At 35.5% G+C, this 72,089-nt stretch overlaps 2 long non-coding RNA genes across 2 annotated transcripts; both read left to right on the forward strand.

Annotated features, from left to right (window-relative positions):
* Positions 1–24,268: 24,268 nt before the first annotated feature.
* LOC150064224 (uncharacterized) lies at positions 24,269–36,149 on the forward strand. Its single transcript, XR_016535136.1, has 3 exons — positions 24,269–24,381; positions 35,240–35,296; positions 36,074–36,149. It is a non-coding gene; the product is annotated as an uncharacterized LOC150064224 (long non-coding RNA).
* A 2,244-nt stretch (positions 36,150–38,393) lies between these two features.
* On the forward strand, positions 38,394–55,246 carry LOC150064225 (uncharacterized). Its single transcript, XR_016535137.1, has 3 exons — positions 38,394–38,473; positions 41,009–41,119; positions 55,174–55,246. It is a non-coding gene; the product is annotated as an uncharacterized LOC150064225 (long non-coding RNA).
* Positions 55,247–72,089: the final 16,843 nt, after the last annotated feature.

Here is a 72,089-nt window from a genome sequence, read left to right on the forward strand (position 1 = left end):
GTACTTGTGGAAGTGGACATTCTGCAGAGTGTGAATTAAGGCAGTTCTAGGAGTGAAATATATGACAAATAGGTTGAATGTTTTCATGCACTAAAGTGAGAGGAGAGTTTTCTGTGACTTCAATGGGAGCAAATGTGATATGTCATTGGTTAAGATGGAAAGTACAGGAGAAAGTTATTTGTGCACATAAACATAGTTTCAGTTAGGGACCTACTTACATGTAAGGTCATTTTATTTTACTTTCTAGTGGGAATGTCTATGAATAATGTCACTTTATATTTGTTAGTCATCAGAAGCTCCCTTTCTTTCTAAACTCTATTCCCCCTTTAACAATGGACTTACAAGATTTCTACTGATACTCAGTTTCAATTATGCATCAATAGGTTCACCTCTGTTCTGTTTAATTCACAGAGTGATTGGAACCATAAAGCAAGCACATACTCTATCAGTTAAAGATTTACCAAATGAGTTCCCATGAACTCCTTTTCTCACTAAACGCATGCTGCATGCTGGAAAGGCCCCAGAAAAGGAATGTGGCTCAGCCTTCAGGCCTGGGGAAACATTATTTCAAGTGCATCAGCCTGCCTGGTCTGCTGCCTTTTACATGGGAAACATCTAAAGGCTCCTTTCCCTTACAAATATTTCAGTTAGATTCCAAATAAAATTTGTTCCTCCTTTGGGTTTGTTATGATTTGGGGGATAGAAACTCTGACATGTTTATTCATTTATATTGTCTTAGTTCTTACAAGGAAACACAAGGAAAAGAGGGAAGATGACAACAAATAGCTTGTTTTATACTAATCAACACCAGTTTTCAAAAATTCTGAGCCAATTTGCATCTTGATTAAATAAGCAATTGCAAATTCATTAAGATCTACAAAATCTACTAAGGAAATTGGTAGATTTTATTTAGATAAAATAAAAAGTAATATGCCTTTGCAAATATTTCAAGTGTTGTCATTTCAGAGGATTTACGTATTTCCATCTAAACGTAGTACAGAATTCCATAAATCACATCAATGTCATGTGTCAATTTCAATGTGTATTTTTTTAATCCAGTAATTTGTTCTTATCCTACAGTTTGCTTTTCCTTAGTGTTTGAATAAAGTTACTCATCACCACTTAAACTTTGAAGAAAATCTTTTGGATTATTAATTAAAGCTTGATATTAGATTAGATGTGACTTGTCCAGTTTGAACTGTGTGGTGGAACTCTGATTAATGCACCACCATGAGCAAAGACGACAGATTAACCAAAGCGTGAATGGTAACACGCTAATTCCTCACCAAAACTCCCAACGGTTAAGTCACATGCAGTTTCAATTTGTTTACATGTTTGGCAGCTTTTCTTTCCCAATGGAACAATAAACATTAACTCATTACTCCGAAAGAAGCTTATGAAAACATGGTTGACATAAGTTATACCCTATTAAAAATTTTTCCTTTATTACAATGCCAGTATTTTCTTTACAGACACAATAGATTTGTACCTTTTATTTAAAGAAACATGCTCAAATGTCACAAATATTTCAGATATTTTGTGTGCAACTAAAATGTTGGATCTCTAATAATTTAACCTTTTTAAATAATTTATTATTTTTAAGTGTAAGATATCTAATCTGAAATGGAGTATTCAAACAGGGACTTTATTTATTATTATTATTATCATCATTATTTTTGCTGTCAGTCCTGGGACTTGAACTCAGGGCTTTCCATGCTGTCCCTGAACTATTTTGCTCAAGGTTAGCACTCAACCATTTGAGCCACAAATCTACTTACAGCTTTTTTGGTGGCTAATTGGCTATTACCAGATAGTGCTTTTTCTGCCTCATCTGGCTTTGAACTACAATCTTCAGATCTCAGACTCATTACAGCTAAAATTACAGGCTTGAGACACCAGCATGTAACAAGCAGTTTCTTTTAAGTAGAACTACAATTAATTCAAAAGTACTTTTATAGACCAAAAATTTTCTTTTCCCCCCAAATATTTATTTATTATTTTAGTTAGCTTTAGGTAGATATACAAAGGAGTTGCTATTGAGGAATGAAATTTATTAATACATTTTTAAAAATCTTTAAGTTGTGTACTTAGTGTTCATGTTTTTGCTATACAGAATCACACTTCTACTATGCAAGCCCTTGCTACAGGTCTCCATTTTTAGTATTACTGAAACAGAAGTGATCAATAGATTCTCTGCTGTGAGATGTGTGTGTGTGTGTGTGTGTGTGTGTGTGTGTGTGTGTGTGTCTGTAGGGGAGGCAAAGCTGAAGTCTGGGAGGCTTTAGTGGGCGGCCTTTGCTGTCCAGTCCCCTTGTGAAGGAACCTTCTGTCCTACAGTGGGATCACAGCTTCTTGGAAAGGGGAGCCATTTATCACAGTCCTAAATGAAAGCATTCTTTAAACACAAACGTCTTTTTCTCCCTTTGTCTAATTACTGAGAGGAAAAGTGAGAAGGAAATGTCAAAACAGAGAAACAGTGGTGTATAGAGAGAGCAGCCACTCTGGAGCTCAACCAGCTTTTGTGAGGGTCTGGGCGATTTGTCAAATGGTTGTGGCATAAGTCAAGCTCTGAGGTTGAAAGGTCTTGACCTAAGGAGTTCTGGAATCAGACAGTGTAAGCAAGGGGTCTGCTAGAATTTTCAGCTGTAGTGGAGGCGAACAATGATGGGAGCTGGACATAACAAAGCCTCATTTGCATAATTCAGGTAAGTAATTTTATTGAAACTGACAAGGATGTGACAGGCTAAGAAAGAGAAGAGAACACACTCTTGCTGGGAACGACTAAAGCTCCTCAGTTAGGTATGTGAAAATAAATGACAGCTAATCTCTTCACTAAAAATCTGTAAACAATGCCATTTTTCCCCAAGCCTCACCCATGACCTTTTGTAGAGTGGGCTATAGATTCTTTAACATAGTCTTGCAGAATATAGCATATAGAAAGCACAAAATTCAGATTATTTTCAGGCTTTAAATGCTAATAATTGCTTCCATGATTAACAGTTTCTTCTAAGGCTGGTATACACTTATTAATAAAGAGGTGATACTTTCTTTGGGGACAGTGATCAGAAAGTTGAAAATGAAGTTATATAAAACCGTATTTTTACTTAAGAGCAGATACTGGGGAGGTAGAATGTTAACTTGAGCAGTTTGTATTAAGTGTGTATACAGTGAAATGCTTTTAGCACTTGCATTTCTTGATGTCTTACAGAGATTATATTAGTGTTTGACAGTTCATCTTTTCAGCCATTGCTGCTATTTCAAAAGGTATGAGTTTAAAGGAAGACATGGATTTAACATTGATGCACATAATTTAAAAATGAAAATCTTTAAGGTCTAAATAATAAGTACTTTTTATAAGATCTTATGACATCAGCAAAATCTTGAAATTAGATTTTAGGTAGCATGGATATACTTAGTCATTAAAAAACAAGGCAGCAAAAATGATAATGCTATCAGTAAAAGGGTTTTGCTCTTGCTTTAGATAAGAGGAGCTAAATTCTTAAGAGCATTTTCCAAGTCCTTTACATTTAGTTTTGCTTTTATGTGTGGATCTCCAGGAGATTGCTCCATATCTTTTGTAATCTGGGTTGCTTTACTAGTCACTGGTGACTTTTATAGGCAAGGGCAGTAATGGATGGAAATAGTAATGAGGATAGAGAAGTATGCTACTCTAACCTAGTTTGCTAGAGGAGAACCATGTCTGCTGTGCCCTTCAAGCAATCAAAAAATATGAAACTCACTTAGTCAGATACAAGAGGCAAAATCTCCAGGCCTTTCCAGGAGCAAATATCCATGCACTCTTTCTGCAGTACATGGAACACATGTATAGTTTGACCAAAATGTGGATCATTCCATCAAATAGGAAGCCGTTGAGAGTTCTGGCTAGATCAAATGTGGATCTCAGTATTATAAGGAGGCTAATGCATAATTCATGAGGCTTAATGAATATTCCAATTCATGACAGCCAACTGGCTCCATAGGTCACACCTCCCAGTCTCATATAAATAAAGAATGAGATACTGGAAAGCATACCAGCTGAACCAAACCGAGTGCCAAAAACATGCATATTAATGAGGCACTATAATAGATACTTGACTCTTTGGAAGTGCCTATATTGGTTTCCAGCTACAGAGGGAAAGAAGGTTCACAATGTACCTTTAAACACACCATACTGTGCACCATAAAATACAGCTCTTTCTATGAAATATGGAATCAAATTATACTGATGTGATTTCAGATTCAGTCATTAACTCCATAACATCCTCTGACATTTTCATCAACATTGAAGCATTCTGGAAAAATCCCCACCTCCTGCTCCCATGTTCTCTTGCAAATCTCAACTTGGTAACTAGGGAGAGGAAGTCCTTCCACAGGGCTGTTCTTTTATGTGTTCTGTTTAGACCTTGGACCACGATGAATGGTGGCTCAGATGAATGCATTTGTGCCATTTTTCTTGGCCCCAGACTATGTTTCCTCACTACCATGACATCTGAACAGAAGGAGAAAACATCTCCCTTTTGTAGCAGGCTAATTTAATTTGTACCTTCCACCTAGGGGTAAATATGTTTGTCTGTCTGTCTGAGCTTTTTGCCCACTTTCTTTTCTCACGGGAAACCCTACTGAGTCGAAAGCAGGAAATTGCTTAGTGCTCTAACTTTATTTTAGAGTAATTTAATTTTAAGCCTTCTCACACCCACCCTAAAGTGAAGCAACTGTTGTAACCCCCTCGGGACACCCTTAATGACTTCTGCATGTCTCCTGTGTCACAGATGTCAAAGGCTTGTTGTTTCCAAGAATAGATGGTTTAAAAGAGACCGCTTTGGGCTGTTTTACCCACAGAAGATGTGCATTCGTTTTCAAATAATGAAGGAAAAAAGTCCTGTAGCTTTTACATTGACCCATATCCTTTCAAATCCATATTATGAGCCATTGATCTTTACTTATTTTTAGTTGATTATGGGCATTATTTGTGGCTTGACCTGGTTTGACCTGGAGACTTATCAATGGTTCAGAGTAAACATCAACAAAAAAATATTTTTTTTCTAAGTAAGATGGCAGCTCACAGGATTTCAAAAGTTAAACTTACCTAGGCTCTTATCTAAGGATTACGACCTTATTGTACAGTATCCCAAATGTTACAGTAAACTTCAAGTTAAAATACATTTATTACCTTATTTATAAGGATTTAAATAGAGATTTCTTATTCATATCAAATGACTTAACAATATACATTCTATTTTTTTAATTCTTGTAGTAGTTTTAATGAAAAAAGTTTCTAAAGAAAAAAACTTTTTAATTTTGTAAATATATGTCTTACTCATTATATTCCATGATACTTTTTTGCCAGTCCTGGGCTTGAGCTCAGGGCTTGAGCACTATCCTTGGAGTTTCTCACGGCTAGAACTTTACCACTTGAGCCTCAGCACCATTTCCAGCTTTTTTCTTTGTATGTGGTACTGAGAAATCAAACCTGGGTCTTTGTGCATGCTAGGCAGGCACTCCACCAAACTCCTGGCCTCATGATACTTTTATTTCTACATCTTTTCATATTTAGTGGTATGATTCCAACATGAATTCTATATTATAGAAATAAGGCTGGAGACAAGTAAACTGGTGGTGTACCTGCAATCCCAGTCAGTGCTTGGGAAGGTTGAGAGGGCTAATGATGTGTATAAAGTGGGTCCCAGGTTAGTCTGAATCACAGAGTTAGACTCTGTCTCAGGTAGAGAGAGGGAAAGAAAGAGAGAGAGGGGGGGAGAGAAAGGGAGAGAGAGGGAGAGAGATTTTTGGCATTGTATATAAGCACAATTGTTGATTAAAAATAATTTTCTTAATATTATCTTATTGCTTTCTAGACAATGTAAAAGTCTATTTTATTATAACCTTATGATGAGAGCTTCTTTACACATGGCTAATTCGAGTTTTTGGCTTCTACTGTAATATCTGAGTTCGTGTGTACTAGTTTAATATTATGTTGAATTAACTAATGTTAATAATAAAGTTGTGATAATCAAGACTGAGTTATAAACTATATGGAATTTATTCACATGATAGGTGAGCACAGTGAAAAAAATTTGTTTTATTGAAATAATTGGTAAAATTTCATGTTCAAAATATGAAAATACATTTATATTAGGCTATATATTAAAACACAGAAGATATATAGCTTTTCTGATGAAGTATTAGTAGGAAGGAATATTACAGTTGGGTATAAGAATTTTTAAAATTGTTTTCAGTTTTTTTTTTTGTTTTGTAGCTCAAGGTGTAACTACCATGGGCCAGCTTCACTGTATTCAATCTAAGGGCAAAATCTAACTGCTATGATTTAAATTAGAATCTTTAGCAGTGCATTTCTTCCTAGAGAAATTTTACTTGTTTTTAATATAAATTACATCAGAAGAATGTTGTCTTTAATGTTATAATATAGCATTTCCAACTGAATCCAAAATTAAATATTAAAGCTATAAGAATATAAGCCTGAGATTGAGCATTTCTGAAAATGACTAGATAATTAACATTTTAGACTTTGTGAGCTACATATGGCCTCTGTTATTTGTATTCAACTCCTCTTTATTTTATACCCTTTAAAATGCAAAAATCATCCTTAGCTTAAGGGCCATAATAAAATCAAGCCATAGGTCGGGTTTGAATTGCTGTTTGAATGTAGTTTGTTAACCCTTTGGTCTTTTGAGCTCTTGTCTAATATAGCAAAACATAAGCTTATACTCATACAGTATGTAAATCTCATCTCAATTTCATCAATTTCTTTGCTTTTCTATTGTTATGATTTATACAAGTTTGTCTTATCTATAAAACTTTAAGTGGTTATTCTAATTGGTGGACTTCAAAATCTAATGTTTGCAACAGGGTACATGTGGCTCATGCCTATAATTTGTGGCTCATGTCTATAATCCTTCTAGTTACTCAGGAAGTTGAGATCTGAGGATTGCATTTTCTGGCTTTGAAATGCAATCCTAGTCACTAGTCTGTAAGACTCTTGTCTCCATTTAACCACCAGAAAGCCGGAAGTTATGTGTAGCTCAAATGGTAGAGCTCTAGCCTTGAGCTGAAGAGCTCAGGAAGAAGGCCCAGGAACAGCATTCTATACTTATAAAAACATTCCTCAAAGTCCATAATATAACTTACTATGACAGACATTTACTGTTAGAAAATTGGTTTCTTATTGATTATTATTAATATCATCACTTTCCGTGTTTCAAAGAAGTAAAAGGTCTTATATAAACATTTCTCCAATTCACTATAGGATAAAATATTGCAAAGTGGGTGGATATTTTGAAAAGTTTTAGTACTAGACTGAGATCTGCAGATAGTAGTTCCAAGTCATCCCGAGTAGTAAACTCCATGAGACATTTGCCTTCTAAAATCTGGAAGTGGAACTTTGGCTTAAATGGTAGAGCTCTAGATCTGAGATTAAAACTAAGGATCAGTGCCCAGGACCAGAGTTCAAGCCCCAGTTCTGGAACGAATGAAGAAAAAAATGCTAAAAATAATTTGCAAAATAATCATAACATACATTCAGGACCGGAGCCTTTTAGTTATAAATAACAGTAAAATTTCAAAGAATTTAGGGAATTTTCTCATAACTACTTCTAACATTTCACCTTAAGAGTAATGTGATTCTCATTACCTCTTATATATCCAGAGTAGTAGGAATGGCTTTTTAAAAAAATACAATCATTTTGATGAATGAGATCATCTCTAAATCACCAAAATGCATCCTTCAGTTCACCTTCTCCAGACTGAGTTTGGGCCAAGTTTTCTTCCCATCAGTAGCACTCAGCTCTCCTGGAACCACCTGCCTCTCACAGGTTCTGCTCCCCTTCAGTGCTCATCACTTTCTCTTCTGGTGTCTGGAGACAGAATGCTCATGGATCAAATGCTGAATGTGAAATAGACATTCACAGTGTGCGGAGGAGAAGAGAATTTTTGCCTTTAGGCAGGTTGTTGTTTTAGATGCAGTGCCAAAGATATTATTTCATCTTGCAGGAATATCCAAGCTCTTAACATTTTGTCTTAAAACAAAACCCAGCATGGTCTATTGGCCACAATTTTGAGCCTTAACAACATGTCAATCACAAGATAACTCACATCCTGCTGGAAGTATTTTTGGAGGAAAGAGGATTCAATGGGAACTCTGCCTTGAAAGGAATTTAAGACCTATTTAATAACAGGTAGAGAATCAAAGTGATAAATATTTAGTTGGTGGATTTTTATTAAAAAACAAAACCAATATTATTTAACACCATCCTTATGTGCCAGCAATTGCTTTTCATCCTGGAGATGGTAAAGGAAAAAAGATGACCCTTGCTCTAGGGTATCCCTGCAATTATAAAGTGACCTGAGACCCTAAGGAGTATGGAATATATGTCAAGCTTTCTATCACAGTATTGTATGTGATCATTAGTTAACTTGAGTCTCCTCTCTACTAACTAGAATTCCTCTCTTAGTGTGTGTGTGTGTGTGTGTGTGTGTGTGTGTGTGTGTGTGTGTGTGTGTGTGTGATGTTAGGGTTTGCTCTCAGGCTTGCTCTTGCTTGCGAGGCTGGAGGTATTCATAGCATTGCCTTCCATCCCTAATTTTTGGCTGATTATCCTGCCCAATCCTATGCCTGAGCAGCTAGTCATTCACTTCTTCAGGCTTCCCATAGTAGTTGGAATAACAATTACCTACCATGTCTAGTTCCCCTTCATGGACATAGAGAATTCCCATGCTGGCTAGGCTTTCCATTTAGGATGATGGGCACATGGCTCTGCTCCCAGTTAAGCATTGTAAAATGGGCTGGCCTGGAACTGCAATCCTCCTGATCTCGGCCTCTAAAGTAGCTAGAATTACAGGCATGAGCCAGACATCTAGCTGAAAAAAATCCTCTTATCTATATTAAAACATCCATGTGTTGATTCTATATATTATCATCCTACAAAGAAGACTCTTGGCTTTCTTTTCTGGTTCAGAATTCCGAGATCTAAAAGACATTAAGAAACACTGAATTAATATTAGTACAGGGTAAGAGTACAGGATCTAGTTTCAGTTTCCTGCATATAGTTATCTAGTTTTCTTAGCAGCATTTGTTGAAGAGGCTATCTTTTCTTCAACATATGTTTTGGGTTCCTTTGACAAAATTCAAATGGTTGTAGGTGTTTGAATTCATTTCTGGTTCTTAAATCTGTTCCTTTGGTCTTGGGATATGTTTTTGAGCCAGTGCCATGCTATTTTTGTTACTATGGCTCTGTAGTATAATCTGAAGTGAGGTGTTGGGATACCTCTAGCATTGCTTTTTCTTTCTTCCTTTTTTGATTTTGCTTAAGATTGCTTCGTAATGTCCTGAATTGAACTACATAGCTCAGAAATAGGGGCAATGGTTGACATATAAGATAGCATAATATTAAAAAGCTTTTGCACAGTAAAGGAAATAGTCACTAGGCTGAAAAGATAGCAGACAGAATGGGAGGAAATATTTGCCAGGTTATATCTGAAAATGGCTTAAGAAAACTCAAATATGGAGGAGGTCATGAAACTAAATTTTCAGAGAACCACCACCCTAATTAATAAATGGGAAAATATATTGAACAGTCATTTCTTGAAAGAAGATTACAACTGGCCAATAAATGAATGAAAAAATGCTCTACATACCTGGACAAAGGGAAAGACAAACTAAAGCGACACTTATCAAAAACAAAAACAACAAAACTGGTGACAAAGATGGAGAGGAAAGAACAATCCCCTCACCCTCACCCCACCCCCATACACTGATGATTTTTGGGAATGTAAACTAATGCACTGTACAAATCAGTGTGGAGATTCCTCAAAGCACTAGAAATAGTATTGCCATATGGTTTAGCAATACTACTCTTGGGCATTTATTCAAAGGAATGTAAGTGAGGATATAAGAACATTGCATGCACATTGTAGTACTATTCACAATGACCAAGCTGTGGAGACAGGTCTTAGGTGCCCCTACAACTGAAGCCTGGTCCCTATGCACAAGCAAGTATTATTTAGCCATGAATAAGATTGAAATTATGTTGCTTTCAGGGAAATGGACAGATCTTGGGAGCATCATGTTAAAGAAAGAAAACTTGGCTCAGCAGTACAAAAATCACCTGCAATCTCTTCTAGGAGGATGGGAGACCTAAAAATTAACATACATACAAGCACACACATACATATGCATATATATAAATAAGTAGACACATAAATATTTTGTACTATATTTGGTATATGATAATGAAATCCTTTGCCATTTGAATAACAGTAAATGTCTCCACTAAAACACAAAAACTGGATGGAGATATTGCATGAATTCTGTTTTTAAAGTCAAATTTGAATATTCATTTGAAGGGTAATATGTTCTCAAGAGTCTTTTTAAAAAATCTTATTGTTGGGGTGATGTGCAGAGGGGTTACAGTTACATTCATTAGGTAGCGGGTATATTACTTCTTGAACACTGTTACCCCCATTCTCAAGTCTTTTTCTTTTAAACTTTTTCTCAAAATGAAACAAATAGAAACAAATCTAAAATCTCAAACCCATACCCTTTCTGTAATATTTCAGATGTTTTCAGCAGAAATTACTTTCACTCTAGTATGTTATAAGACCAGAAATCTCTCTCACTGCATTTTTCATTACTTATCATGCATTATGTTCAATGTGCCAGCAGAGGCGACAGCCAAAGTCACCTGTTCTCTCAACCTTCTCTATGAACCCTAAGTTTCTGAGCTCTCATTTGATCAAATTAATTCATCTCCTATGGATCCTGAGGTTTTCTTCACCATAAAATGATTAATACTGCCTCTTCTATCTTGGCTGATATCTGCACGAGATTTCTGTCTTTTTACTGCTAAGTCTAAATAAATTTGAAATTTAGCCCTTTCACCCAAAATTTTACCCAAAATGCCTATATAAATACATATCATGGCTAGGTGAGAAGACTTGACAGACAAGTTGAAAGTCACTAGCAGATGACTTTCTACTATGTACCTTGAACTTTTCCTTGGATCCCTGGTCCTTCTTTTGTTTTATAAAAAAGTGTTTTTCTGCCTTTACTTACAGCTCTCTTTATCTGCCAAACACAGCTTCCTCTTTCTCCCAGGCCCTTTCTCTGTTAACTCTCACACCTAGATTATCCATCAATGCATTTTTCTCCCAGAAATATATAGCCCAGTTCATCAGAAACATTCTGGTTTTACTTGTCAATCATTATACTTGCAGAATCAAGCTTAGAAAGTTATTTCCCCCCTTTACTTGGCATTTGTTGTCTGTAAACTTCTTATAGTTTTATATATAGCTTCTCAATGATATCTCAAATGGATCAATTTTTTCAAGTGCTTTTGAATTTACTGCCTCTTTCAGTTTAAAAACAAATGTGTTGTTGACAAGTGATATCTTATTTTCTAGTAACAACACAGTTGCAAACAGGTTACGTGATATTTATAAAGAAGGTCATATAACTTAATCATCACGTAAATGAAGATCAAAATTCAGGTCTTGACTGTGAAATACAATCCTTTCTCTTGCATCAAATCAAAATAAACCTAATCTGGATAAAAGAGTATTTAAATATAATCACTATTCTACATCTACAAACAAATTAGCACAGTAATTGAGACAATATCTAATTTAGTCAGTCTTTCAAACTTTTCTTTGTGTAGATAAGAGATACTTGATTTTATCAATACCCAAATCCATATGCAGGACACAAAAGGAAAAAGTGACAATAATACACTTTAAGAATTGCTTATTTTCAATTTCTGTAAATACCAGAATATTTTTAGTATGGTCAGAGTAAGCCAGCTTCTACAGGCTATGTGTAGAAATTGATAGATTTTTAGATATTGGCATGAGTACATTTATTGCTATTGACAAAGCTTAACTCTTTTCAAGAACATTCCAACTACTATTGGCATTCTGTTTTATCTGTTGACACTCAACATGATGTACTGTGCAAGACTTTAAGGCTTTCAGTGTTTGACTAAGCTTTACAGTCATTAATGTTTAATCACTTAAATTCCGAAAGCATTGTGCTTTCATTTTTTATGTGGCTTGTTTATCCATGTAAAGTAAATCAACAGTGCCTTTCTGATAGTCTCCTAGTACATTTATAATCAGTCCCATTTGGTGAGCAGTGATGAATATGGATACAACCGCTCTTTGGAATTATTTTATCTTTCTCGACTGATTTAGAATTCAATTTCTTCTTCGCGGACAATAAAAGTAAATAACAGCTAAACTTTCCAATATATGTTCTAAAGAAAGATAAGTATAATATCACTTCTTTTCCATTATACTATTTAAGGCATTTTATTTTAGTTTGTTGGTCGTAGGACTTAAACTCTGGGTCTGGGGGTTGTCCCTATGCTTTTCAGCTCAAGGCTACCGCCTACCCCTGGAATCAAAGCGCCACTTCTGTTTCCTAGTAGTTAATTGGAGATGGGCTGGCATTGAACCATGATCCTCAGATCTTAACCTCCTCAGTAGCTAGGATTACAAGCGTGAGCCACTGAGCCCAACTCCTATTTTATTCTTTTTGAACTTGGATGCTGTCCCTGAGATCTTCAGCTTAAGGCTACAGCCGTACCCTTGAGCCAATCCCCACTTCCCATTTTCTAGAGGTTAATTGGAGATAATAATCTCAGGTTCTTTTGTGCACGGGCTGGCTTTAAAACTTGATCCTCAGATCTCAGCCTTCTGAGTAGCTCATGCTAGCTGTATTTTATTCAAATTTAATTTAATTTTTTTATTGTCGGGGTAATGTGTAGAGTGGTTACAGTTACATTTGCCACTTACTAGGTGTATTACTTCTCACACATTGATACTCCTTCTCATGTTTCTGTCCTCATTTCCCTCTCCCCCCCCAAACATCTTGTTTTCCCACCTTCCTTTTCCTATTTCAAATAAACAAATAAATGCATATATAATATCACAGGTAATAAAGTCAGATACAGTAAAATTCTTACATGTACATTTTTTTTTCTTCTGCCAATCTTGGGGCTTGAATTCAGGATTTGGGCACTATCCCTGAATTTCTTTTGCTAAGGGCGAGCGCTCTATCATTAGAGCCACAGTTCCACTTAGGGCTTTTTCTGCATAGGTTATTAGAGACAAGAAATTCATGGCCTTGTCTGTCTTGGGTGGCTTTGAAGCATGATCCTCAAATCTCAGCTTCTGAGTAGCTAGGATTACAGTCATAAGGCACCAACATCTTGTTTATACATACAATTTCTATACTATAAAGGAAGAATGATTGCATAAACAATTTTAGTTGTAAAGTTTTTTAATCCATTGAAAGAATTCATGATCCTCAAATCTCAGCCTCTGAGTAGCTATTATTACCATCATAAGGCACCAACATCCTCTTTATATATACAATTCTATACCATAAAAGAAAAATGATTGCATAAACAAATTTAGCTGAAAGGTATTTTTATCCACTGAAAGAATGAAAATGAAAAAAAAAAAAACAAACAAAAAACAATGAAAATTCTGCATAGTACATCCTTTAGGACTAGGGCAACTCCCAAAGTAATATGGAGATCTTGAACCATCGCTCTGTCCATGTCACTGCAATAAATTACCCATCATTGTAGCATCACCATCAAGACACTGCTGAGACAACTGAACTTGGCCAAGGCTGGGGACAATGGGGATACAAAGAGCCTAATTTAAGCAGGGCATAGAGGATAGAATCTTGTAGAATCTTAACAGACTCCTGAAGTTTGTATGTACTATGTGTTTACATTTGGGCTTTTATGGAATTGTCGAGGTGATGTGACAAATCTTTTCTGTAGACTGCAAAACTAAAAATGTAGATAAAAGCCCCATAAGAAAATTTATTAACATTCTCAAAAATATTTCTTTGAAAAAAACTAGCTTCAGAATACACTAAGAAGCAATTGAGAGCTATTCATATAGCAAATAAAAATGTCATTTCCTTTTTTTATAGCTCTACAAATGGAAATATACAGTGCTATTATTCAATTTCATGAAGTTTGGCCCAAACTGTGAACAAACAAGCCACAACGAGGCTGACAGATCCTTCACTGCATTTTTGCTGCCAGTGTCTCACCATCACATCACGTATTATAGTCTCCACTCACCCGCCTGTATCTGCCAGAGAAAGGGTTCCCACTTAGAGCTTTTCAGTAAAAGTTAAAATTTACTCTTTATATGTTCTCCTCTTTTATTGACATGCCACTCATGGTCGCAGAAAATGGCAGGAAGATTCGGCAAGAAGCAGATGATCAGAAAATTGGACTCACTGCCACTTACAGAAAATAACTGGGAGATGAATCTGAAGTGTGGATGTGCAATGCAAATGGAAGGCCATGGGAGAAAGGACATGTTGGTTTTTGCTGCCCCATCCTGTGATGTGTACTAATCCCAGAGTTATCAGCCTTCATGGGGAAAACAGCACAGGAAGGTATCTTTGCTATAGAGGGTCTCTGGATTCAAAGGCTGATTTGCTAGGGCTTTTGAGAAGTAGTACTGTCTTGTTTCCTGTGTTTATTCTTTTGCAGTAGTGTGGTCTTGAGTTGTGTCTATGACTTCTGAATGTATCGGTCATGGATTTCATTCTTCTAGTTGCTTCCTCCAGACTGATGAGTTTGAAACATACCTTAATTGTAACTCTTGGAACTTTGTTACAAGTTACACAAGTCTGGGTGCATTTTACATCATCTCCACGCCTCATTTTGTAAAATGGTGACATTATCCATGCCTGAAAATTATCTCCTATTTGACCCTGAAAATGATCACTTCATGTCTTACCACGAGTGTGCAATCTTTTCTTTATGTATCTCTGTGCTTCCACTATTTGGAATTCTCTATAAGCAACTAAAGCAATATTTTACAGAACGATATCACCATATGTAATTCTCCTACTTAAAGCCATTTTAGTAGTCCCATTCCTCCCAGGAATACAATTATTTCCAAAAGATCAAAGATACTGTTAAATTTTTATCACTCTCTACTTCACACAAAAATGATGACTAATGAGAGAAGGAGCAGTTTGTGGGGGTCAGGTGAGACTGTTGGAAGGGATGACATTGATCAGGATACATTTCATTTATAAACTTTCATTAAATGATAACTTCTTTAGACAACTACAAAAAATGAAAAAACTAAATTCTCTGTCTTTTGTTTTCTTTTCCCAACTTTTAACTTTAATTTAACCAATTTTAGATAACAAATGCAATAGAAGACTGGATAAGAAATTAAACATCTTGATTACAAATTTAACTTAAGGACCTGTAACTTAATGGGATTATTTTACAGTAATATAAACAGAAAATTCAATGTAATATAATAATAACAAATATAACAAATATACAAAATATATTTGTAGTAATGAAGTATATTTTATATAATGATAAAGTTCAATACATAGTATATTATTACTAATTAATATTAATACTTAATTAGCAACTATTGATATGACCATTGAGATAATTTTCAGCTTGTACTGAAGTAACTATATTCATAGACTGAAACTGTTTGTTAGCTCAATGATCTGAGAACTATCTATACACCCTCTAAAAGAAGCTATTGATTATACAATTATAGCCCAATTGTTGCTTTTGTTTAAAAAGCTATCCACCCTCCCCTTTCTTATTGATATATACTATGTTGGCCAATTAATTCCCAGAAGCAAACTCTGATCTAATAGTTGACATTGGACTTCTGAGGCTACTTGAGTTTTTGCTTGAACTCTCTCTTTTACTTATGACTGACTCCTTCTCATCATCAAATAAGAATTGATTTCCTAGAAATACTGAATATTTAGATAATGAAAAAAGTGATTGCTTTTTGACAGTTTATCATATATCTTTATGTATGAGTGTAAAGAATATTGAACGAATTATCTCTCTCCTTACATATACATATCCACCTTTCTGTTCTACAATTTCAGTGAGATAACGAATGCCACACTACTTCACTTTCTGAAGCATCTCTTCTCCTGCCCCATAGATTGTCTCTACTATTCATTTGATATTTAATTGTGTTATGTTAGTTCTTATTATGCAGTTTTGTTTCATTAGTTCTTTACTATGCTTTTTACTGTCCTGCAGTATCCAGCACAACTTAGAGGACAAGCTTGAATGTGTGCTATGTAGTTAATCACAAATTCTGAAGTTTTACTTAGGATACTTTTATGCTTCCATAATGTTGCCATTATTGGTATGGAATTGGTATGATTATTAATATTAAATACTTAATTTTTAGTGTTTCTGATTTACCAGTATTATGCAAAATGTTTCTGATAAGGATGTATGTCATTTTATAGTAAAACTAACTAATCCTCAGGGAGGCAAATGCTAATCATAAACCTGAAAATCTTGATCAAACTGATTTGAATGCAAAGGGCTCCTATGAACTGAACTTAGTCATTTTCCTGAACACTTCAATCCTATGTTTCTACAAAAAAGCATGCAAACCCTCATGCCATGTGTTTGTCCATGTTGATCACAAACATTTTACATCATCACGTCTTCTGATTTTCTATGTGAAATGAAAATTACTTATGATTATTTGGAAATGTGGATGTGAAATACCTTTGTATAAACTCAAAACCCTTATGTTAATTTTAAACACCAGGAATGAAGTAAGGAAAAGTGAGCAAAGGCATTCATTTTATTCAATGTATACCATGTAAAACTATGAACAATTGAACTCATGGTTAGGGATTGGAGGAGGAAATGTGTGTAAAAGCTACAGAAAGGTGATATTGACTTAAAAAGCATTGTACCCAGTGGTTGCACACATCTGTAATCCTAACTACTCAGGAAGCTGAGATCTGAGGATCACAATTCAAAGCCAACTCAGGCACTAAAGTCTATGAGAATCACCTCCAATTAACCACCAGAAAACTGGAAGTGGTGCTGTGACTCAAGGAGTGGGGTGTAAAGAGCACAGGGACAATGCCCAGGCCCAGAGTTCAAGTCCCACAACACACACAAAAAAAATCACAAACTGATTTTTTGGAATTGTAATATCTTTGTATAACTAATTAATAACAATAAAAATACTTAAAAAGGATTTTAGACAGAATAAAAAGAATTCACAAGTAAAAGTCTTGATATATTTTACTGAATCTATAATTTCATTGAATATTATGACATCATCTTATAACATCAGGGGGTTTGCTAGTGATTATGCAAGTTACTATAGAATTTTGTAAAGTTTATTACTGTAACTTTTCTAATTTGCATTTTTTGGAAACTTTTCTCACTAGTATGAATATTTGGGACTACTATCAAAGTACATTATCTACATTCATTGAAATGGTAATATTGCTTTTCTTTACTTTTGTTAATGTAATAAGTTATACTGATTGTTCAAAAATTATTCTTTATTTTTATGAGAGTGACTTGACAGCTGTTAAAATTTTGAGTAATATATTAAGATAAAAGGTGTGATATTAAACAAACTAAATTGAAGATGAAGTCTTTTCCCCAAATCCTGAGTGCTTAACGAGTAAGAGGTTAGTTTATGGTAAGCAGATAAAATTTTGGGGGGAGGAAGAGGGAAAGTAGGAGAAAACATAGGAAGGGATAACAAAAAAAAAAGTAATGTATTACCTGACAAATGTAACTCTAACCCCTCTGTACATCACCCCGACAATTAAATAAAATTGTTTTAAAATAGCTCTACTTAATGTTGTAGGTTTTTAATGTTTGTGATGATAATACAAAGGCAAATTCAACCATAAACAAGTAGGCTACTTGAAATCAGCAAGCATTCAAAATGTTCCTTTTATTGTTGAATGTAGTGAAAAATCTTGCCTCTTTCCAACTGTGTTTTTCCCTCCCCCAGGGGAAAATCACTTTGAAGAATGTAGCAAATTATTTTGGATACTACATCCAAGGGTACTGAACCAGAAGAATAAGGACATACTGCTTGTGAGTTCAGCCGGATCAATAGCTGAGCTCTGGGATTTACTTGTCTGCTGGATATTGAATGAAAAGCACTAAGCTGCCAGTTTGTACCATGGATATTGAAGACCCCAGCACATCTATATGACATTTCTCATAAGACGGAAAGTAACTTACCTGTAAAAATGCTTAGATATATGAGCACATAACATATGAAGATTATGAAATGTGTTTGACACACCATGTAAAAAATTCTTTCTTGTTGTTCTATTACTAGAAAGAGAGAGAGAGAACATTCTCTCTATCCATAGAAATACATATTTGTAGAATGCCTCAAAGCATTCTATATACTTTATCATCTCCACTTTACCATCTTTGTGAATAAAACTATAATAGTGGCTTTCTACTTCCTGCTAGGGAGCATTACATAGTTGGCCATGCTGGTGGAGAAGCCCATTTTTTTGTCATTCTTAATTTTTTAAAAAATATACTACTACCAAAATGGCTGTCTCTGTGTACAATACACATGCAATTAATCTCATGTTCCATCACATCTGACAAGGAATACTTCCCACTTACTATTCTGCCACTCCAAGTTTTGCTTTTTTTCCCCCATTATGCATCCCTATAGGTTCCAGAACAATAAAAGTAAAACATGTAAATAGGTCTGTTAGATAAGATGAAACTATCTAATATTGTAGAAGATACAGGATAAAGAATTCATGACTTGCTTGATCTCTCCTGGAGTTCTGTCACTGTTAAGAGCATAGAGAACTTTTCCAAAGAGTTATTTAGGAATTGCCACAAGAAAAAGGGTCAATTTAAACCAAGCAATCAGAAACAGAAGAAATTATTCTGAAGCAACCAAAAATTTCAGGTTGTCCTCATTATGTTTTTCTACTTGTCCATTCTTGGAGAAGGAGCTTGTGATCCAGCTTGATTGGATAATTGAAAGCTTTCACAATGTTTCTCAGGCTCAGCCACAACCCTGGGCATGTGACCCAGTTATGGTTGGCAAGAGAAGGTAAGTTACACTTGAAACTCTGTCATCCAAAACTAGTCCTTTCCTTTGCTGTTTGCCAGGATTTTAAGCACTGATATGGTAACTAAACAGACATAAATAATGAAGAATTATTAAACCACTCTATTCATTGTAGGGAGAAAAAAAAGATAATTGTTATGGCTTTGCAATCTGCCTGCGCACTGGACTCAGAACTGTAAGTCTAACCACCAATCATGGAAGTGAGGTGTCTACTTTATTCCCTCTCTCCCTTCCTTCCTTCCTTCCTTCCTTCCTTCCTTCCTTCCTTCCTTCCTTCCTTCCTTCCTTCCTTCCTTCCTTCCTTCCTTCCTTCCTGTCTTTTTCCCCTTCTTTTCAAAACAAACAAACAACTTTAACTGGTGTTTGGTGGTCCATCCTACTTTTAACATTTGTCATTTTCACCAAGCCTCATATTTTTCCTCATTCAATTACAGTAACAATGTAATATCAAAAAGTTGTTGCAAGGGCCAGGAGTTTGGCCTAGTGGTAGAGTGCTTGCCTAGCATGCACGAAGACCCGGGTTCGATTCCTCAGTACCGCATACATAGCAAAAAGCCAGAAGTGGTGCTGTGGCTCAAGTGGTAGAGCCCTAGCTTTGAGAAAATCCAGGGATAGTGCTCAGGCCCTGAGCCCAAGCCCAGGACTGGCAAAAAAAAAGTTGTTGCAAAATTAGACACCACAAATAGTCAAATTCAGTATCAGGAATTGACATGATTAGTTCTTCTGAATGATCCAACATCTCTGTTGTTTCTCTACTAACAAAAGCTTTCAGTTTAGTGCATTTTCAAAGGGTAGTTTTGGCAAACTGGTGGCTGGTGTTGATTTGTGTGTGTAAGGTTATGATCTGTGTATATGTTCTGACTGTTCATGACAGTTTCATCTTAGAACTACAAGTGCTTGGCTTTGTGTACTCATTGTGAATGATATATCTTGATAAGAACTAAAGAAAGGTGCAGAGACCAGTAAGAAATGAAACAGACAATAATAAATTAAAGAAAGGGAAAGTTCTATGTGTAATTAAAATGTTCTTTTCTTAAAGAACATTTCTATATTGAAATGCAATCTGTGGAGGTTAAGATAATAACTAAAAGTTTTAGTACATCAAGCCCCCAGTATTTCCTCTGTTTATGTAACTGTGGGTAAATAATTCAACTTATCTGAATTTTCTTTTTTCTTTTTTGTCTGTGATACAAGAGTATCAAAAATTAAGGAAGGGTAAGTCTGCGGGGTGTTTGTGGCTCACTACTATAATTCTAGCTATTCAGAGGGCTGAAATCTGAAGACTGGTGTCAGAAGCCATCCAGGGCAGAAAAAGAGTCTCAAAGACTCTTTTCTCCAATAAACTCAGAAAAAGCTAAAAGTGGTGCTGTGGCTCAAGTGGTAGAGTGCTAGCTTTGAGCACAAAGAGGCTCAGGGACAGCACTAAAACCCTGAGTTCAAGCCCTAGAACCTGTAAAAGCAAAACAACATCAACAATAAGGATAATTTATTGTGACACCACTGAGAACTTTATTCACTGTCTAGTCTATTAAAATAGTATCCAAAATAGCCTATGTAACCATTTCAGTCAGTCACTTAATGCTATTAATTAAAGATATTCAAAACCTAAAAAAAGAAAGAAAGCAAAAGAAAAGAAAAGGTGAAGAACAACATGCCGAGGTGGGCACTGTGGCTACTTAGGAGGCTGTAATCTGAGGACTGTGGTTCAAAGTCCTCAGGAAATTCCATGAGATTCTTATCTCTAACTAACCACTAGAAAATTGAAAGTGGCACTATGGCTCAAAGAGAATTCTAGCCTTGAGGAAAATACTTAGGGACAGTGACCAAGCCTTGAGTTCAAGCCTCAGGACTTACCAACACAAACCAAACCAAAACAATAAAAAATATGTTGAAAGAATCAAGTATAAATTGAATTCTTTAAATATAATCGTACCATTATGCTTATAAATAAAATTTAAACTGTGTGTGTGTGTGTGTGTGTGTGTGAGAGAGAGAGAGAGAGAGAGAGAGAGAGAGAGAGACAGAGACAGAGACAGAGACAGAGAGACAGAGAGAGAGACAGAGAGAGAGACAGAGATGTAGATGGGGGACTTGAACTCTGGGTCTGGATGCTGTTTTTGAGCTCTTCAGCTCAAGGCTAGCTCTCTACCACTTTGAACCACAGTGCATGTCCATTGTACAATTCAGTTGATGGGAGATCTCAGTTACACATGTGATCCTGAGTTGTACTTTAAATCACCTGTAGTTGTCCTTAATTTTGTGAAAATTTTGGCCCAGAAAAGCAAATAATACCTGAAAAGCAAGGCAAACATTCATGTGCTTAATGACGTGACGTAAACTTTTTATCTTTGTTAAGGCTGCATTGGTGACAGTGAGTCAAGCATTCACAGAGAGCACTGATTTCTCTGTATACAGAGTAATCAGTTTTTTCCTCAGGATCAACCTCATAAATCCATATTCTTGTTGGTACCAGATGTCTACTGTAAAAAAAAAAAAAACTGATGCCACAGTAGGTTCTAGGCTAAAAAAATTAATATTACAAAATAATTATACTACATATAATTAAAATAATTATATTACAAAATGTTGGCTCTTATGCAAAGGTTTTCAGCAATAAATTGAAATGGAGAAAATGTTTTCCACTTGTTATTCCAAATTTCCTTAATTAAGCTTCCATTTCTAATTGTTAGCACATTTTAAGACAAACAGAATAGCATTGTAGAGAAATATTTCCCGTATTAGCAAAAAACACTCTAATTGTACAGAAATCATTCTGGAAGATTTTTTAAAAAATATTTTAGTTTGGTTTTAAAGTGGTATCATTCAATATAATTGTGAAATGTTTGTTTAGATCAGCTACTATTTAAATAGGAAGATTTGAAGAAGTCAGAAATTTTCATTATATAATATAAATGGGAACTTCCCTTTTTGTTATTTTGGTAACAGTAGAAAAAATGGTGACTTATGCTTGGGACATATTCTAAGCATACTTGAGATTTCTACTAGCTATTACAATACAAGTGCTTCTCAAATGTCAGCCTAAACATATGAATTCAAATATGTATGTATCATAGTCAGAAGTTTTCAGGTACAATTTTCTCCCCACATACCAGCAGTCATGAAGAATTTTAACTCTCTGTACTTTGGCTTTGCTTAATTTATTTTTTTAATTCTCTTTTGGCTTTGCTTAATTTATAAGAAAAAACATTTTCTTAAAGTTGTTCCCCAAGTTACTAATATGTCTACTATCTAAGAATTTTAGTCTGAAGCTACTCAGGAAAGTGAGATCAGGAAGATCTTGGTTCAAAGATAACCTGAGCACAAAAGGCCACCAGACATCCTCTTCAAAATAACCAGCCAAATCAGGGCTAACAGCATGGCTGAAGTGGAAGAGGGCCATTGGAGGAAAGAAGCTTTATAAACTGAAAGCCCTGTTCACACCTTAGTAACATCAAAAACGGAAAACAGAGTTAAAGCATTGTACTCTGTTAATGTCACTTTATGCAACATAATTATTTAGCTTGCAATTTCAGAGTCATCTTCTAGACACTAAGGGAAGAACAATCTCTGTCTAGAATATCTATAAATATGTTTTTAGATTAAAGGAGGTTCCCCGTGTTGCTATGTTTATCTTCCCTTCTCTCTAGATAGTCTGTGAGACTCTTATTTTTTCTGACATTGGTGGTAGAAAGTTGCTCTTACTTCTAACTTCAAATTCTTTCTTCTCTCACAAGCCCAAATATTTTTTCCCCCACTTTTGGCCCTTGAACTCAGGGTATAGGGCACTGTCCCTGAAGTTTTATTTGCTCAGGCCAGTATTCTACCACTTGAGCCATAGCTCCAGTTCTGGCTTTCTCTGTGTATATGGTACTAAGGAATGGAGCCCAAGGTTTTATGCATGGAAGACAAGCAGTCTAAAACTAAGCCACATTCTCAGCCAAGCCCAAATAATTTTATCCTTTCTTTCCATCAGGCAACACTGGAGTTGGTCACATTTTCTTTCATGACTTTCTTTGAAATCACAAATGTTGTCGCTATTCAGTATGTACACCAATCAAAACTTCACATTCTAACTTATCTATTTGTAGAACAAATAATCAACTATGTCAAATTGAAAAAGAAAGAAAAGAAATAACATTTAAATGTTACTCCTACCCCACTCCAGAAAAGGAAATGAAATAAATAAATTCAAATGATATAGAGTGAGAGATAAGACAGACATCTGGATTGTTAGCTCAAATGAAGGAAATACAAACATACCTGTTTTCTTTCCCTTAAGATTCAAAATGAGAGTACGGATTAGACAAATTTGATGAGAGAGAGGGGCAACGTACAATGAATTTGTTGTTAAGCCTGTAGAAATTGAAGTTTAGGTGGAACGTTTTATGGGAAATAGTAGGTAAACAGGTAGCATGATGCATTTCTAGTGAAGTTTTTAAACTTATCCCATAGTAGGTAAACAGGTAGCATGATGCACTTTTAGTGAAGTTTTTAAACTTATCCCAGTAATAGGATTAATTGTTAAAAAAAATTCTAGATTAGGGTGGGAACTAGAGTCATAGCTCACTTTTGCTTAGCATCTTCCATAATTGAAATTTTATTCAAATTTTATAATATCTTTGAGCATTAGTTTTCTAGAATAAATTTAATTCCCACTTTATGATTGCTGTTGGCTACCTATTATAATATCCCTAGCAGACAGTCTGTGTGTATATTATCAGTAAAGAGCTATTAACGAATTATTAGGGCAAGAGGTAGAAAAGTTTGTTTATTCTTTTTCCCTGGTGGTTTAAGTAGTTGAGGGCTAAGTTGTTTTTCCTAGTAGTTGGTTCATTGAAACTATATAATTTTTAGGAGATATTTTTTCAATGTAGAATTGTTGTAAAAGAAATAAAATAAAAATCCCTTGGCTAAGGAATGCAGTTGATTCCTAGAAGAATTGGATTGGGCTTCTGTGGCTCCAGAGGCTTGAACAAGGTTATCAGCTAGGTATTTGATTCCTGGGTTTTGGTTACCACTAATATGGTTCTGCCTCTGGTAAAGGGGGTCTCTTTCCTCTTATGCAGAATGAAATCCTCTGTGAGGCTAAGCAGTGTCCTCTCTATTGAGCTCAGGCTTTTCTCATTCCAATATGACACTGGAATGATTCTCCCTCCTAACATTCGAGATTCCATCGGTTGGGATCTGTTCCTTCAGCTCCATTCACAGTCAAGCCTGCTTTTTTTTTTAATTTCCAAAGCAGTAAACATTAATTTATTCTTATTATCTATCTCACAAGGAAACTTTCTTCTTGTTCCTAGCTTGGGCTTCCTTTTGTGACTTGAGTGGTCTTCTGTAATCCATAACTCAGAAAACAAAAGGATAAAGGCTGGAGTAGTAATCTGGTGAATACTCAGGCCAAGAGCAGAGAGCTGATGATAAATACAGATTTGGAAAATCTTGGAGTTTCCCGTAAGTACTGTTTAGGCTTAGCTATCACAAGGCACCAAGCCTGTGCGCTTTAAGGAACTTTGATCTTGTTTCTGTGATGAGGAGTTCCCTAGCCCCCAGCTGCTGCCAGGCACTGGAGCAAAGCCTTTGTCATTACCAATTTTTTTGGCACAGAAAAAGGAGGGATATGTGCTGTCTCTATCCCTGGCTGACTTCCCAGTCCTTTTCTTGAGCATTTCTTTTTTGAAATGCCTCAAAAATTAGAGGGAGTGGTAAAGAAATTTGAGGTGAAGAGTAGTAATATTCTTTTGGTTGCTAGAGTAACATTCATGCTCTGCCACAAAATGTCCCTTGGTGCCACTGTCAGAGCTGTAAGAAGGCTCGTTTGTCAGCTCCAATGTGACATTTCTTATGATTCTCTATACTGCTCCTTAGATGACGATCCTTACACAATAATCATTGTCAGCGTGATCATCTTTGAAAACAAAGGAAAACATGAGCATCCAATGCCCCAAATCTGAACTGCTCTGTTTGCACTAAATAGTGTGTGCCTGCTGAGGTGTGAGTCGGCTGTCATCAGCATCTTTTCAGTGAAGAATGTGATTGACTTGCCTCCTGGAAGGAATGAAGTCCCATTTTCATTCCACTTTCTAGGCTGTTTGGCCTTCATTTTTCTCTTCGTGTGTGCGTGTGTGTGTGTGTGTGTGTGTGTGTGTGTGTGTGTGTGTGTGTGCGCACAAGTTTTCATTCAGAAAGCTATTACCTCCTTTAATTTTGTTTTAAAGGTTACAAAGCCCATTAGGTGAGAGCTGGGTGGATTTTGCTGAGCCCTTCGTGAGAGGCAATCATTGCTGTTCAGTGTCCTTTGTTGGGACTTACATACATTTTAACAAATAGAATACTTTAATCAAAATTATGTTGTCTTGTTTGCTCTCTCATTTTGTGCTAAAAAAATTTCCTATTTTCATTATTAAGGAATTCAAGGAAAATGTGAGTTCCTGACATCACTTACCACATTGCAGTTTCTAGTTTTGTTTTTTTTAACAGTCTACTTTAAAGAGGGTAAATCACCTATAGTCAGTTGTGTAGACTGAGAAAAGCTGATAATGAACTGAATAGTAGACTTTCTCATATATAATAGGACTCCTTTGCATAAAATATCTAGCCAAATTAGATGAAAGCTTTTGTGTGGTTATTTAATTATTCAGGTAATTGCTTTAATTTGTCAATGGAAATACAGCTACCTAAATGGAGTTAAGTTTGGGAATATAGCCCAGTGCTTTTGATTTTGCTTTATTACCTTACTCAGAACATTGGTTTGTTCAATCTTCTATTGTTCTCTCTACACTTTTCTTCTAGGCTAATTTATTTTACAGCCCCAAATTGCACCTCTGTGTGAACAAAGTCTAAACTACAGATAATCTCAACACTTTCTCCCAAAAAATCCAATCCCAAATTTCTGGGTACTGATTGGAAATTCTCTGCCCCCCTCTCAGTTGGTGATTTTTCAGTTTAATTTTATTGTCAGTGTTATGTAAAGAAAGATTATAGTAATATATGTCCTAGTAGTGAGTACATTTCTTGTTGTGCATTGTGTGGCTTGTCTCAAACCCCACATACCTAAAACAAGTTGACAATTTAAAAATCACACTCTAGTTTTGACTCCAAACCATGTAACCTTATTGTTTTCTCTGTGGCTCTGAATTTCAGTTCTCTTTGCAAATGCAACCCTTTTTCTTCCATGCCTGTAAGCAAAATGACTCACAGTTGTTTATTTTTATGATTTCTAAGATTTCTTCCTTTTTTCCTTGAACCTAGCCTCATTAGGCCTTTGCTTCAACTCCTCCTAGGAAATATCTGTAATAGCTGATGAGTTATATATTGTTAAATTTGGTGCCCCAATCTTAACTCTCATATTATCTTAACTCTCATCAGCAGTTTCTTGATGTGAGTTTTCCTGTCATTGGTTTCCAGACAATGCATTGTGTCCTGGCTAGTTATCTTTTCCCTGATCCTGTTTTGTCAGCACCTTGCTGCTGCCTTGTTTTCTGAAGACCACAGAGTGGAGTGCTATAGGACACCATTTAGACTTCCTTCTATAGTTACACCTTATGGTTCCTTTAGGTTTTATGGCTTCAAATACTACGCAGATGTTCAGAATCCAGACTCACATGTCCAGTCTGAAATGTACTTTTGAGTCCCAAATAGCTCTACTTGGATGCTTACTACATATGTCAACCTTTTCACGACTCAAACTGAGTTTCTAATCTCTCATAATGCTCTGCCTTCTAGACTTTTCTGACTCATGAAACCTGTTCTTCTAAGTACTTATGCTACTCACCTATGAGTAATCATTGATTCCTCTCCATTCTCTTACATTTTAAATCTATATCCTGTTATATGTACATTCACAATCAAGATCAACTACAGAATTTGTGGCACTCACTACAAAAGGAAAATGTGTGACCATTTAATCAAAATTTATTAAGAATTTCAGTGGAGCAGATCATTAAACCAAGTGTACAGTAAGACATTCTTCCAGGCAACATATTTCAATAAACTGATTCTAACTGCATACTTGAAAACCTATGAAGATAAAAATAAATTTAATATGACTAACCTACCAGCTTCCTAGCTTAGCAATATGGTACACTGCAGAATACCAGTTGCTTACTAGTACTGAACAACTCAATGGGAATTGTGGTTTGGGGTCAGAACATTTATCACTAGTCATGGAACATATCAGAATTCAAAACCTGAAGTCGTTTTCTATAAATATCTGCTGATTTATAACATCTCAGTCAAAACATTGTAAGTTGAGCCACCATTATTTAGTTGGGGATCATCCGTATACCTTACCTTTTCCATGCTCATGGGATCAATTAGCACCATAATTTCTCCCGGAGCTATTTAAATGATGCCCTATGGAGTCTCCCTGTTTCCCCTGATGGCACTGGAAATTTATTCTCAACTGAGCAGTCAGGACCACATATGAAAACAAAGGTGAGATCATATCACTGTGTTCAGACTCTAGTGACTCTTGTTTCACTCTTGGCAAATCATTTTTTTTGTATCCCACTTAATATATCATCCTCCATATTCTTACCCTTCAAGTATCCTCACATCACTCTTCATTCTGATTAGTTTACATTCCCTAAATAGGCCGATGTTTATTTATCTGTTTACTTATTTGGAAGTTTTAGTAAGGAGTAATTTTTGTGTGACCAGGTTAAAGTAAGAATGAATACGAAGAGAATCATTTTCTTCTCCCCATGCAAAAAATGGAAGATAAAGACACAAAATAACAGCTTCTCTATGATGGTTTTGTCATCTAGTCAATTCTTAATCATTAGACAATGGTGCTAGATAGGTAAGATGGGTGATACCCAATCCAAAGCTAGATATCCTTCAAGACACCCTTATGACAAATATCCTGCCTACACCATTGAGGGCAGTTCTGAGATTGTTCACATTTCAATGAAGAAAAGAGACTTGATTAGCTCCTCCTACATTTTACAAGAGCAGGCAGATTTACATAGTCCTGATGTATCTCTTACTTTGATGACTTAATATCTAATGAGAAGGTATGATGGGAGGAGAACTTTTTCTGTTATTTCCTCTTTGAGACTTGTCCTTTTGATATTCAAAAAATAATATTTTTTTCTTTGTGCCCTCATTTATCTTGCCTCATTCTTTCCCCTAAACAACTTTGGTCGCTATTAATCAGAAAAATGTTTGTCCTCTATAGCTGCCTCTTGATGGCATTACCCAGGAAAAGCAGAGAAATGAGAAATTCAGTTGTCAGACAATTTAAAAGCATAAGTAAACAGTGTTTCCTACATGGATAACTACTAGAATTTTTATTTTATTTTACTTTTTGCCTGTCTGGGCCTTGAGCTCAGGGCCTAAGCATTGTCCTTGGACTTTCTCAAAGCTAGAGCTCTACCACTTGAGCCACAGCAACACCGGCTTTTTTCTACGAATATGGTACTGACCAAGGAATTGAACCCCGGTGTTTGTGCATGCTAGGCAATCCCTCTACCACTAGACCAAACTCCTGGTCTTGCTAGAATTTGTAAAGGAATTAATGAACACTAAAGAAATGTACAGTCTACAGACAAAACATATCAGTTATATCTGCCATCCACAGAAAGAGAAAGCATACTGATTTGATCCTGTAATGAAGATTACAACCTAAATCTACCTGTCTTTTATTTTAAATGATAATGATCAGTTCAAAACTACTCTATGGACAAGACTTACTACAATAGAGTATTTCTTCTTGGAGGAGAAGCAGTTGACTCACAAGAATTAAGTCTTTGTTCCTTGATGAATTTGGCTGGTTCTGGGGCAACAATTTAAGAGAAATAGGTTTTATTTTTTGAGATGTCCCATTCTGTGAGTTATCCACAAAGCACTAAATATTAAACAAATGAAAGGAGACTTTTTTGGTGTCTTATCAGAGAAGACATTTAAAATTTACAGCAAATAGGATTTATCCTGTTACTCAAGCATTGTACTGTAAGTGTTTCACAGGTAAAATCAAATCTTCATAGCAACCCATGAGTATGACATCGTTATTATTCCCATTTTTGTCATGCAGCCTGATGTTCAAAGCAACTTCCTCAAGGCAGAAAGACTGGAAGTAGAAGCATGAGTTTCTAATATAGGTAGTTTGAATGCTGAGCCCATCCATGGAGTAGAATTATTTCATAGACTGTATTTGTTTACTGTAACATTTTAAGAGTCCGGATTGTGATCATCTCAGTAAAAATTGTTTCATATGTTTTACAAAATACAAATAATGTATTTTACCTTTTTTATCTATAGCAGAGAAACATGGTGACTTTGTACATAGCAGACAGTAAACTACTGAATATTCTCCCATTTTCTGTTATGCCCTCTTTATAAATAGCTCTTGGCAGCCAGGGTTCACATGGTGAATACATAGTGCTATGTTTCAGTCACTCCACCATTGGGATAAGAATTTCAACGATCTGCCAGTCCTACAAATTGGTTTCAAAAAGGCTCGTTTTCAATAGTTGAGTTTAAAAACATTCTAAATTACATTTGCTGCAGTTTGTTTAAAGCTTGTTTTCTGGCCTATCTTTCTGAGTTACGGCTTAATTTTTCACTGTCTCATTTTAATTTCTCTCTTTTTTCAAGATTTCATCCCCTCATTCATTATTCTTTTTCTTCTCTTTGTTTCTGGCTTTTCTTCCTGCAGCTGGGCTTTGGTTGGTGGGGGTGGACGCAGCTGCCCAGCCATTTGCACATTCTTCACTGATATGATTTTCTTGAGGTAAAACATCATTTTAGAAGTATTACTGAACAATTAAATGTTTCCATCTTCTTCAAATTCTGTGTCTGAAAGTCTGCCAATAAGACCCTTTGCAGTTGTTTGTATTGGTTGAAATCTCTTCCTGTTATGTAGCGTTTTATTTGCTCTGTGTTTGATTTTCTTTTATTGTAGTGTTTTGTTGTAATTGTAGTTTCCTGTTTCTGTTTAATCTTCAACACTGACTTCAAATAGTTTCCCTTTTTTAAAATCTGGACTTATCAGCTACTTTCTATTACAATCTTTAGTTGCTTTTTAAACTACATCTCTTTATTTTCCATTCTGATTTCTCAAGATTTTATAGGTTTGGGGGACAATTTTAAGGTCAGAGTTATGGTTAACCTGTAGATTCTAGCTTGTTCAATATGGACTAGTTTTAAGCCACAGAAATTTTGATTACTACTACTGTTGAGGATCAAGTTTCCTGTAGAGATTATCAGTAGAAAATATTTTGTAGTAGAATCCAGACACTATTTGATTTGTGCTGTTTCTAAATGAAAGTGATGCCTAGTCTTCTAGCTGATATTTTCATGGAATCATTAGATATAATTTTCACTAACTAATAGAACCGGTTTGGGGTGGTACTGGGGTTTGAACTCAGGGATTTGTGCTTGTTTGAACCAGGCCTGAACCACATCGTAGATAGAGTATCTCTTGAGATAGAATATCACTTTTTTTTCTTGAGTTGTATCAAACTACAATTTTTCTTCTAATTTTCTTCACCTTAGATAGAAAAAGAGGTACATTTCAAGGAAGCATTTTTTTTCTGTTGTGATGGGGTCTCACAAACTTTGTCTAAGCTGACCTGGAACCATGACCCTCCAGCTCTGAGTCTGTCTTGTAGTTGGAATAATAAGTACACATGGCACTGTGCTCAGTTGAGCTGGAGTCTGGTGAACTTTTTACCTGGTCTGGCCTCAAACCACAAACTCCTGATCTCCATTCAGTGACCAACCTAATAGAGCAATCAAATCCTACTTCTTAACATTTACAGAAACAATATTAACATATTTAAGAACCATGAACATTAATCATCATAATGGAAGCTAATTTTGAAGGAGACCTCCGTCAGATGACTGCTTAACTTCTTGATTGCGGAATTGTCACAATACTGTCATTTCAGCAAAGCAGCAAGGAGTGCACTTGTAGAATCTGAGGTAGAATAGAATTATTTTCATATTTTAATATATGGTTGCATCTGAATTTTAGAGTAGGGTATGTTTGCCATTAATTTATTTGGAATTCATATGCAGTCATCTCTCAATCAAATTGACCAATAGAAATATTTAGCTGACATGTAGTTTGTCATAATGATTCCTAATGGAATTGCTGTCCAGGTCAAGTTCAGAATTTAAAAAATTGAAATTTGCAACTCCATAGGAATCAAAGCTTATTGTTGCCTACAGAAAGACATTTTACTAAAGTATATTTCAAATGAACTATAGTAGGTATTAAGATTTTGGCTATAATATTGGACAAATAGCATAATTGCTTTTTTAGTTTTCTTACCTGTAAAGAATAGAATAGGAGATGGGATCTGATGGGTTCTGATTCCTTTGAGAACTAACATATTTCAATTTCATTTAAATACCAAGAAGAGGGCATTCGATGCTTAATAGAGAATTGAATGGAAATCAACATGACTTTTGCACATTTAGGAAAAGGGCATTATAAACTCGTCTGATGATGCCTTATTCATTTATTTTCCCACATTTGCTCCAGTTTAAGAATGTGTTAAATGCATGAAATTGATTCTTGCAATGAACTATTTGAAAGAAGCTGTCATTTTCAAGACCATGGCAAAACAAGCTTATACCTGTATTAAGTTAGAACTATGAAAAATATGTGACACAGAGTCCTCAACAGTACAAACGAAGAAACAAAAAGGTTTTGCCAAAATATAATCTAGCATACACATCAGAATTCTCTTAGCTTTTGTCATTTCAACAGGTTTGAGACCCAGAAATGCTGAACTGTGGGCTTACTATAGTATAAAAGTAGCTTAAGTCCTCAAAGATCATACTTTGGTGATACTTTTATTTAGAAGTTTACTGCTTATGCTCTCCTTAATCTAAAAGCTAGTATTTTGTCTAAGTTATCCTACCACAGATTCTCCGTGACACATACTTTTTTTTTTTGAGTTCGGGCCTAGTGGTAGAGTGTTTGCCTAGCATGCATGAAGACCCAGGTTCTATTCCTCAGTACCACATACACCAAAAAATCCCGTAGTAGTGCTATGGCTCAAATGGTAGAGCAGTAGCCTTGAGAAAGCCCATGGACAGTACTCAGGCTTTGAGTTCAAGTCCCAGGACTGGTAAAAACAAACAAACAAAAATATTGTTCAACTGATCAGGAGTGAGATAGAATTAGATTTTGAAACTATAAAGAGAACAATGACAAGATTATTTCCTAGCATGGGTTATCTTGTACAATTCTGTCAATATGAGCACCAGTGCATCTTATTATAGAGAATCTGACTATATTATACAAGAAGCAACTCAGACTAGGAATTTGCTGAAAAAAAGCGAATAAACAAGGGGGCCAGTTTGATCAAAGTACTGTTTATTCAAGTGTGAACAAATGTGGGAAAACATCTTTGAGAAACTGCCATATATTTAAAAGAAAATAAAACAAAGAACAAGAACATATACATCCTGTCCTAGATAAAGGAGGGTAAGTACAGGAGGGTGAATTTTGTCAAAGTGCTTTATGTACAGGTGTAAGAAATGGAACAATAAAAGTTGATAAGATTAATTTTGGAAGAGGGAATGGGGGGAGGAATTGTGATTGACACATTGTTTGATCAAGGTGAATTGTATGTACATATGGACATGTCAGAATGAAACTCTTGAACAGCTAATTGATGCTAGTAAAATATGGAAAATATATTCATTTGTTCTTCCATTCACTCATTCACCTAACATTAAGGAAATATTTATTCAGGGCCTAATATTTTCTAGATAATATGCTAAATATTTGTGATATAAAAATGAAAGCAAAACTACTTGATCTCAAATAATTTAGCTGTTGAAGATTAATTGGAGATGAGTCTTTCGGCTTTGTATTGCCCGGGATGGCTTTGAACCACAATCCTCAGATATCAGTCTCCTAAGTAGCTAGGAAATAAATTCAGTGTGGGCATAAATTTGGGTGAGGAAATGGGCATATAATTTGACATGATAATACATGAGAAAATGTGCCTGAATATTGGTCCAAAGTTGTATAGGTATTTTACTGTAAAAGATATGGAAAATGTTTACCTGGTACTGAGGATTGGCTTGACAAATTTCATGAATGGATTATCATGCATTATTAAAAATCATGCCATGAAATTATTTGTTGAAATTTAGAAATACTAAAAATATTGCCTATTGAATAAGCAAAAAGAGGTTACCAAATAATATGTAAACAAATTGATGATGATGATGAGATGATGGTAAGTTCTGGGACTTAAACTCAAAGCCATGATGCTGTTGTTAATATTTTTGCTCATGGCTAGTGCTATGCTCCTTGAGCCATAGCACTGCTTAGAACTTTTCTTGCCTGCCTTCCTCTCTTTCTCCCTCCTTCCCTTCCTCCCTCTCTCTCTCTTTCTCTCTCTTTTATAGTTAATTTGAGATAAGAATCTCACAAACTTTCTCTCCTGGACTGGCTTTGAACTACAATTCTCACATTTCAGTATCCTGAGTAGCTAGAATTATGGACAGGAGACCCTGGCACATGACAAAGAAAATCATTTTTACAAAGAAAGACAAGTGTATATTTGTATATGTGTGTAGTAGAAAATGTATATATGAAAAAATCAACATATGTAAATATTAATGTATATATTAGACATTTTATTGCTGTAACAAATACTTAACAAATATTTTGGTGATATTCACTTTTGAATTTAGGACTCCACAGTTGCTAAACAGGTACTCTACCACTTGAGGTACACTTCTAGCCCTTATAGCTTTCGTTAATTTTGAGTTAAGATCACACTTTCTTCTGGGGCTTGGACCATTTTCGTTATCCTATTTATGTTTCCCACAGAAGAATACACCACCATTCCTAGACACTGGTTGAAATGAGGTTTTGAACTTTTTCCTGTAATGCTTTGAACTATGACTCTCCCAATGTCTGACTTCCAAGTATGGAAGTTTAAAGAACTGAGTCAATGACTTGTTCAGTCTTTCTTTTTCTATTATTATTACTATAATTGTTTTTACTTTTTGGTAGTTATTAGGGATTAAATTTGTTTTCTGTTTTCCAACGTTATCAGTGCTCTTGCAAAATTCATTTATTTGTCTTTGAACATTTCAATATTAGTTCAGATTTTTCTTTAAAGTTAATAATTGAATGTTTTCTTGAAACTGCCCAAGAAATAGAAGCAGTAAAATAATGATGAGTTAAAAGAAAACTAGCTTTGTAAGTTTATTGAAATATAAAACCAGAAAAGCAGGTTATCTGGAAATACTTGGAAAGGGTGATGACACTGGGCCCTGTTAGGATATAATGCATCAATTAATGTGCAATTATAAAGCAAAACCTGTGAGAATGGAGAAGAAAAGCCTATTGCAGTGCTCCTGATTTTGAGGCTCTTGCCAGCAAAGCCATCTGTCAATAGATTACGGAGAAGGAAATTTCGGTGGGAATTTCCCCCTGGGACCTGATGAGGTGCCAAGAAAAGATGTGTGGCATCAGGAGTGAGGACAAATCGGGGGTCTTCCATAGTGCTTATCACAGACAGAGAGCAATCCACAGCTCACTGCAATCCAGGGAAGAAGATGAGAAGACAGGAAAGTCTTCATGGCTTTTCTCAAGAAAATCCAGGTCATACTGAAAGTGGTTCATGAAAAAAAATCTAATTTAAGGTAAGTTAAACATTGTTCTATTGAATAGTGAAGATTTTCAAAAATTCAGAGGGAATCAAATAATATATTGGTTTATTTTAATAAAAAAGCATTGGTATTATATATGTTTATAATGCAAACACACATAAACACACCTATATATACAATGTGTTTCAGCCAAATTGCAGAAAACAAAACAAAAAAATTATTTGAGCAAGAATAGATAGTCATTTTTTTATGATTCAAATCTCAGGACTTTGTGAAAATGCTCAAGACATTATTTAGATGAAATGTTCTACTAATGCTATTCTCAACTCTTCAAAGTAAATGCTGGTTATAAAGTAATCAAGATAAACTCATGAGTATTTGTCTCTGGAGAATTAAGTTCGTTCCATGCTGTGAAATAATTAAAAACCGCGCAACCATGAAAGTTACAAGAGTTAATAATAAGGACACACATTTTGAAAGTTCCTAGAGTCATGTCAGGAAAATGATACTTTAATTTAACAATTCCGAGTAAATCTCAGTTTATATTCCCAGACTAAAGTTTCTATATTGCAATATTTTATATTTTAGCAACAGATTTGATTTCTAACTTCTTTAGTCATTGATTTTAGTTTTTCTTTGAAGTTATTGATTTCAAGGTACAATAAATTAGTACATAACTACAATTTTTAACCCTCAGATAAATATGTATCTTTTTCAGGCGTGTTAAGGCAGAAAAATGACTATGCTTCCAAATGCAAGAAAACACATGTTAAAGGTATGTCTTTTGCTAATTTATCAGCTATTTTCAAAACTGACTAACTGACAAGAATTACTAATCAAAAATTGAGTAAAATATTTGAATGCAATTTTAATTTTGGTTGTTTTTTAATAGACAGATACCAGAGCATGTGCTTATGTTAAAACATGCATTTGTTGTGAAATAGTCATTTATCATTAGTTAACAAATGCATTAATATGATACACTAATTTTGTAATGAAATTGAACTATAGATCTCCCAAACTTATTCCTCACAGGTAACTGGAACTATATTTTCCCTGGTCAAATTATAGACATATTTAGCTCATTGATAACTTGATAAATGGGAATGTGAAGGAATATATTCTAAATAAAGTCACAAAATTAATTTTATCTGCTGGGAAAGAAAACAAACAGTATGATGGTAAAGTCTCAGTGATTACAGTGGTCCAGTGGATGTGCTGGCAGTTTGCCTATAACAGATTACTGTCTGTAAGAGGAGAGAAATTCCTGTGATTTTAAGGTATTTTATGAATTCAATTAGAGTGGATAATTAATTTTAATAACCTAGGCTTTTGAATCTTCTCTCCTCTTCTATGGATTAATAGCTTTTCCTGAATTATCAAGATATTAGTTAAATCCTACACTATATTTCATTGTTTTGGTCACTTTTTAATCACTCACTTGTTCATTTAACTAGTACTGAGTTAGAAATGCCTAAACTGTTGAACATGGTTTGAAAGAGTGGACATGTTTTCTGCTCACAGTGGGCTTATGTTCTACCTCTCTCCACAGGGCCTCCCTTTTTAAGGCAAATGTACAAAGAAAACTAGAATTTTATTTCACAAATATGTATTTAAGTTTCAAAGAGGTAAGTAATGCATTTACCTTATAAATCAAGACTTTCTGTGAACATAGTTTACTTGTGCTCATATATATATATATATCGGATATATATATATATCGGATATATATATATCGGATATATGTATATATATATATCGGATCATGGGGCTTCATCTTGGCCTGGGCACTGTCCCTGAGCTCTTCAGCTCAAGGCTACCACGTTACGCTTGAGTCAAGCCCCATTTCCTGCTTTCTAGGGGTTAATTGGAGATAAGAGTCTCTCTGCTTTATATTGCCTGGCTGGCTTTGAACTGTGATCCTCAGATCTCAGCCTCTTGAGTAGCTATGATTATAGGCATGAGCCACTGCACCCAGTGTACTTGGATATTTTTTCTTCTTTTTTTTTGCCTGGGCTTGAGCTCAGGGCTTGAGCGCTGTCCTTGAACTTTCTCAAGGCTAGAGCTCTAACACTTGAGCCTCAGCACCACTTCTGGCTTTTTTCTATGTATGTGGTACCAAGGAATCGAACCCGTGTCTTCGTGCATGCTACGCAAAGCACTCTACCACTAGGTCAAACTCCCGGCCCCTTGGACGTTTTTCAAAGTATGTTTAAATTAACTGGACCAAAATGAGCATTATTCACTCTGAATATGTTTTCTGATTCTTTTTAAAAAAAACAGTAAACATTTTTAAAACAGTAAACATTAAGAAATACTATGTAATATTATATTCTAAGTTTAGTTTCGTATCGTGTATACATATAGTAATTTCTTTAAATATGAAGGTGTTTTTAAATTGAAATTAGATTGTTATCTGCTATATCCACTACTGTTGTTTCTGACATTGACATGATGTTACATATATCCCTTGCATTTTTGGCAGTTTTCTTAAAGCAAGTAATATTGAATTCTTGAGTTATGGAGATCCTCTCTGGGACCCTTTCCAGAAAATAAAAAATGGTGCTTTGCTACATGTGTGGGTCTGGCAACTGTCACTAAAATATGCTTATAAGAAATTACTATTTTTGGGCTGGGAGCGTGGCCTAGTGGTAGAGTGCTTGTCTTGCATGCATGAAGCCTTGGGTTCGATTCCTTGGTAGAAAAAGTCAGAAGTGGTGCTGTGGCTCAAGTGGTAGAATTCTAGCCTTGAGAAAGCACAATGACAGTGCCTAGGCCCCAGGACTGGCAAAAACAATAAAAGAGAGAAATTACTATTTTTGCATGTTTTCAAGTGCAGTACAATTCTAAGTTCAGTAATTGCTATTTTTATAATGTAGAACATATATGGTAATATAGATATGGTATTCTTTTCAAATAGAACAGATTAGTGAAAATAAATTGAGTCATAATCAAATAACTAGAGAACAACTAGAAAATAAAATCTGAACATGAGTGCAATATTTCAAAGACATTCAAAAAAAGAGAGCAACTTGCCACTTTCTTTTACAAAAGAAGTCTGAGCCAGGAGCAGTGACTCATGCTTGTAAACCTAGCTACTCAAGAGGCTGAGATCTGAGGATTGCCGTCCAAACCCAGCTCAGGCACATAAGTCTGAGAGAGACCCTTTTCTCCAATTAATTCCTAGAAAATGGGACATGAGGCTGTGGCTCCAAGGGTAGGGCAATAGCCTTTCTCTGAAGAACTCACAGACAATGCCCAGGCCCAGGGGTAGGCTGGTAGCCTTGAGCCGAAGAGCCCATGAACAGCACCCAGGCCGAGAGTCCAAGTCCCATAACACTTCCTCCCCTCCACAAAGAAGTCTGCATTTCTAACTAGATTTTGGCACTTTTTGTACTTTGTTTAAAGAATGCTTATTAATCATACAATACTTTCTTAAAGTATACTGTATATTTTTGAATATATATCTCCCTTTTGTCTATGCAGTTTTCATAGCATTGTAGGATAGGCTTTTAAAACTTGTTTTTGATTGTTCATATTATATGTGGTTTCTTGTGGGAATTTGATGCATGTACACAACGTGAAATAATCAACTCAGGGCAACTAGCATTCAGTCCCCTTAAAGATTCATTATTTTTGTGTGCCTTTCTTCTAGTTATTTATAAAATATGTAATAATATTTTTTAACTGTAATGAAACTGTTGTGGATGCTAATGTTCTCTAATGACTCTTAATCTTTTTTCTACTTCTTTAATATCAACATTTGACTACCCATATATGAGTAATAATGATATTTGTCTGTTTGAACATGTTATTGCACTTAATATCCTTGATTTCCATTTATGTCTTCCAGTCCTAAAAACTTATTATGTTGGAAGTTGTGAGATAAAGAACAAAATAGTAATTTTGGTTATGTTCTCATCGCTGCTTAGAGCTGATGTCTATCCAGAAGGTAAGAGACTCTCACTCAGAATAGCCTCTCGCCCAGTGTTCGGGATTTTTACATTATATGAAGTGGTATGAAGATGTCACAAAGCATGAAGGGCTAATACTAAAGTTAATATTAGCTCTGCTGATGACAACTTTAGAAAGGCATATCTCTGAACTAATTTTTCTGTTCCAAATGGAGGTAATAATGGAGCTATTTTAATTCAATGAAGTAACATATACATGGTATTTGTTTTACTGTAATGTGGTGGTGATGATGATGACAATGGCAATGACGATAATAATGATATTACTGATGAAAATGTGGAAAAATCAGATTCTTATATAAGGCTTTATGTTTCTAGATAGAAACATAAAGATTCTTTTTAAATTTTTTCCTTCTGAGCCTAGCTTTATTTAACAACATTTCATTATATTAAAAATGTTTTATTGTATTTTACTGTTGGGATAATGTATAGAGCGGTTACAGTAACATTCATCATGTAGTGGGTATATTACTTCTAGAACATTGATGCCTTTTCCCATATTTCAGCTTGTAGATTCTTTACTGCATTCCCTGAAAGCTACTATTGAATTCCATAAAAGCAAATCTAATGGTAGTACTTCCCCAGATTATCTCTCTCTACCTTTGAATCAACACATTTCAGGGTGGAATCCAGGCCCCACCTACTCCCTGTATGGTTTTGCACACATATGAGTCTTGGCATTCATTGTCTTTCTGTCTGGGACAGCTATTCTTGTCCAACTGTGTTGTTCAAATTTATTATTCAACATCAAACTCAATCTGCTTAGGAAGGACTTTTTGATTGCAACTTCACTAATAGATCTTAATATCCAGGACTGTGCACAAGTCTATCTTGGCTCAAAGTTTAGTCTGTCAGCTTGTCAACTTCTTTAAGGAAACTGTGAACCATTTGAGAACAGGGGCATTATCTTTTTCTATTAACCCAGCAAGTAGTACATTTTCTGCCACACAGAACATGTTAATATTTGAATGAATGCACTCCTGAACTGCCAGGGGGCAATGACTCCTTTTCTTTGACTGTTTGTGTCTGTATTCTGGATACTGATATAGTTCAAGGGTACTGACACAAACACCTGGACCCATAAAATGTGTGTCCAGTTGTACATACATGTGTATAGATGTGGCTTTTACTACTTCACACTAAAAAAATTATTCCTTAGTCCTTTACATGGTTGAGTTTGAAGATGGGTTTTTGCTCCACTTCTGTTAGTATTAAAAAATTCATAAACAATGTACTGCTAGTACAGAATGAGTTATTTTTCTTGGAAAAAATTATCTGAATAGGTACAAAAATTTGTAGTAGAAAACTTCTGGATATTTTGGTATCTATCTTGTAGATGAATAGCAGTAAATCCTGTGTTTGAAAGCTTTTATTGGCTACAATAATGCCTTTAGTCTGTGAGTGACTACATGGTATTAGAAAATAAGATTAATATATATCAAATATTATATTATTCTATTAGTGTATGAATAAATTCAAAGTGTTTATGGAAATAATTGAGCTATGTTATGAGACTCTTCTTAACATTTTCACATTATACTGACATTTTGAATATGAATTGGAATTTTAATATGGTTTGCATATTTTTGAATAAGCAAGTATAGATGACAGATATGAGCTCTATTCCCTTCTCTACAACAGTAAACTGAAGCTTCCAGAAGCTTCAGACTTGAATTTCTTGGGCTTGAGAAACCTATATCCATGAATAATATTAGCATGTACCTGGGTTCCTTTCCACTTTCTCCCTGGGTACCTGGATTAAAAGTCCCTGCTCTTGCTATTGCACCTCGAATAGAAACAGCAGAAGAGAGAAAAACCTCTCATTAACAGCCTATAATCCCTTGCACATGGTCTGTTATTCTGCTAGCTTCTAATCATCTGCCCATATTTTCTCTTGCTGTTATTATGGTCATGTATATGACCTTTCTAAGAGACTCACCTTTGAGGTTCTGAGTGAAGATTCAGATGTCTAGGGCTTCTTCTAGTACCAAACTTGATTAGCCAGCAGTTTAATAATATCATAGATTTTCTTAATGTGAAAAATCAGAAGCTGATTATGGATAAAATCACACAATCTCCAATTTACCTTCTACACAATGAAGTTACACTAGAGTAATTTCCTCAGCTTGCATAAGGAGATATTTTCCTTTTAAGTAAGCGTTTAATATTCCTTCTGTCTTTAATCCTTTATGATCTATTGTGACAGGTGCAAAGGACTTTAAAATTTTTTATTCTTTAAACAATACTGAAAATATGAAAAGTCTACCCTGGACCCAAACTTTGGATTCAGATTATACTTATTGGGTAGATGAATGGACATGCAGAGGTTTTCTGGTTACTTCTCTGAGATTTTAAAATGTGACATTGTGTGTGGCATATGGTAGATGCCTACTCTGGTGTAGCGAGAACTATGTTGGCAGGCAATTTCAAATATAGTAGATTCTATTTCACTTTACAAAAGTAGTATTAACAGCATCAGAAAATAAGCAAGCAAACCTCTTTCTGACCATTAGGCTTTTCTGAGATATTTTTAAAGAAGAATAATCACAGAGCATCTGGGCCACCCATTGGAACCTCCCCTCCTATGGACTTTCAAGTTCTATCTCCAAAGTCATCCTCCAGATGTAAGCCAATGTTAATAATTAAAAAAAAAATCTAGGAAAAATACTAACTTTTGAAAGTATTTGAATGAAATTGGGAAATACAACTTAAAAGACTAATCATTGCTAAAATGGAAAACTGAGAAATTTAGTGACAATTTTATCTACGTGTGTAATTAAATTCCAATTTTACCTTTTGTTGTAATAGCAGTTGCCTTGCTGCACTTCTTCCCCAAATTGCTGAGATATACACCTTTCCATCATACAAGTTATACAAAATTTTAAATTGTATAATTTTGTACAGCATGTATGCATGGAATTAGTCTTATTATTGGTATCCGCAATAGATGAAACAGAAGGTTGCAGTTATTTAATAGTTTCGGTTTTGTTAGCTATGAAAGGATCTTAGCAGAAGTCTAAACAAATTCCTTTATTTTACAGATGGAATTGAATCATATCAAGGTTAACTTAGTGGGGTTTTTGAGGGAAAAATTAACCCAATTTGTGATTCAGAGTTATGTTTTTGTTATAGGAAAAGTGATTATCAATGAGACACTCAAGGTCAGCGTTGGTATCTGACTTTATCTTCTTTTTTTCAAAACGAGTTTAATGACTTCATTAAAATCTAGGAGTATATAAAGGCAGGAATACTATCACTCAGTTAACAGATTGACTTATCATAATTTCAAACAAGGAATTCATCAAGTTAGAAATTCTTTTTGCATTATAGAACTATATTTCAAGAACATGTGGACTGTGTTACCCATCATATCCGTGATGAGAATTCTGACAACTTATTGTCTCGTATGGCTAAAGAGAGCTGCTTTATATCTCCACTAAAGCAACCAAAAGAAAGATAGAGTTAAGTAATTATTTCTTTTAGAGAGCAAGATGTTTTGATGTGCCTATTCTGAGCCAAGTTTTCCTAATCCTAAATTCATGTTTTTGGATGCCATTAAGAAGACTGTTTTTCCTTCTGGTGATCTGAGAGCTGGCCTTCAGAGCTGAGAACCTTCTCATTGTGGCTCAAGACCTAAGACCCATGATAGAACTCACCTTGACCTCTATGTAGGGAGGAAAAAAAGACAGGACATATGCCATGACAATAAATTCTTTAACTTTGATATGGTGCAATTAAAAAATAGATACAGCATAAATAGGTTAAATTTACCATAATTCCAAGAACAAGTTTGAACATATTTTCTTTCCCTTCTTATATCATAGAAATCATTTCTGAGCTAGGCACTAGCTCAAGGCTAGCAATCAACCACTTTAAGCCACAACGCCAGTTCTGATATACATCATATTCTGTAAAGCATATTTGGAAAGTCATGGCTTTTATCATTTGACAATGCATGACATCAGTGACATGTTTTTTAATCCTGTATGACACTTCCATTTAGATACCATGAAATATATTACATTAGAATATGATGGTATCATTGACTGCCATACTTATTCAGAAAATTCCTTCAAAGTTCTAATTAGATATTTAGAGCAGAGATTACATAGGTTACTTGTTTTTCCTGACTTTTAATTTTTTTTAAAATCTCCCTGTATAGCCCTTGCTTTTTTGTAACCTGGAAATTCTCCTACCTGAGCATCATTTTATGTAGAGGACACAGTTGTGCATGATTATACCTGGAAGTATTTCAGCTTCATGAAGCAAAAGTAGATTTTTACTGAGACCCATTTTCTAAATATGTTAAATACATAAAACTGATAAAAGGAAGACTAGTCATACTGATTTGAGGTAGGAGTCTAGAATCTTTTGGTCTCCTGATTTATATCTCCAGAGGTCTGTGATTTGCATGTCTAAGTAGCCAAAAGAGAAGAGACTTGCATAACTAATTCCCACTAACCATTCATTAAACTCCAAGTGCTGCAATATAGTGGGTTTTAAATTTTTAGTTTAAAAAATACTGAACCAACCAGGGTTTGGCTTATCTTCATAAAACTTTGTTTGCAATAAAAATCTTTTATCATAGTCAGAGTTTTGGAATTGTAAAATGGTTATGCTTGTTAGATTTCTTGAATTGAATTTCTGAAGATCCTAACTAAAGTGAGATTTTTCTTATAAGTCATTTCCTTAGAATTGTTTTTAAAGGAAGAATGCCTCAAGTGCATAGTCAAAAGAAAATAATGAATTTTTAATACTTGAGTTTGTTTTCTGTTGCTAGAGTAAGAAACAGCAATTTAAAATTGTAAAAGTATATTATCCTATCATTCTGCAGTCCAGAAATATCACATAGGTCTTACAAGCTAATTCTGAACTTGTTGGCAAGAGTACTTTTTTCTGTGTGATTTGCGGAAGAATTTCTTTCCAGTTTTGTTGTTGCTGTTGTTTGTTTCTAGCTTTTAGAAATTGCCTGAATTTCTTGGCTTACGTATCTCTCCATGTTCTAAGCCAACAAATATGTGACTCTATGGTCCTGTTTGTGTCACCACAGATAATAAAGGTTTATCACTTGTATTAATTCATAGAGGCCTATCAGGATGACTTAGTATAAGTCTAGTTTACTCTTCCACTAACCATATCAGCAAAATCTCATTTTTCAAGCAAGGCAATTTATTCACAGATTCCTGTTGTTAGTATGATGTCATCTTTGGAAATCCCTTATCCTGCCTGTTAGATTGTCCTAAGCCCTTCTTTAAATACTAAGTTTCTAAAATGGATAACCATTTCATAAAACTGAACATAAGTTGATATTTCCCCTGGCTTCTATATGAGTTTTGCTGTAAATTGATAGGAAAATGCTTCTGATTCTTCCTGGTGTTGGCCAGTGATTCCTGTTCTGGAACCCTGTCCTATATTGCAGTAAGTCACTGCTCCCTTTGTCTTCTCTTTTCGTAGACAGTGGCTTCAAGGTCTATCTCTGTGTCCTCCAAGGTTCCCACCAATAATCTGAGCTACTAAAAGTAGGAACTCAGTCCAATGGATCTTTTTTTTTTAATTTTTATTGTAATTAATAAAAGGGTTACATGATATTTGCCAGATAGAAGGTGCATTAATTCACATACATTGATACCCTTTCACATGTCTTGGTACCCATCACCCTTCCCCCCACCTACCACCCACCCCCCATCTTGGTTTTCCCTCCTTCCCTATCAAATTTCAAATAACCAAATACAAATAAATTCAATATATCAGATAACAAAGTGAGATACTGTAACAATATGAGATACCCAAGAGACAGCAAAGGAGATGAAAGATAACACAGTACATTAAGGACAACAATCATTCATTATATGGCTTTTGTTTCAGTATCCTGGAGGTCCTTTCAATTAGCTTCATACTATATGGCCTTATATATCAAGGTGTTGCTCTATTGCAGATCTCTGCTAGTAGAGCCCAAGGTTTCTACTGATTATGACAAATGAGGAAAACCATTGAGCCTATGTTCCTTTGAGTCTGGCTTACTTCACTTAATATGATTTTTTCTAAGTCTTTCCATTTCCTAACAAATGGGTCGATGTCGTTTTTTCTGACAGCAGCATAGAATTCCATTGTGTACAAATACCACAACTTGTTGATCCACTCATCAACTGAGGGACATCTAGGTTGGTTCCATATCTTTGCTATGGTGAATAATGCTGCAATGAACATTGTTGTGCTAGTGGATTTAGTATGCCCTAGATTTTGGATGGTTGGGTAAATGCCAAGTAGAGGAATCCTCTATTACAGGGCTATAACAAAACAGCTTGGTACTGGCACAAGAACAGGCCTGAAGACCAATGGAATAGAACTGAGGACCCAGATATTAAACCACAGACCTATGGCCACCTAATCTTTGACAAGGGAGCCAAAAAAATAGAATGGAAGAAAGACAGCCTCTTCAACAAGTTGTGCTGGCAGAATTGGTTAAGCACCTGCAGAAAACTAAAGTTGGATCCTTCTTTGTCCCCCTGCACTAGAATTAACTCCAAATGGATCAAAGACCTGGAAGTAAAAGCTGACTCACTGAAAACTTTACAAGAAGGAATAGGAGATACACTAGGCCTCCTGGGCACAGGTTGAAACTTTCTTAATAAGGACCAAGAATCACAACAAATCAGAGAAAGGCTGGATAAGTGGGACTGCATTAAACTGCAGAGCTTTTGTATGGCAAAGGACATAGCTAGTAAATTAAATAGGAAGCCTACAGGGTGGGAGAAGATCTTCACCAACCAAACAATGGACAAAGGCCTCATATCTAAAATATATCAACAATTCAAAAAATTGAATCACTCCAAAACTAAAAGTAACAACCATCCCATTAAAAATTGGGCCAAAGACTTAAAGAGAGTCTTCTCTGAAGAAGAAACAAAAATGGCCTGTAGACACATGAAGAAATGCTCAACATCTCTGGTCATAAAAGAAATGCAAATCAAAACAACTCTAAGATTCCACCTCACTCCAATTAGAATGGCCAGGATCAGAAAAAAGAATAATAACAGATGCTGGAGGGAATGTAGCCAGGAGGGATCACTACTACACTGTTGGTGGGAGTGCAAACTCGTTCAACCACTATGGAAAGCAGTATGGCAGTGCCTCAAAAGGCTAAACGTAGAACTCCCCAATGGATCTTTTTAAAAGCAGCAAACTTTCCCCTGGTGATATTCTTCTCACATATTCTGGGTGAACTTTCCACATCACAGGCGATCATCTATATTCTACTGAGCTCCAAATTATTATCTCCATTTCTGGTTCCTCCTTCAATTGATCAACAAGCTACAAGATACTCTTTAATATCCAATAAACATCTTCATTGGAATTCCCCAAGACTAATCTCAGATTCAAGATAAACACTACAAACTTTGATAAAGCTTTTATTCTCATGGTGACAATTTATTACAATAAAAAGGTACAGCAAAGAAAATGACACAGACAGCAAAGTCCAGTGCTTCTCTCCTGATGAACTTGTGTGGTAAATGATCCTAGCACAGATTGAATTTGATAGCAAATAAATATGTTGAACACTGCAAATTGGCCTGAGATTTCATGTCCAATGTTTTGGCTGTGCATCATGCCCCCACATAGCCACTATCTGCCTTTGCAATGAAATTCCTCTGCTCAGAATGCTGCCTTGTCAGAGGTCAAAGTGATATAGACTCAGAAAACCCAGTAAACAAAAGCAGGCAGCCACTAAACACATTATTAGCTCAAACTATCTGTCATTGCCTAAGATCTTATCTATTCAAAGCTAAGCTTCCTAAGAAGGCCTATAGAATATTCTAAGGAATGAACTTGCCTCCTAGAAGCTGGGCAATGGTCAGTCCATTGTTTTTTGAAAGTGAATTGGTTTGATATCTCAAAACAGAGTTAACATTTATATAGTATCTCAGATTTTACATGGCTCAATCAAAATATACCTCATTTACCTGAGTTCTGCTCTTACTAGAATCTGCCCTGTCTAGGTAACTGAACCAACTATGTAAATAACACACAAAGAAATTTTGGAAACATCTTTATTAATTTCTTCCCATTTCTTCTCTACTACTCTACATTAGTTTCATCAGCAAGTAATAACAACTCTATGTCTAACACTTTTTTTGGGTGGGGGGTGTCCATGGGGCTTGAACTCTGGTCTGGGCACTGTTCCTGAGCTCTTCAGCTCAAGGCTACCGCTGTACCCTTGAGCCACAGCCCAACTCTCATTTTGTCTCTTGCACATATTCCTGTGATCTCAGTACTGATCTTCATGCTCAAACTTGAGGAAGAAGAGAAAATAACATATGAGTGTCTGTCCACTGCACACTGACTCCGATGTCCTGCAAGGTTTGACTGACATTAAACAAAGTCTTTATGGTTCAGGAAGGTTGGGCAGGTACAGTGGATATATCAGAGGCAGGGGTAGATCAGAATGAAGCACTGCTGCTCAGCTTGTTGGGTTCGACATGCCAAAATAGCCCAGAAGGAATAGCAGTGCCTTTTGAAGTGGCCGAGATGCTTCCCCAAGATGTCATTTCTCTTAGCTTCAGATCGATACCTGGAAGATGAATCAGAACATGTGAGGAAAGTCACCAGGGGAAAGGTGGTAGTAAGGTTGCAGGAGTGAAGCACCCAAGCTCAGAGAAAAGTTGTTGCATGATGTGCAAGAAGGAAAAACAAAGGGCTAAGTCATTGGAGCCCTAATTGACAATGGCACAGCTGTGACAACAATTTGCTGGCTGTCTGACCTATGCGATGAAAGGGCCTCTGCTTTCCTTGGAAGCCTAGTGTAGCAGTGGCTCAGAGGAATGCACCACCTTTGTTTCCAGCTGGCTCAGCCTCATAAATACCTAAACTCACAGATGACATTTTTAATGCTCTGCAATTGCTAATATGCTTTTATATTTATTGCAATTCAAGATATCCATTAGTGCATCTATCATTGATGAATTTGTCACTGCTTCAGGAATAGTCCATTGTGATGCATCAATTTCACTTTACAAGCTATTAATGTTCTATAATGTAGCTGACAATAATGTGGATATATTTGATTAGGAAGGAGCCATAGTCAGTCATACTGAACAGAAAATTTCAAGAGGACCACATTCTTAATTTATTTATTGTAAAGATGAACAGACTTAGAGTTAACATAACAGGTGTATCTCTTCATTTTCTCACACAGACACTGAAAAAGAGCAAGTTGAAGCAATCTATTTTGATTCCATTTGAAACACAGCAGACTTACAATATTTTGTTGACACTTGACATGTTTATTCTTTTAGCAGACTCATAATCATATTTTAATATTTTTTGCATTCCATTAACAGCTTTATTTAAAACTCAGTGATGACACAGGAGTCCATGAGATAGGATCAATTCTGGCTATCTGAATAGAGCAAATAAAAATGTTAGGAAAAAAACTTTGTAAATAAAAGACAGGTTTTCAGTACATGACTTGGGATATTTCTGGATGCAATAACACTTTTCTGTTAAAAATAAATAAAAACCAAAAGCGCCTGTGAAACAAAAATTTGAGATTATACAGAGATTAACAATGCTTACATATATAGCTTACAAGATTTCATTTTCCCATTATATTTTGACAAATTGTTGTTTGAGTTCATTGACTCTGGACATAGTAAGTTATTCAGTCTATTTCAATAATTTCAATGTACAATTTTTGCAGTACAGGGGAAATTCAGTTATGAGCTCAGGAAAATCTGTGAACTACTGTGGAATCCACCAGTGAAAATTATTTTAGAGTAATTATGAATAGTTTACATAAACAGATAAGTACTTGAACACTTAAAACATTTTAAGTGTATATCAGGCAAAGCAATAATTTCTTTAAACTTCAGCTGTTTTTATGCTTGATGAAGAACCATTTGCAGAATAAGTACACTACAAATTGTGGTATATTTATAGCTTGTTATACATGCAGTGAGTAGATTAAGATGACTGGGATATTACAAAGCAACTACCTATATCCAGACAGATATGTTATGACCACAGCAGTATACGTACATGTAAAGCCATTATATAACATACTGGCATTATGTATAAAATGTTGAAATCTACATTTCCAAGAGAAGGCAGAGTAGAACTTACTTTTCATGTTATATGTTTTCATAGTATTTGGTATAATGTTAATTCCTTTTAATTTCGTAGCAAAATTAATAGTTTAATTTTTAAATGGATATATTTCTTGAAACACATTGTCTGGCATATAGTTAGAGCTTAATAAATGTTGGCTTTGGATAGTGCCCATAATAAATGCTTGTTTTCCCCATGAAATGTGGTAGACATCCTTGCTGCCACTCCAAGAAGTAATATGATGCTTGATTTTTAAATTGAATAAGAGAGTTGCATTAAGATATTTGAATTTGCATAGATCATTTGATAATTGTTCCTAATGTAGATACATTACAACTCAGAAAGTTTCCAAGAACAGAGAGGACTGATTAAAGGGATGCCGAAGGTATCTTCCCACACTTACTTCCCAAAGGAGAGCAGAAGTTAATCGTGCCCACTGTCAAGTACTAATAGCTTCCTGAACCCTTGCCCTGGGAGATTTCCTTTTTTAGGAAAGATTCTAGCCGATTAGTATATGGACAGAGTCAATCATACAGGCCAGTAAGAAACTCACTCTAAACAAACATGAAGAGCTGAGGAGCAAAGGGCCCAAGGAAAGGAAGTGAAGAGAACTCTTAACAGTGACAGTTTAAGGGCCGCAACACAGGAGACAGATTCAACTTAATCTATGTTAGTTCCTAAGGGCAGAACTGGGCCACTGAGTAGAAGTTAAAAGGAGACATATTTCAGTTTACAGCCACAACTGAAACCCAGCATGCCATGATTTATAACACCAAATGCCACCCTAAACAAGGATAGACTTCTTTTTTCTGTTAAATTCTCAAGATAAAAGGTACCAAAGCATCTGGATTTTCACAAGGATAATGTTCGAAACCTAAACTAAATAAATAATCCCTGCAGATCCAGCTTCACAAAGGTTAGATACATAGAATGACTGGACTTTAATGTCTGGTGAAGCTAAGCAGGCTGCTGAAGACGATTTTACCCTTTAGTCTATCTCGTGGCTAGCCCAACTTGTATTTGGTAAAAACACATCATCTTCTAGGTTCTCAGTGCTTTTAGTTACATTTCTTTCAGTGTGGCAACACAACCTTTAGAGTTCAAATCCTGGGTGCCATGCCACTGTAGTAAGGGAGTTTTTCTCTGCCTCCACCTTTCAACCTTCTTTAAATCCTCAATTCCCCGATGACAGCATATTTATACATTTACTGTTGTGTTTAACTTCTGTCTTGCATCAACATTGGTTGGTTGTTATGTGTTTGCTCTCAGTGAAATACAACTCCTTGAGGATTTCAGAGCAGTGATACTTTTTTTCTGGCTGTTCTAGGATGGAGTTAGCTTTGGTTGAATGATTACACCCCTCTATGAAGAGTAAACAGGGAACTCCAAGAGATTTAAATGTTTATTAACAAGTGATTATGACTTCTCAGTTTTTCTAGAGATTTTCTACCACTAATGTTTATAAGCAACACTGAAATACAAAGTACATAATCAAAAGAGAATTTTGGATAATGAGGTATATGTCAACCTTAAGTCACTCAATAAGGAATTTTACAATCTGTGTATATTATTTCTCAGTTTCTGAAGCAGACATTATAGATGAATTTACATTTGTCAAAAACTTATATTCTGATTTTTCCCCCGAATGTAATTGTTGCTGTTGTTTTTTTCTGCTAGTTCTGCGGCTTGAACTCAGGGCCTGGGCACTGACTTTTGGCTTTCTCAAAGCTATTGCTCGACCATTCGAGTCACAGAACCACTTAAAGCTTTTTCTATGTATGTGGTATCAAGGAATGGAACTCAGGGTTTTGTGCTGGCTATGCAAATACTCTACCACTAGGCCAAGCTACTATTGTCCCAGAACAAAGATTTGTCCTCTGTTGTGCTAGGCATTAATTTTTTGGCTTAGAGAATTCATTATTATTATTGGACTTACAAATTGAGGAATCCTTTAGAAAGCACACTGGTAGTGTTCTCAATTTCCTTTGGGTATTGAGGCAATTTTCCTAAGAGATAGTGAGTCTTTCAGACAAGACATGTGACTTTTCAGAATAAGTCTTGGAGAGTGTCAGAGATTGTTAGCATGGGGTCTTATTTTTCTCTTCAGGCTCCACAACCTGGTTCAAAGTCTCAATAAACTTTAAATAACATAATACAGGTTTCACAAATATGTGATCCAAATGAGGGAAGCAAAATTGAATTGTAGAATTTGTATAGTAAATATTGACCTCTGAATTAGAATGAAAGTTCCAACAAACCAAATCGTGTTTGCCATGGCATAACTCTATCATACAAATCTAATGTAACTAAAAATAGTGTTGTAGGACTTCAAAATATTAACATTAAAAATGTACATGTTCTTTAAGGATGAAAAACTAGTATAGGGTTTTTTTTTTTTTTGTCATGGGGCTTGAACTCTAGACCTGAGCACTTCAGCTTAAGGCTATCACCCTATCCCAGGATCTCAGCATTTTTCCTGAGATCTTCAACTCAAGACTACCATTCTGACCCTTGAGCCACAGCCCCACTTCCCATTTTTAGTGGCTAATTAGAGATAAGATTTTTAAGGTTGTTAGTGCCCAGGATAGCTTTGAACCGTGATCTTCAGATCTCAGCCTCCTGTATAGCTGTGAGCCACTGGGACAGCAAAGAAATCCAGTATACTCATTGGGAGAAAAATGTATGACTTTGCAGATCTCACTTGCTCTTACAACCTAGAAGTACTACACGAAATTTTTTATACATCATTAGCCTTGCCCATAAATAGGATGATATTAAGCCAACACCTAGTGACTGGTACCTGATGTGGTTTGAAACAAAGCATTTGATGAATGTGTGGATTAATTGGTAAACAAATGACCATCTTTCACAAATGGAGAGAGGACTAAAGAGTGAATACAGTCCTACTCTTGGATGTTCATAGTTAACCATGGAATCCAGTAACTTGCTTGGATGGGTGGGGCTGGGAGAAATGGGGAGAATGATGGAAAGACTTACATTAGTTAACTGCTCCTAAACTGATGTACTGAATGGAAATCTCTTGAAGTACAAGTACATCTGTGACTCATGTGTGGAATTCTTGCTTGTCAAGAGGCTGAGATCTTAGAATCACAGTGAAAAGTTAGCTCAGGCAGAAACATCTTGAGACTCTTAACTATCAAAATATCACAAGGGGAGTTTTAACTCAAATGGTAGAACCCTAGTCTTGGGAAAACAAACAAACAAACAAACAAAAGAAAGCTCAAGGACAGCATTCGTACCCTGAATTCAGGTCCCAGGACTGGCACACACAATTAAAATAAAACAATGACAAAAATAGCATATGCTATAGTTTTGATTTGGAATGTCCCCCAAGGCCCAGATTTTAAAGGCTTGGTTGCCACCTGGGCACTATTGTGAAGACTGCTGAGCAATCTTCTAGGCAATTGGAGGCATTCCCCTAAAGAGACCAAGAGGAACCTGATCTGTCCTCTTCTGTGCTCATATCCTAGACATGGAGTGAATGGTTTTCACCGTATCTCATGCTTTGGCCATACTGTCTTGCCTTATTACAAGCTCCAAAGTGGCTGGGCCAATTAATCATAGACTGAATAATTTAAAATTAGGACCCCGAAACTCTCTCCTTTTAAGTTATATCAGCTTCATTTTTGTAGAAGCTAATGCAGGGTAGAAATTCATGGGGGTGTGTGTGTGTGTGTGTGTGTGTGTGTAGTATGTGTGTGTGTTTCTTTTTGAGATATGTAATAGATATTTATGTAAATATAGAGTTGCTCCTATTGAGATGCCAACCCATACTCTTTATCCTCAAGTTCTTTCACATGGCAGCTTGCAAAATGTCCCATAAAATGAAGGAGGTGTATAAGAGGCAATGCTCAATTACTATTTCAACTTCTGCCTACCATCAAAGCCTATGTAATTACCGTCATTGTACTTCCTTAAAACAAAGAGATGAGACACTTTAGGCTTACATTTACTGACATGACGGTATTTCAGGCTATCTGCACGAGTACAGACCATAAGATCAATGGAGCTGCAGAGTATTCCACAGGCACGGTATGTGAGTCTAAGTACCTTCCTAGCTTAGGAGTTGCTGGTGGGGAATCCTTGTGCTCTTAGCAGTTCCAGTTATGTGTTTACTCATGGGCAGTGGGGAATTATTTCTGTTGTGTAAGTCACCCCATTTCAATTGCTTCATGCTAGCGTGCACTCCTGTGGCTACCTATAAAATCATAGTTTTGCCTTGTTGCCTCTGGTCATGTCTCCCAGCATTCTCATGGCTTGTGATCCACAGCTTTAGCTTCTCTTCCCACTGATCTTCAGCAGCTGCCCCTATTGGTCCAACTCACAGGCTCAGCTTGATAGTTTTTGGGAGCTGTGGGTTTGGCTTTGATGCCACTTGGCTTGCAGAGCAGGAACTCAGTTCTGTTGACTTCATGTAATTGGAGGTTATACACGGCTGTTAAAAACAAGGAAGAGACAAGGGAACCTGATCTGGGTATGATTCTTCAGGTATGTTTCTGTGCCTGGCTGGCTGAAGCTTAACCAAGAAACTGGAGGAGATTCCATTTACTAAGAGTATTTTGGTACCTTGTGCATCAATGTATGTTTTGAAAAAAGTCCCTTTAATTCTGAAACAAAAAGAGATAGTCTGAATTTCAACTATTCCTATGATGTATGAAGAAATAACATTATGATAGACTTTGGTTTGGGGTAAAGAAATAACATTATGATAGACTTTATAACAAAATATAATCACCAAATGATTCTTCTTTCTCTTGAGTTAAAACAACATGTACTTGCTGGGCCTGGTGGCTCATGCCTGTAATCCTACCTACTTAGGAGGCTGAGATATGAGGATCAAAGTTCAAAGCTAGCCAAGGCATAAAAGGACCTGAGACTCTTATCTCCAATTAACCTCTAGAAAATGGGAAGTGGGGTTTGGCCCAAGGGTAGAGTGGCAGCTTTGAGTTGAGGAGCACAGGGACAATGCCCTGGCCCCAGGGTAGGGTGGTAGCCTTGAGCTCAAGAGCTCAGGGCAGTGCTCAGACCCAGTTCAAACCCCATGACCCACAAAACAAACAAACAAACAAACAAAAACTTACACTGATGGGAATTAAACTTTAGAAACTTACACTCTGATGATATAAAAGATCATCTGATGTGTTGTCAAATGACATTTCATGTTCTTTATCATTCTTTCCAGCACAGTCAACTATAAGTATACTGAGCCATACTGAATCTAAGCCAGGAATATAGATGCATTAATAGCTAGAGGCTCCAGGAACATGAGCTTCACTTTTGTATTTTTCTAATTGAAAAATATCAATTTATCAAGACCTAGCACCCACATTTCATACCTATACTCTTAGCTATTCATAAAGCTGAGATGGAAGGACCTGGAGAAGAAGCCAGTATAGGCAGAAAGTCTTTGAGATTCTTTTTTGCCAGTCCTGGGCTTGGGTTCAGGGCTTGAGCACTGTTCTTGGACTTTCTCAAGGCTAGCACTCTACCATTTGAGCCTCAGCACCACTTCCGGCTTTTTGCTATGTATGTGGTACCGAGGAATCGAACCCGGGTCTTTGTGCATGCTAGGCAAGCACTCTACCACTAGGACAAACTCCTGGCCTGTCTTTGAGATTCTCATCTCCAGTCAGTCATCAAAAAGTCAGAGGTGGAGTTGTTTAAGGAGCAGAATGGCAGCCTTGAGCAAAAAGCTAAGGGACAGCATCCAAGCCCTGAGTTCAAGCTATACCCCATCTCCAAATCTCAATTGTGATTTCTATTAATTCTTGCTATTTCAGTCATCAGAAGTAGAGAGTAATTATTCAGGACAGTATTATTCTTTAATGTTAAGTTTAGGGCTATATAGTTTTCAAAAGAACTTAATGCATTTGACAAAATTTTCTTCTGCTTAGTTCAATGAACTGGGTGAAGTTGTTTAGTGTCTGGTAAGTGTATATCCTTTGGAAAATGGTTTTTATAATAGGAAGAACTGGCTCTAGCTACAAAGATTTCTGGAATTATCCCAAGTATCTTGTTCAATCCAAAGATGAACTACAAGGGAATTTCCTAGAAAAAGAATTAAGGTATCCCAGGAGAGGACATAGGTCCTAGAATGTAGTTATTCTCATTTAACCTCTCCTAACACAGTGTCTTGACATATCTCAATGTCTGTCTCTGAATACTAAGTATTAAGTTTCTGATGAAGTTATTTAAGTCAGAGAAAGTTATACACAGGGGAAATTTGGCTTCTGGAAAAGCAGAGTCTAAACTGCCAAGACCTAGAAGATGAAAATGGAAGAAAGAACAAGAATGAGGGAGAAGTAGAGCCAGGTGAGTGGAGGGAGTTTTTGTCATATCATGACTGTGATACTGCCTGGTGAGACTATGCTCATAAATCTCAAGTGTCTTCCATTTTCCCAGAAATCTAAAGCAAATGTAAGAATATACTTGCTTGTTTAAATGGGTACAAAAGGCAGATCTCCTCAATATCATAATCAATCATTATTTATACTGAAATATACATAATGTAATATACATTTAAAATATTATTTTACTTTTTGTTCCTTTTCAGGATCATTGCTTTTTTTCTCTACTTAGAATAATTTGAGGAAAAAGGTAAAGTCAACACATTTACTCCACTCAGGCAAAGTATTCAATTTGATGTTCAGGTTCTAGTCTTTGCTTCCTCAGGTTAGTATGTCTATAATGTAATAGGCCTGTTTTCTCAGGCCCATTTTTCATTAAATGTGTATTGATACAAATATAAATTGAGGGGGCCAGGAGTTTGGCCAAGTGATAGGAGTGCTTGCCTAGCATGCACAAAGAGCGGGGTTCGATTCTTAGGTACCACATACATAGAAAAAGCTGGAAGTGTTGCTGTGGCCCAAGTGGCAGAGTGCTAGCCTTGAGAAGGCCAAGTACAGTGCCTAGGCCCTGAGTTCAAGCCCCATGAATAGCAACACACACACACACACACACACACACACACACACACATATATATTGAGGTGAAACATAGTAGCAAATCATTTAAGTTAAATGAAATGATTTGAATGTACAGTGGTGCAAAGGTAATCATACAAGTGGTACAAAAATAAAACACAATTCTAGTGTGAAGTGACTGATGGCTTATTGTTTATTTCTCTTATTCATTACAAAACCTAGAATTATACCATGGTAAAAAATCAAAAAAACTATATTTAATAGTATTCGTAAAGGAGTATTATTCCCTTCTAGACATTTTACTCTCATTTCTTTTTTATTTTATTTCAAGACCACAAAGATCACACATCCATTGTGTTTTCTTGAATCTCAAAACATTCCCTTGAGTTTCTTTTTACTCACTTCTAAAATATGATACATCCTTGGTGGTTCACTTCCTACAGTATCTAGAAACAAGTACACAAAACTTGCTTTATTTTGAGATTTATTGCTAAGAAGGACTTGGAAATGAACATTAAGAACAACAAATAATATATAGTATAGAAGATACATGAACATATTTCTAGGACCTTTGATCTATGTAAAAGCATAAATGTTAGTGATCTTCCCATTTTACTGTTATTTACTTTAGTTTTAAAGTACTTGGAGATATCAAAATACTTTTAAGCTTTTATCCCTTAATTTTGAGGCAGGTATCTGCTAAAGATCTTAGTCAAAGTTTCAAAATTCTTCAAGAACAGGAAGCTTTTGCTTATTTTCTTTTCCTCTCTCAGAAACTTTTGTATGTGATATAGAACCTTCTTTAAATGGAGAATTCTCTGGGAAGAAAAAAAGACAACTATCAAGCTAAGATGGACTGGAATATCTTACAGTGAATTCAAAGTCAAGCATATTACTTGTAAATTAGCAAAACTCCTAGAAAATACTTGTAATTTTAACATCTACTTGTTCTTCACATGTAAGAAAAAGGAACAATGAAAAACACCTCAGGTTATTTCTGACACATTTAATTTGGGCTTCCATTATACATAGTTAAAAGAAGGATGTGTTTTAATGGGTTTATGCCACACTCTACCTTGCAAAATGATTATAGCTTTCCATTAAGTTAACTCATAAAATGACATTCAATATAAGTTATTTCTTTTGAGAGAGATTCCCATGGAATGCCTGTAGTTTTAAAATAGTGCTCATTGTTTATTGAATTACTTAAAGGAGAATAAAATATGATGATGCCAATGTTTTTGTAAAGAAGGAAAAATGTAAGTTTTTAATCTCTTCATGCCTCCCCATTTGAAAGTACATTCCAAATGAGAATTGGGACAAAGGAGGAAATACTTTATGAGTTTTTATGTGAAAGAGGGTTCTAACTATCACTTCTTTATAGTGTATGATTTTTCACATTTTTCCAGTCTTTTATTCCCTCCTTATGGAGCCTTCTTAACTCTCCTCATACACAGTTATGAAAATGGTTATTAACAGAGGAAAATTACATAGTATTTATAAAATCCAAGTACTTCACATGATACTGTGAAAATTAATATTTCACAATTATTCCTGTCATTCTCTGCAAATAAAAGCCAACATTTATTTACTTCAAGAGGAAAATGAAGTATTTTCTTATGCTAAAGTTACTGAAAAAAGTTAGGTTTGTGTTGCTATCTACATTTTTGATAAAATAGACTTTTCCTTGAAATATTGTGTCTCTCAATGTTATGGATGTGAGTGGTATTTAAAGACCACTTATTGAATTCTTCCATAGTCATTTCTTCCATGTCCTGTGAATCATTTGAATCACTAAAATACTCTTAAACAGAAAAGTTCTAGAGAAGTAGGCAATGTATTATTTTTACAGTTGACACACCATACCTTGCTTAATGTCTTTTATGTAGTTTTGTTAAAAAGAAATTGTAAACCATTGAGAATAGAATGAAATTTGCAACAACCACAAATATTTCACAAGCACTCTGATATTCAAAAACACTCTGAGTGAATCATTTATAATTTCTGAACAATAAAAAATTGAAGTCAACCATAATTGATCCAAGTGTCCTGTTTGTTATGAATGCAATGATATCCACTTATCAAACAATAAAATGTTGCAGAAAAAGACCATGGAGCATGACAAACTCCACTTACGACTTCAGTTTCCTTTGTCCATTAATTCTAGATTTCTTTCTCTTCTGTTGGTCTTATTAATGAACTTTAGCGATTAGATAAACATTTTCAGACCATCTTGTAGCAAGAAAATAAATCCTCAATAAAGATAAAGATGAATATGCCTATGTTTTGTGGAGGATGTTATAATAAATGACTAATCTACATTTTAGTGTTTTCAGATATTACTAGAAAAGTCCAGCTTAACAAGTAGTTTTTCTACATAATAATTATTTAACTTTCTTAAGTACTTCTACTGAAAATTAATTCAACAAATAAGTATAAGTTTCTGAGAAGGTCCTCTGGAGAATTGCTTTTAGTCTATGTGTGAGTGAGTGAGTGTGTCTGTGTGATTATTCATTTATTATTATTTTTATTACTTTGTGTAAGATTCAAAGTCTCAATAAAGATCCAGTTAGTCAAGTATCAAGGAAGAATGTTAAAGTGACGTTAAGGGGAATGTTTTTGAGAAGAAATCTGCCATGAAAATCCCCCCATTTTAAAACTTCTTTGTTATTTGTACCTGTTCAATTTAAATATAAATGAATAGCTAAACAGTAAAGCTTTCATGTTTCCAGATAGTTATCATTACTCTTTTTTTTGTTTTTGTAATTTTATTTGAAAATATTAAAAAAACAGAAGGATTACAGTAACACAAGTACAATAAATGGCACATTTCATTTTCAATAATGTCATCCCTTCTGTTCAATGTTTTTTTTATATTTTTTATTGCAATTAATAAAAGGGTTACATGATATTTGCCATATAGAAGGTGCATTAATTCGCATATATTGATACCCTTTCACATGTCTTGGTACCCTTTACCCTCCCCCCCCAACGACCCCCCCCCGTCTTGGTTTTCCCTCCTTCCCTATCAAATTTCAAATAACCAAATACAAATAAATTCAATATATCAGCTAACAAAGTGAGGTACTGTAACAATATGAGATACCCAAGGGACAGCAAAGGAGATGAGAGATAACAGTACATTAAGGACAACAATCATTCATTATATGGCTTTTGTTTCAGTATCCTGGAGGTCCTTTCAATTAGCTTCATACTATATGGCCTTCTATATCAAGGTTTTGCTCTATTGCAGATCTCTGCTAGTAGAGCCCAAGGTTTCTACTGATTATGACAAATGAGGGAAACCATTGAGCCTATGTTCCTTTAAGTCTGGCTTACTTCACTTAATATGATTTTTTCTAAGTCTTTTCATTTCCTAACAAATGGGTCGATATCATTTTTTTCTGACAGCAGCATAGAATTCCATTGTGTACAAATACCACAACTTGTTGATCCACTCATCAACTGAGGGATATCTAGGCTGGTTTGCATTGTTTTACATCTGAGGTTTCTAAATCCAAAAAGTGATATGCTCAAATTTTAGCAATACATATGTAACCCCCCACAAAGTACAAAGGCATCTAATATTAATAGCTCCTGTCTAGTTTTTCAGAGATCATGTATACATTTACATTTGATTTGTTAATTGATTCAATATATCATAAAATAGACCATATGAAAACTGATTGTGTGAGAGAAGAAAAATTTATAGTTTGGACAAAGTGAGTAAAAGGATGGTATTTGCAATCTACTAAAATAGGTCAAGTTATCAAGAAAGTGAGATGATGTGGTTACTGTATCTGACTTTGTTACCTGGTACATTGTACATTTGTTTATTTGAAATAGGGAAGGGAAGATATTCCAGTCCATCTTAGCTTGATAGTTGTCTTTTTTCTTCCAAGAGAATTCTCCATTTAAAGAAGGTTCTATACCACATACAAAAGGTTCTGAGAGAGGAAAATGAAATAAGCAAGAGTTTCCTGTTCTTGAAGAAACAAGATGATTAGGAGGGGGTGGGAAGGAGGGAAATGGGGATGAAAATATGAGAAGGGATATCAATGTGTGAGAAGTGATGCACCCAGCAATAAAATAAAAGAAAAAAAGAAAGTGAGATTTTGGATATCACTCAAGAGCATTTCTCTATGACAGCATTCCTTCCATTGCCAATACCACAAGAGTAGAGAATAGGAGATTTGGAGAAAGAGCAAGAGGTAAGGTGTAGACAGGAGCCAGAATTCAAACCTCTAATCCTACCTACCCAGGAGGTATAGAGATCAACAAATAAGTCCAGGTAAAAAAAGTCTGAGATACTCATCTCTAATTTCAGGAGAAATTCCATACTGGAGGAATGGATCAAGTGGTAGAGCAAAAACATGAGTAAGAAAGCTGAAAGCTCAAGACTCTAATTATTCTTTTAAACTTAAAACTTTTCTTACAAATTTGTATAAGTGCCATCTCTACATTTCCTGACACTTTTTTAAGCTAGGAAATGACATGCTATTTCTATTCATAATAATATCAGATATCCTGGCTTTAAAATGTGTGATAAATGACTTGTTCTTTTTTCCAAATACTTTCAGTATGATCTAAGACAACACTGAATATGTAATATGTACCCAAATATTACCAAGTACAAGAACCAAAATATAAGTTTTAGTAAACTTATAGTTTCAACACACTGCAACATCTAATCTTTGGAGAAGTAGTAGTAGGAACATGCTTTTCATAAATTGTATCCATAGCTGATAGTTTTGTTTTGTGGTTTGAGAGAGTAGACCAAATGTGTTTTCTAGCATCCAGAGTAGCAGAAAATCTGATGTACCTGTTTAAGAATTAAAACAGTATCTGAGAAGAGCAGAAATTTAAATCATTAACGACTAGAAACATGTTTATCTTTCCTCCTTGTGTCTTTAACCGTATCTCTCTGTGCTACACTCCAGAAAGAAAATCCCCCTTCACTATTTCCCAATATTCTCATAACTACCCACTCGCTGTGTTCTTTCTTACTCTGGAACTGACTCCCTTTTCTCTATGTATCTTGTAATTCTACAAAGTTCTTCAAAGTCTCTGAACACTTAAAAGTTTTGTGGTCTCTATAACTCATTTTGCTTTTAATCGCTTTGTTTGTCTTGTGATACTTACTTTCATATATATGTTTGGGTTTCCTAAAATTGTTCCAATTTTCTGTTCTTTTCCTTATTCTTCTCATTTTTCTTCATTCACTCTTCATTTAGCTTCCAGAAAGATCCTTCTAAATATCTTTATCTTTTTTATTTCTGCTTAAATATCTTTTCATACCCAATTAGGTCCAAATTTCTTACCTGATTTTAGCAGTTACTTGAATCTTCTCAAAGTAATGTAATATTCAAGCTTTCTCCTTTCTCAGAGCCTCCAGAAATACGGTTGCTCAAGCCTCAAATGTTCTGTCTCTGTCAGGAGTGAGGAGTATCCACTGTGTGTGTGTGGGGGGGGGGTCAGGTCATATTAAAGCTCCCCAATTCATTTGATACTGTGAGGGGCTATAGACATGCTTGCTTCTCATATGCTTCTGATGGGCTGTCCATAGCCCATCTGTTTGTATTGATAATTTTTTATAGTCTGCAAATGATGTTAGAAATATCCAAATGGTGGATAAAACTTTCTAACCTCTGGTTGTGTAAATTTCTGCTGTTGTCTGTAGATTAGCTCAGTTTCATCTTGCAGATAGGATGCTCTCTGGATTCATTATCTTGCCTCCCTTCCTCTCTTCTTCCCTCCCTCCCTTCCTTCCTTCCTTCCTCCCTTCCTCCCTCCTTTCCTTCCTTCCTTCCTTCCTTCCTTCCTTCCTTCCTTCCTTCCTTCCTTCCTTCCTTCCTTGCTTCCTTCCTTCTTTCCTGCCTTCCTTCCTGCCTTCCTGCCTTCCTGCCTTCTTGCCTGCCTGCCTTCCATCATGTCTGTACTGATATTTGATATTTCCATTTATCTTTAAAAATACATTTTCACCAATCTGCTTCTTGCCTTTTGTCTTTAGAGATTGGCACTATGAACTGTACAGTGGACTTCCTGCTCTCTGCACTAAGAATGGATTTGGTCAGTACTATGTCTGTCATAGAAGACCAGTGAGAGATTGGAGCAAATTCTCCTGGATCCCTCTCTTCCATGTCATCCAATGTTGACTATTTTCTATAAAGTAGATACTGCTTATTTCCATTTTACCAATGAAAAAACATAAAGAATGGTTTAAGAGACTCATGCAGTTAATTACAAAGTGATACTGTCAGGATTTAAGTTTAACCATTTCTTCTACATCACTCTGTGTCATTTAACAGGTAAACAATAACATTTCATTAATTTTTATTTCTCTAGGCAATTGAAAAACCTATCATAATCTTTCCTTGTCTATCTCTTTGTCCTTAAATTTATTGCCTTTCTGACAACAAAGAATGTAGGGAAAGCTACCATAGTATTTCATACCAGGCACACTGAGCTGTAGAATACTGAAGAACTTGCTATCCATTATGATAAAAATCATCCAAATATATCACAATTAGGTAAATGTTTTCTATGAGTGAAGAGGAGAAAGGGGGTGGAGAATGCAGTCAAGAATTCAATGTATAATACATAAAATTTGTAAAAACAACAAAGAGAGGGATGTGTTGAGGGGGTAATTTGTGGAAGTGTTGAAACAGGTAGCATTGATGCATTGCATAACAGTTTTGTTGAATGTAACTCCTTTGTACAACTACTTAAAGACAACAAAATAATAATAAAAATAATAACCACCTTGAAGAATGTTCTGAAGAGAAATGCAGTGGTACAGTTTTAAGAATTATTTGAACTTCATTTATAGGTTATACAAAACATTGCTAAAGAGCTTAACAATATTTATATATATATATATGTTACCTACCACAAAATGTCCATCATACTTTCAAAAGAAGATGTTTTGACAATCCTATATTTAATGCTGTCTTAGACCATACTGTAAATAACAGGAAAAAGAACAAATTATTTGTCGCATCATATGACAAACTCTTGAAAAATAACATTTCTACATTTTTACTAATTAGTAAAATCTAATAATTATACTTCATTAATTAAGATAAATGATACATAAGCTAGAGTATATATTCAGAAAGAATGTAAAATCCTTAGAGTTTAAATCATAGAAATAAACTCATGTGGAATAATTAATATAGGTCTCAGAATTTCAGAATTACATGTTTTGCAAAAAAATTCTATGGCTGTTTGGTGCTATCACCTCAAACAGGAGCCATCTAGAAATATTTTCACTCTTTTAAGGGCTTTCATGATTTTTTTAAACAGACAAGCAAAAACATGAAAAAATGGGAACAAGCTAGGCTGTAAATACAAATAAATATGGTGACAGTTGTAGCTGAATAGTTACAGAACTGGATTGAGAAATAAAAACCTCTCTACTTACATGTAAGCACACACACGAACGCGCATACACACACACACACAATCACTCATATATCCATACTTTGGATTTATTTATGAAACAGCATCTTCTAAACACAGAATCTTGCACTGCAGAAGAGGCAATTAAATAGAACACAGCATGAGGTTGTCAATCACTTCAACAACTAACAAAAGCATCTACTATCAAAGCAAATAATGTAAATGTGCGAAAAAAGGACCTTGCCATCAAAGCAAATAATGTAAACATGCAAAGGCAAAGAGTTCTCTGTACCAAATATGTTCACTATTTTTTGTATTGTTGCATATGCATGATATTGCATCCATTATTCTTTGATGTAGAATTATCCATTATCATTTCTTGGAAGATTTGGTCATCATGTGATGCTTTCTGAAAGAGATGATACTTTCTTCTTCCTTCTTTTTCTGTTGCTAGCATTGTACAAATAAATGGACAGTCACAGCTTATCATCACTTAAAGATGCATGTGCATGCTGCAGTTTACTGAAACATGATTGGCTGCTACATAAATCAATCTGATAGAGATCAGTTCCATGAAGAAGAGATAAATCATTAGCCAGAGCTTTTGGAATGTAATTCATTTTAGATAGTGATTATTGATGATTTAATTTTAGTGGTACATGTACATGTCTAGACCATTTTATATATAAAATGTAACATGGAGAGTGTATTCATTTTAAAAGTGAATATAAAGAAACCAATTAAGATGTTTACACGCAAAACATGTAAATGAAGCAGCAGGATTCAGAAGTCCAAAGACTTCCATTATTAAGCAGAAAGTGTTAACATATTAGGAAACAAATTTAAACACTTTGTTAAGGGTCTTTGAATTTATATGGATTATTATGTTTAGGTAACTCTAGCCTCAGAAACATCCTGGATTTCCATCTTTGATCTCCATCTTCTTCCTGTTCTCTTTGCCCTTACATTCCTGTATTCACCTCAGTCTAGCAGCACTTGGTGTGACTCCATCCATGAAAAGATCTCAAGCTCTGATTTATACTTTTAATTTTCTGTTATGAAGATAAATCAGAAAAATGGAACATGAGTTCCATGGTACTGGTATCAATAACTCGGGTGACAGTAGCCTGAACTGGCCTACTTGTACTGGAGTGAACCAATGGGGCAGTCTACAATCTCCAAAGAGAAGTTGGGCATTGCGTAGTGTCCACGGTCCTCTGAAACAGTAGGAAACATCATTGGCAAGTTGACAATGATGTCAAAATCCTGTTCATTAGAAAATTTCCGAGTAATGTTATGTATTCTGCTAGGTGAAATATTTTGAGCTACTACTAGAGTGGGATGAATAGATCTACATTAACTACAGCTGGCAACCCGAATATCTTCTTAGAAATATCTTTGATTTACTGAACAGTGCATTCAAATTTGGATCACTGGCAAAAGCTGACATCAACAGGAGTCTCTCCTTAATCTGCTCTCCATGACATTGTGCTTTGAATAAATGTGAACAAATATTTTCACTGTAGTACTTTGTAGGGACAGCAATTATCACCCTGTCTAACTGCCTGCTTGTTTAAGACCTTGTGGAATAGGGCAGGTGAAAAAATTCAGTGACTCTCTTCTGATAATTTTTGTTTTTATCTCGGGTCTGTGGTCTTTGTCCATGGCTAACACTGAGTTGACCAGCCTGATTTGTCTTCTACTCTATCTATAGCTGTTAAAAAGGAAACATAGCATATTATGAATCCAAGTTTCTGATCAGTTGGTCAGACTTGAACCTAGTCCCTTTCAGGCTTGAACTTCTAGCCACAGGCTCCAGCTCTTATCTTATTCATTGATACTTAAGAAATGGCTACTCATCAATTTCTTTTACAGTGTGTGCTTCATTGTACATATCAACTCATGAATAGAATAAGATAACTGTGTATACAATGACATTTGTTTGAAAATGAATCATTAGAATCAAGGAACATCCTCTAATTGTGAATGCATTGTGAATTAATAAACTACTTTTGTTAAATGGCAAACCTTTTGTACAATTACTTAAAGATTTTATATATATACATACATACATACATACATACATACATACATACATACATACGAGAAACACTGACCTATATGAAAATCTAAGCAGTTATATGATTTGCACATCACACCATGCTTCCTTTTAGGAACATACACATTTCTCTCTGCCAGGATCATAAGGGATTTGAGGGGTTACAGATGAAATAGAAGGTGATCTGGTGCAACACAAAGTGTATGTTTGTCTCTGTGCGTTTGTATGTGTGTGTGTGTGTGTGTGGTTGTGTGTGTGTGGTTGTGTGTGTGGAGGGGGTGCCTATATGTGTGTGGGGAAGAGAGATGTTTACCAGGGAATCCCTTCAAAGGTGTATATTATATTATCTGGAGAAGTCATGAACTCGACTATTTTATTCTATATTGCTTTCCTTAACTTCAACTTTTACCAAGTTTTTGCTGACATCCTGAGCATTCAGTGGAATTTTGTCAACTATTTCAGCCTGCTGTAGACTGTGAGGAAAGGAAATTAGGAGGAAGGCTTAAGTCCATACAGGAGACAACAGTGGAAAGCAGAAATTACTTTAGGAATGTCAGACTGGGGCAGTAACAGAGTGCCAGAGGAAGGCACACAGAGACAGATGTGTGGAGAGGGGGAAGGTGATAGCCAGCAGTGCTTCTAGAACCTATAAACAATTTCTGGGATTCTCAGAGTTACTATAACACATTAAATTATTGAAAGACTAAAGTATCTCAGGGTGGGGTATCACACTATTGTTGCGTATTCATTAAAGGGAAGAGTGACCCCTGGAGGCCAGAGCAGCCTACAGCGCCACTGGTTTCAGTCACAGATTTCTTCAAGATTTCATTCCTGAGTAAATAATAAAAATGCTCACCTCCCTCCCCAAATGCCAGCTAAGCATTTTGAGAATGCATTATTTTATTAGACCATCTTATTGAATTAATGTACAGTTAGAGCTAAAGGAATAAATGCAGACTTAGCAATGTTGAGCTTTCCCAGACACCACCTGCTCCTTGATTCCAGGGATACAAGTATTCAAGAGCCCTTCCTCCCCTTGAAGACACAAAACACATTTCCAGTGCCACAGTTACCCTCTCATCCCTCTCCAATGCATTTCTACCATCAGAGAGACATCCATTTGCCAAGCCAGTGCATTTTCTTGAGCTTTTAAAAAATCTTCAACAGTCAAGCAAATAAGCTTCTTAAAAAGATTTGGACAGTTTACTTATTTTACCTTCACTATCAAGCCCTTTGGAAGGAATTCTGTATGTACTAGAGATGTACTTTACTGAAATTGTACAACCAGAAAGTTATGTTTGCATCTGGATCTCAAAGTTTGCAAAGTAGTGTGTGCACACTAAGGCAAAGGAGTGTCCAGCAGCTCTAGTGAATGTTGAACTCTATCCAGGCTTTGTGGATTTATCTTTAACAAATGCATCAGTCTTTTTAAAACATCATGCTCAATTTCAGAAGTTTAGAAGTAGACATTGTATCCCTAAATACAGATAATGATCCCCAAATGCTTCCCAATTTAGGGTCTGATCAAGAAATAGACTCATTTAGTATCTTGGTTTGTTTCTTCTCTTCATAATGGAGGCCATAATTTTTTTAAAGGTATAATGTATATATTATCCTACTTGTACAAAATAAAACAAGAATTTAACTCTTTTTAAAAAAATTAAAGTTGCCAGTGCATTCTACTGAGAGGAAGTAAATTATATCTAGATCATGTAGTCTTTTAAAATCTAGTAATTGTATTGTAAAACTGTGAGTCAGTGCAGCTGTTTGGGCCTATGATGAACATGTGAATGCTTGTCTTACACTCCAAAAATCTGAGCAGTTGTCATTTATTGTGTTCAGACTTTATGGAAGTCTATGAAGGCTACAAACTGCTTTTCAAGTGATGCTTCTCAGAATTGCTTTAAGAAAATAAAACAGAGGATAAATAGTACTCTCAGAATAAACAGAAAAATGCTGACCTTGTCAGATTTAGTTGCTGAAAGCCAAGCTGTTTTAAGACTGGAAGGATCAAGGGTCATGGTTATAAACATGAAGATAAGGAGAAGGAAAAAAAAGGAAAGAAAGTTGGAAAGGATAAAAAAGCCTAAGTGAGACACACCATGAATGTGCATAATAAATATGTTGACCTTGACAAAAAAGGAATGAGCTATTTATGTAAAATTTGAAATAAAAGAAAGCCAAGAAAAAAATCAGAAAACCTGAGGCCCCAAACTATTTTTTTAAAGGTTCTTACAGCATATTTAGTGCAGGAAATGAGTCACTTTAACTTCATCTGTTTTTGGTTTCAGAAGGGGAGAAAGGTCAAAGCTCCTTTGTTTTAAGTAAACTGGTCACTCCCTCTGAAGTGAAACATGATAGGGATCCCAGGACCTAATGAAACAGGCCTTTGCCAGACACCCCCAGATGCAAAAGAGTTGCTTGCAGTGGCAGACTGAGAGTGGGCTTCAAAACAGATTTTCTACAAAGGCAAGGCGGAGTTTGACCCTTTCTTGACTTGTACCATATGGACAATAGGATGCAGACATAGACTATTCCTTTCATTTATTCATAAATGAATAGTCCTGCAACCATTATAGTGCCATTCACACTTGGTCAGTGGAGCAGGTTTTGCATTTTATGTTACTCCAGTACAATAATTTTTTTTCTTAAGTCAAGCCTAGAAAAACTGGAAGAAGTAGGTTAGGGAAAACTTCTCATTGATGAGAATAAAAGTAGTAATTTAATAACTGAACTTGAGCATTTAGCCCTATTGGATTCAGCAACATTTTACTGGAAATGTGTAAAACCCTTGGAGCTGTGAAAATAAAGTCCATTCAGGAAATTGTTGTTAGGAGGCAAACTCCATCTATATTCAAAGGCTTGGAGACAAATGTAAGTTACCTTCATCAGAAGAAAGAGACCATATGATTCCTTCCCATGTCTTACTGTATTTGTTTATGTGAGAATAGCTGGACTGTAGTGAGGCGAATTTAGGAAGAAAGGAACAAATTACAAGTGCAGTTAGATGAAGATTTCCATTCCTCTCTCACTCATTGGCCTCAGGCCTCTCTTTTTTGCTGGTGGTTCCTTTACTCTGGAATGTTCTGCCGATATAGACAACTCTCAGTCAATTATGTTCATTCATCTGACCTCTAGTCTGGTTCTGTTCACACCTTTGAACTCTAGGCTGGTTCTATTCATGCCTTTGAACTCTGGGCTAGTTGCTGCTAACTTTGACTTTGCAACTTTTCTTTTTCCAGCAAGCTCGCCTCATTCCTGACCTTACTTCCCACGTGCAATTTATTCATTCTAGGTCATCACTACCATGCCTGTCACCATTTTACTTAATAGTTGGGGTTTGATGTTTGTGACCTTGAGTTGAACCCAGTAATGAATAACTTCTCTATACAGGCTCAGTGGCTGAATTATCAATGCCTTGGCCTGACAATGTGCATGTTTTCAATGATTAGAGATGCAGTATCCCAGGAAGGAAAAGACACGCATGATGTTTCTACGGGCTGAGCTTAGCTACAGGTTCAAGAACTACAGATATAGTTCTTGAGGCAACTATAGAGGCAATACATAGAAGTGCTCCAAAGTTATGCTTAGAATAAGTACAGATATTTTCTGCAACCTTGTATAAACTCCTTCTCCATCAATCCTCTAAGACCTTGGAAAACATTTCTCCTCTACTATGTACAATTAACACTTTATAAAGGCTATCTACACACATACATTATCTTACTGGGTTTACTACAAATTTGGGAGCTTGAAAATAAAGTTCTTGGGCCTTCAAGTTAAACCACTATCAAATCTTTGTGTATAACAAAAATCCATGCCTTATTGTCTGCAATGCTAGCACAGTTTTCACCATGCTATGCCTCTATCCCATGATAATTATTATAAACTAATAATCACATTTAAAGAGTTTTAGACTTATGTCGAAACAGAAAATCATCTAACTTCCTTCTCCTCTACTTTTTATTTCTCCTTGCCCTCTTCCTCCTTCTCGTTTACACCTCCTCATGTTCATTATCACAAAAGAGAAAATATGACATTGAAGAGAATTTACTTATAAGGAATTATTGGAGGAAAATAGCACATCCTTGAATTCAAATCTCCCATATCTACAAGTAGCAAGGGGAAATGAAAGAGGAATGAAGATAAAAAGAAGGAAGTTTCAGGAAAAGCAGAGAGGAATCTCGTGTGTGGGGGGGGTGGGGGTGGGGGTGGGGGTGGGTGTGTATTGGTTGTGAGGCTTGAACTATGGGCCTGGGTGCTGTCCCTGAGTTCTTCAGCTCAAGGCTACTGCTCTACTCTTGGCCCTGGGCCTTATCCCTGAGCTCTCCAGCTCAAGGCTTCCACCCTACCCTTTCAGCCACAGCACCACTTTCAGTTTTCTAGTGGTTAATTGGACATAAGTGTCTCATGGTCTTTAGTGCTCAGGTTAGCTTTGAATCTAGATCCTCAGATCTCAGCCTCCTGAGTAGCTAGGATTAAAGTCATGAGCCACCACTCCTGGTTAAGGTAATTTTTAATATGGTCACGGATATGGTTACAATGTCTTTAATAATCCTCCTCCCACCAACTGATAGAATCCGGGTTGGAAGCCTGGCTCACGTGATAGAGCATCAGTCTAGCAAGTTTGAAAACCAGATTTCAAATCCTAATACTGACAGAAAACAAACAGGTAGAATTCATGATTTCTCTATAGAAATCCAGTGAGTATTTCAACCAGTAATTGTGGTGCTACCCAGCTTCTGAGGTTAAGCCAAGTAAGGCCACACATTTGCGAACCTGAACTGGCAGGTACTGGCAGGAAACCCATCTGCCATGAAGTGGGATGACAACACACTTGCTCCAGATGTGGACACTGGATCTCCTGTGGACAAGCCCCAGCCTGAACTTAGTCATCCCATTAACCCTGACAAGTCATCAGGAATCTGAGTAAATTATAACTTGCGTTCTTTAAACCATTCTACTTATTGACTCAATGCCACCAAGTGATTCTGTCAATTGTCAGTGACTGGTACCCACTATAAATGTTTCAGAAAATAGATGTATCTTCTTGCAAGAGGAAGGGGATAAATAGGTACCAAGTGCTTATCTAAAGACGAAGCTCTGTGCATGTGAAGGATGGTGGTCATCATCTTTCTATAGTGAACACAAATGTGTTGATGAGAGTTTTCACCTTGTTAATATAAACCATGTTCTAAATAAAGTATAGGTAGGATAGAGGTATATTTCACACTGGAGATGATTAGAAGTATACTATTTTCAAACTGGTTATAGTTATGTAAAGATTCTCACTTTTATAAGTCAGGTATAATGTCTTCTAACATTTATAATTTATTTCAGTAGTATGTGACAAATGTACCTACAACTCATTTTGATGTACAATATGAGAAAGCCTTAAATTCTTTCTACTTTCCATAGAAATATATTTAAAAATATGTATTGAACATAATTTGATTTTAAAACTCTTTACTTTGGAAGCTAATCACATCTTCTAATGATACTCAAAACATATTTGTAACTTTTATCTAAAATTGTCTTCACTGCCAGTAGAAACTTACAAAGCCACATAAACACACCACTCTGGGATTTATAACCAGCTTTGATTTTGATCAGACGTGGAAAGACTCAGCTTGATAACTTATCTCATTCAGCAGTCTTTGCTTTGATTGGCTTTTTGCTCCCTCTAAAAATAAAATCTGACCTCAATTGATGAAAATTCACCATCACTAAGAATATTTCAAAGGATCTATACCAAAGATATCTACAAATTCCCAAAAGAGGCCTTTAAAAAATATTCTTAACAGTGGGCTCATAGTCTGTCCTCTTACAGTAACTAATCTTAAATTGTCAATTCTTCTTTACTGCTCTGGATTGGATGTTAAAATTAGTCTTAATTATGTAATTGTATATTTTCTATTTCCTCAAATAACATGTGAAAGGACAAAACTTATGTATTAAACATTTCCTGTATGACAAAATTTGATACAGAAGGAAAAAGAATAAAAACACAACATTTTCACTTCAAAGCAGAATTTGTGTGCATATATGTATATGAATACCATATCGCAAACACAGAGAGGGAATTCAAGGTGAATAGTCTTATTAAAGACACTTTCCTACTTTCGTATTACATATATAGTTTTGCAGCTCCATTTGAGTCTCTAATTATTTAAACATAAAAAGGAAATTGGGTGCCTATATCGCATTTTAAAATAGAAAGAAAGAGAAAGAAAAATATATAGTTCTTATCATTTTAATGAGAAGCAACAGTAAACTTTCAACAAAATAACATTCTACTAATTTTGATGCATGCATTTTCTCATAACCCACTTTTTATGGATATGAAGTTGATTTGTGGAAATTAACAAGTAAATAAGTAGGATTTATTCTAGAAATTCAAAACCAAGAAGATTTTTATTGAGAAGTGACAAATGAATGGAATTGAATTCCTATTTTTTTTTGCTTCAATCTAAGCTATAGCATGGCAGTTATTCACCTTCATGTAAGAATTCTCCAAAATATTAAGCATCAATTCAAAACGATAGACCATAGATTTGATATTCTTGAATATGCCTTTCCGATATGGACCATGATTAGACAGGAAAAGGGATAGGATATCTTTCCAATGTAAAATAAATAGCAAGGAAGTATATTACCGATTCTTTACCTAAGTCCTTTAACTTTATGACTAATAACTTCTTAATTCCTGCTTAAAAGTTCAATAAGATCTCAAGTTTGGGAGGTCAGAAAATTTTCCCTTGTACTAGACCAAGATCTCAAATGAAATCTCCTAGAATTCCCTATTTTCCTTCCCACTACCTGCTTTTGTCTGCACATGGCATTTGTGTACGGAGGATGGCTATTTCAGATACATACACAAATTAATGTTTTGTCTGTCTCTCATCTCTCACTAATAGCCACTTTGCAGTTATAGATCAAAATCACTGAATGCCCTGGGTCACTGAGAACATAATCAAGAATTATATTATGTAAACTCCATACTGGGCTCAGGTTCATATCGGAGAGATTCTAGAATGATCAGTGTGGGCTCTATGTAACCATATCTTAGCATGATCTACAAATACC

Source organism: Megascapheus bottae, chromosome 4 (assembly GCF_031878675.1).
Source record: "Megascapheus bottae isolate mThoBot1 chromosome 4, mThoBot2.hap1, whole genome shotgun sequence".
Taxonomy (NCBI): Eukaryota; Metazoa; Chordata; class Mammalia; order Rodentia; family Geomyidae; genus Megascapheus; species Megascapheus bottae.